Genomic DNA, 72,089 nt, shown 5'->3' on the forward strand with positions numbered 1-72,089 from the left:
ACAAAATTATTAAATAATTACAGGAGAAGAGAAGCAAACTCTTTAAAAATCTCTTGTTAAAGTAAAAGAGAAACTAAAGAAAAAATATTTCTTTTTCTTTAAGTTTCTTGCAGTGGGAATAAACAGCCTTTACAGCTCTCTATAAGATATCACTTACTTATAATCCAATTATAGAATATTATAATTAGATTATAGAATATTCTGATAGTATACATAGAGAATAGGTTTAGTTAAGTTGTTAAACTGCATTTATTGCTTTGGATCATAGGAGATTGGAAAAAGAACTTGGATCTTAATGCTCTGTCATATTTCAACTATGACCTTCACAAAGAGAATGAAGGTGAAATGTGGTTCATATTCTTTCATCAAAATTAAAAAAGAAAATATGCCTTTTCTCTCTAGAGTAGCATGAAATTCTATAAAATAGATACAAAAAGTCAAGCAGAACTGGAACCTAGTATTTGATTACACTAACCAAAGAAAAGTACAACTTTTCTTAAGGATCAAAAGTAGAAGGAGGCATGAATGGCTGCTGTCTGTGGATGATTAGTTGCTGAAGGCATCGAGAACTGTTTGAGACTGCTATATGAACATGGCCATGAAGTGCTAGGAACATACATTTTACAATGGCTAGATATATGTCCGCTACATTTTTTGTCAGAAACATGAAAAGCATTCTTTATATTTTTATCTTTACACACATACTTCTATTAGAGAAATATAATTAGGTAAGTTTTGGAATGGTGATGATTCAGTTTATTATTTCACTAGAGAATGTGTGTTGTTCAAATAGATTCTGCTATCTAAACTACCAAAATACATTGGCAAACCATGACAGAAACATGGCAAAGAGATGGAATGGGAGAATTGAGACCATTTGAAGATTTAGCATAGGTATCACCTCAAATGGAATTTCCTGTTGAATTTAGCAATGGTTCATTGTTTCTGCCTGTATATTGTTTATGTGAAACTGAAGCTAAATAAACCAATCCATGACCTGATTTATCTGCCAAATGGATTGAACATTTATTCTCTCTGCCTCAAAGGCTTGTCATTTCAGTTTAGCCTTGCAGATGGTACATCCATTTCCCTGAAACAGAGCCACTTTATAGCAGCTTGCCAACATTTCCTGTTATTTAAAGTTCACCCTCAAAGTACACATAGCCATGCTTCATTTTCTCAGCCAATATTTCACAGCATAAATGTGACATCTATTTTTCTTTCAGGTCACCCTAGCAGAGTTGAATGCTTCATTATCAAACATTTCTCTTAAGCTTACTAGGAGAAAATTATAGTGTCAAGAACTTGACTTATATTTTTGAGAAATGACTTTATACCAAAAACCTAGAGAATCTTTATGAAAGTGTTTGACAGTAAGTATGGGATGAGAGTTTGTTGGCATTTTTCTAAAATAGTTCATGTTTTCAAATGCAACATGGAAAAGCAGCTTCTGCTTCACCCAGATGCTTTGAGATGGAATACTTCTATTATAAAACAGAGTTATGTACCTTAAAATATAAGCAAGTAAGACATAGTTTCATTGATGTCAAATACTTGAAAGAGCATCTTGGGCTTTGGTGATATTTTATTATATGTAGAATGAGAATATATTTTGTAAAGGGTAGAACAAGATTGCTTTATTAAGTGGAGGAAGAAATGTTTGTGATATCAGATAACTAAATCTATTACACTTATATGGCTCTCATTTTCAAAACTTGCAACTCTTGAAATTTAAAAGGCACATTTTTATTTCTCTGTTGAAATGAGTAATATTTCACACTGAAATATTAATAATCAAATACGTATTTCCACAATTTAAGAATGACTACCTTTCTCATGCTGCTTGAATGAGAGTAAGTTGATACCAATGACCTAAAGATTGTCATACTGAGTGAAGTAAGTCAGACAAAGAAAGACAAGTATCATATGATATGCCTTATATGTGGAATCTAAAAAAAGGGTACAAATGAATGTATTTAAAAGACAGAAATAGAGTTATGGATGTAGAAAATAAACTTATAGTTACCAGGGGATGGGGGGGATAAATTGGGAGGTTGGGAGTGACATATAGGCACTACTATATATAAAACAGATAACTAATATGAACCTACTGTATAGCACAGGGAACTCTACTCAATACTCTGTAATGGTCTATGTGGGAAAAGAATCTATAAAAAGAGTGGATATATGTATATGCATAACTGATCCACCTTGCTCTGTACCTGAAACTAACACAACATTGTAAATCAACTATACTCCAATAAAAATAAAAAATAAAATAAAATAAATTAATTTCAAGAGAATATTCTCTGAGGTGAACACTAGTTAAATTCTGAGTGCCTAAATGAGGTACTCAATGCAAGTTGAAATAAAAGGTCTTTATGAAACTTCCGAAAAAAATAGAAAACTAAAAATATAAAGAAAAAATAGACTATAAGAGGTATTTAACTGTGAAGTTCTTAATATCAGGGAGTTAGGTTGGGCCAGGGAGCCTGGATTACACAAGGAAAGGAAATAATTATTAAAAGGAAGGAAATAATTGTTAAAAGGATAGTCTCAGGCAACAAAAATCACACCTCATGATTCAACCTAGACCAGATGTAAAAACTAGAAGATGGTTATTGTTGCTATCATATCACCTCTGTTTCCTTGGACATTTTTGTGGTTATGAAATCTATACACTTTAATTAGAGTAATGATACTAGCAGTGCCTATGGATGTCACTGAAGGGAAGTTTTTTTAATAGAAAAGAAAGGAAAACTTTACCAAGAAATATATATGATGATTTTGGTATAGTGCTTAATGCAATAAACCTAAGTGTAATGCATACTGCTGTATTCTGTATCCCTAATAACGCTTATTGACCCAGTATTTAAATGTTTTGCATACATATTAGGTTATGTTTCAGAACTTGTTGGCATTTTACTTACTTAACTTGCATACAAAAAGGTAATTTAAAAATATTCTCTGGTTATTTACTTTATCCCACAATAATAGAATTGATTTTTCCTTTTACATAAATTTTGCTGCCATTAATTCTTTTTATTGGAGTATTTAAATTTTTTTGAATAATGAAAAAAGTTTGTCATTTGTTGCTCCTAACTGACTGAATATTCAAATACTTTTTCACCACAAATTTGTTAAACCTGGTTACCCTCTTTTGAAGATAACCAGTGTATATTAACTTCAAATCATTAATTTCATATTTTATTTCTCACTGTAATGATCTAATTTCTCTGTTGATATTGGAAAATAGGTGTCAAACTGAAACCTATTTTAAAACAAAATGAATGTATCTGCAGGCAGCCTGTGATATATCTATTGATTTTTCATGCAAGTATATCAATGTGTGAAAAGTTCACATACAGATACAAACGATTCTGTTAGCACAGGCTTAAGATAATTCTAAACAGGTAGCAGGAAATTGTAATCTATTGCTTCATCTGCTTGATTTCAGCTTTGTTCACTTAACATTTCAACATAATATTAAAGGTATCTGTGTGAAACGTCAAGTTTGTTCACATCTTTTCTATTTGTGTGAAGAGGAAGTAAAGTCTATTCTTAGCATGGTGCTGTAGAAGTCATTGTCAGAGGCTCTTCTGTGGGTCTCTTGCTTTGACTTCACAAAGGCTCCTTATGTAGCTAGCTGGCTGTGTGGCTTCTGAGTTCTCAGACTCTCCAGCCTCTACATGGCTGATGCTGTCCACTCAGCCCAAAGCTTACTTGGTTTTGTCAGTTACAGAATGGGGATCCTGGGAATTAAATCTCATTGGTTTAAATATTACCTACTACTAGGCTGAACTGTTTTGATTTATTGCATATTTAGATTTTTATCTTTTATAGGAAATCTCAATTTAATGAGAAGCAGAATGCTATAGAATGTGAGGTAATAAATTTATTGTTTCCCATGTACAAGTGAAGGGCACTTCCATATTTGGGGCAGACACTGGCTTGCAATTCACTACTTTCTCTGAGAGCATATATTGTCATTTTCTTTCCCCTCCTCAAGACTGGTGTATTTGGAAATTTACATTTACTGTGAGAAGGGAAAATAAAATGCTTTAGTATTTTATTAATTTCTATTCAAAGCCACAATCTATCATGGGTATTCTTTTTGACTCAAGGATATTTTAGAGACCATACATAGGAATCTTGTTAAAAAGAATTGTTCATAAGATGTGGAAAGCAGCAAGAGAATAAAACTCTCATTCAAACAAAGAGAAAATTGCAGATAAACTACTAAATCATATTTTTCCTTTAATCTATCAAAGAAACTAATCAACAAAGTAAACAGAAGAAATAAACGAATCAACAACGTAAACAGAATTTTAATCTATCAAAGAAACTAATCAACAAAGTAAACAGAATTTCAAAGAGCGACAAGCCCCTCTAAGGAGAGACAGGATACCTTAGCAGAGTACAAGGGAAAGAAGTGACCATCACTCAGCATGTAAGAAGAAATCGGCTAACATATTTGTGAGTTTCTAAAAGCCAGGTATGGGCAAGTGTAGTAGTTTCCTAGGGCCGTTGTAATAAATTATCACAAACTGAGTGGCTTAAAACAACCAAAATTTATCCTCTCTCAGTTCTGGAGGCCAGAAGTCAAATTAAGATGTTAGCAGAGTTGGTTCCTTATGGAGGTTATGAGGGAGACTCATGTCTGGACCTCTCTCCTAGCTTCTGGAAGGTGTCAGCAATATTTGGCACTTCTTGACTTGTAGCTTCCTCACTTCAGTCTCTCTCTCTGTCTTCAATCACCTTCTCCTCTGTGTATCTACGTCTTCTCTTCCATCTGTCTCAACATCCTTCTGCATTCCTCATATAAGGGTACCTGTCATTTTACCTAGGGCCTACCCAGATAATCCAGGATGATTTCTTTATCTCAATATTCTTAACTTATTTGTATCTGCAAAGACTCATGTTCCATATAATGTAACATTCACAGGTTCTGGAAATTAGGATGTGGATATATATTTTCAGTCACCGCTATTCAAACCAATAGAGCAAATGTATCAGTTTAGAATGATTGAGAGTCCAGACATTAAGAAACATTGAAGCTCCTTGCAAGTTCTTTTAAACAGGCTGCCGTAAGATGCTCATAAAAAAGATTGGGAACAATGAGTGAGTGAATGAGGCAAACAGGTGGTGACTGGCTGCCACTGCATAACAGTCAGGAAACTCTGTTCCCCCAATTTAAGGAATTGAGATGTTCTTCCAAATGAAACAAAAGCCTTAAGCTACTGGGAAAGGGACAGAAAACTTTCTTATCCACAGGGACTGGGCAAAGATCTGCTGATTTGGAGGGAGAGGGAAAAGCAAATTTCATCTGAGGCTTGAGCTCAAGATTCTGCAACAACATAAAGGACTAGATAGTGGCAGCTTTACTGCTAGAAGTGTTAAAGCTTATGGTTCACTTATTTGGATTTCTTTCTGATTTAGGTCACCACAGAGCATTGAGTAGAGTTCCCTGTGCTATACAGTAGGTTCTCATTAGTTTTCTATTTTTTACATAGTACCAATAAAAAGAAGTGAAAATGGGTCATTTGAAGACATGTGGGTGTACCTAGAGTCTGTCATACAGAGTGAAGTAAGTCAGAAAAAGGAAAACAAATATCATATATTAGCATACATGTGGAATCTAGAAAAATAGTACAGATGAACCTATTTGCAGCGCAGGAATAGAAAGGCAGTTATGGAGAATGGACATGTGGACACAAGAGAGGAAGGGAAGGGTGGGATGAATTGGGAGATTAGGTTTGACATAAATACACTACCATGTGTAAAATAGATAGCTAGTGGGAACCTGCTGTATAGCACAGGGAGCTCAGCTCAGTGCTCTGTGATGACCTAGTTCAGTGGGATGGGGAGAGGGGAAATCCAAGAGGAGCAGATGTGTTTATGCATATGGCTTCACTGTGTGGCAGAAACTAACACAACATTGTAAAACAATTATACTCCAATTAAAAAAAATAGTGTATGTATGTCAATATATGTATACGTATAGCTCAATCAATTTGCTGTACAGTAGAAACTAACACAACACTGTAAAGCAACTATACTCCAATAAAAATTAAAAACAAAGATCAGATCAGAATGTCAGGTGATAAAATTAGTAAAGACATTAAAATATGCACATAACTATAATTCACATATTCAAGAAGGTAGAGGTAAAATTGAGCATTTTTAAGTAAACAGTAAAGATTTTAAAAGACCCAAACTGAACTTTTCAAATAAAAACTTCAATGTCTGACTTGTGGTTGCCAAAGGAGAGAGGGTTGGGGGAGGGATGGAGTGGGAAGTTGGAGTTAGCAGATGTAAACTATTATATATAGAATGGATAAGCAACAGAGTCCTACTGTATGGCACAGAGAACTATATTCGATATCTTATGATAAACCATAATGGAAAAGAATATTAAAAAACAATGTGTATATATATATATATATATATATATATATATATATATATATATATATATATATATATGTATGTATAACTGTATCACTTTGCTGTACAGCAGAAATTAACACATAGTAAATCAACTATACTTCAATAACAATAAAGATAAAAAATAAAACAATTAAAAATAGCTTATGGTTCACTGAGGTAATGATAGGATCAAGAAAAAGAAATCCAGTTCAACTACTGAGTAGATTTAATAAACCCCAAAGTTATCAGATTGACAGGAAAATGGTGCTCCTTTCTAAATATATATACTTAACACTCATCTGTTTATGATGATGAGTATTCAGTCAAACTTTATTAGACACACAGAAAAGCAGAACAAATGACTGTTTTTCAAGAGATATAGGAAATGACATAACCCAAATCAGAAAAGATACAGATGTTGAAGCTATTAGGGGAATTTTAAAATAATGATCTTAGATATGTTAAAATATCTAGTGGAAATGGTAGACAGCATGTATAAATAAATGGTGAACTTCAGCAGAGAGATAAAGACATGTCAAGAAATGCTAGAAATTCTAGAATTAAGAGATGATATCAGAGATGAAAAATTCCTTTAAAACATTTTGAAAAATGCTGAACTTGATAATAGTTCAATAGAACTTATCCAAAATTAAGTGTTGAGGACAAACATGAAAAACAAAGTAGAACATCTAAAATATATGGACAGGGCTTCCCTGGTGGCGCAGTGGTTGGGACTCCGCCTGCCGATGCAGGGGACGTGGGTTCGTGCCCCGGTCCGGGAGGATCCCACATGCCGCGGAGCGGCTGGGCCCGTGAGCCATGGCCGCTGAGCCTGCACGTCCAGGGCCTGTGCTCTGCAATGGGAGAGGCCATAGCGGTGAGAGGCCTGCGTACTGCAAAAAAAAAAATAAACAAACAAACAAACAAATAAATAAAATATATGGATAATATCAAAATTTCTAACATGGGAGTAATTGAAGTCCAAGAAAAATAAGGGAGAGAGAATGCACAACAATGGGGGATTTGAAGACATAATGGTAAATATTTTTCACAGTTAATGAAGGACAACAACTAAAGGTCAAAGAAATTAAGCAAACCCCAAGAAACATTAAAAACTGCATATAGAGCCTCATCCACCAGAGGGCACACAGCAGAAGCAAGAAGAACTACAATCCTGTAGCCCGTGGAACAAAAACCACATTCACAGAAAGATAGACAAGATGAAAAGGCAGAGGGTTATGTACCAGATGAAGGAACAAGATAAAACCTCAGGAAGTACTTCCCTGGTGGCGCAGTGGTTGAGAATCTGCCTGCCAATGCAGGGGACATGGGATCAAGCCCTGGTCTGGGAAGATGCCACATGTCGCAGAGCAACTAGGCCCATGAGCCACAACTACTGAGCATGCACATCTGGAGCCTGTGCTCTGCAACAGGAGAGGCTGTGATAGTGAGAGCCATAAACACTGTGATGAAGAGTGACCCCTGCTTGCCTCAACTAGAGAAAGCCCTCATACAAAAATGAAGACCCAACACAGCCAAAATAAAATAAATAAATAAATAGACAAATAAATAAATAAATAATAAAAACCACAGGAGAACAACTAAATCAGGTGGAGATAGGCAAACTTCCAGAAAAAGAATTCAGAATAATGATAGTGAAGATGATCCAGGACCTCAGAAGAAGAATGGAGGCAAAGATCAAGAAGATGCAAGAAATGTTTAACAAAGACCAAGAAGAATCAAACAACAAACAAACAGAGATGAACAATACAATAACTGAAATGAAAAATACACTAGAAGGAAACAATAGCAGAACAACTGAGGCAGAAGAATGGATAAGTGACCTGAAAGACGGAATGGTGGAATTCACAGCTGTGGATCAGAATAAAGAAAAAATAATGAAAAGAAATGAAGACAGCATAAGAGACCACTGGCACAACATTAAATGCAATAAAATTCACATAATGGGGGTCCCAGGAGGAGAAGAGAGAGAGAAAGGACTCAAGAAAATATTTGAAGAGATTATAGTCAAAAACTTCCCTAGGGCTTCCCTGGTGGCGCAGTGGTTGAGAGTCCACCTGCCAATGCAGGGGACACGGGTTTGTGCCCCGGTCCGGGAAGATCCCACATGCCGCGGAGCGTCTGGGCCCGTGAGCCATGGCCGCTGAGCCTGCGCGTCCGGAGCCTCTGCTCCTCAACGGGAGAGGCCACAACAGTGAGAGGCCCGCGTACCGCAAACAAACAAACAAACAAACAAACAAACAAACAAAAACCTTCCCTAACATGGGAAAGGAAATAGCTACCCAAGTCCAGGAAGTGCAGAGACCCATATAGGATAAACCCAAGAAGAAACACACTGAGACACATAGTAATCAAACTGACAAAAATTAAAGACAAATAAAAATTATTGAAAGCAACAAGGGAAAAATGACAAATAATATACAAGGGAACTCCCATAAGGTTAACAGCTGATTTCTCATCAGAAACTCTACAAGCTATAAGGGAGTGGCATGATATACCTAAAGTGATGAAAGGGAAGAACCTACAACCAAGATTACTCTACCCCGCAAGGATCTCATTCAGATTTGCTGGAGAAATCAAAAGCTTTACAGACAAGCAAAAGCTAAGAGAATTCAGCACCATCAAACCAGCTCTACAACAAATTCTAAAGGAACTTCTCTATGTAGGAAACACTAGAGAAGAAAAGGGCCTACAAAAACAAACCCAAAACAATTAAGAAAATGGTCATAGGAACATACGTATCGATAATTACCTTAAACGTGAATGTATTAAATGCTGCAACCAAAAGACACAGGCTCACTGAATGGATACAAAAATAAGAACCATATATATGCTGTCTAAAAGAGACCCACTTCAGAACTAGGGACATATATAGACTGAAAGTGAGGGGAAGGAAAAGATATTCTATGCAAATGGAAATCAAAGGAAAGCTGGAGTAGAAACACTCATATCAGATAAAATAGATTTTAAAATAAAGAATGTTACAAGGAAGGACACTACATAATGATCAAGGAATCAATCCAAGAAGAAGATATAACAATTATAAATATATATACACCCAACATAGGAACACCTAAATATATAAGGCAACTGCTAACAGCTCTAAAAGAGGAAATCAACAGTAACACAATAATAGTGGGGGACTTTAACACCTCACTTGCACCAATAGACAGATCATCCAAAATGAAAATATAAATAAGGAAAGAGAAGCTTTAAATGACACAATAGACCAGATAGATTTAATTGATATTTATAAGACATACCATGCAAAAACAGCAGATTACACTTTCTTCTCAAGTGTACATAGAACTTTCTCCAGGATAGATCACATCTTGGGTCACAAATCAAGCCTCAGTAAATTTAAGAAAATTGAAGTCACATAAAGCATCTTTTCTGACCACAACACTATGAGATTAGAAATAAAGTATAGGGAAAAAAACATAAAAAACACAAACACATGGAGGCTAAGCAGTACGTTACTAAATAACTAAGAGATCACTGAATAAATCAAAGGGGAAATCAAAAAATACCTAGAGACAAATGACAATGAAAACATGACAATCCAAAACCTGTGGGATGCAGCAAAAGCAGTTCTAAGAGGGAAGTATATAGCTATATAAGACTACCTCAAGAAACAAGAAAATTCTCAAATAAACAATCTAACCTTACACCAAAAGGAACTAGAGAAAGAAGAACAAACAAAACCCAAAGTTAGCAGAAAGATAGAAATAATAAAGATCAGAGCAGAAATAAATGAAATAGAAACAAAGAAAACAATAACAAAGATCAATAAATCTAAAAGCTGGTTCTCTGAGAAGATAAACAAAATTGATAAACCATTAGCCAGACTCATCAAGAAAAAGAGGGAGATGACTCAAATCAATAAATTTAGAAATGAAAAAGGAGAAGTTACAACAGACACTGCATAAATACAAAGCTTCCTAAGAGACTACTACAAAAAACTCTATGCAAATAAAATGGACAACTTGGGAAAAATGAACAAATTCTTAGAGAGGTATAACCTTCCAAGACTGAACCAGGAAGAACAGAAAATATGAACAGACCAATCACAATGAATGAAACTGAAACTGTGATTAAAAATCTTCCAACAAACAAAAGTCCAGGACCAGATGGCTTCACAGGTGAATTCTATCAAACACTTAGAGAAGAGCTAACATCCATCCTTCTCAAAATCTTCAAAACAATTGCAGAGGAAGGAATACTCCCAAACTCATTCTATGAGGCCAAGATCACCCTGATACCAAAACCAGACAAAGATACTACAAAAAAAAGAATATTACAGACCAATAACACTGATGAATATACATGCAAAATTCTTAACAAAATACTAGCAAACAGAATCCAACAACACATTAAAAGGATCATACACCATGGTCAAGGGGGATTTATCTCAGGAATGCAAGGATTCTTCAAGATACCCAAATCAATCAATGTTATACACCATATTAAGAAATTGAAGAAGAAAAGCCATATAATCATCTCAATAGATGCAGAAAAAGCTTTTGACAAAATTCAACACCTATTTATGAATAAAAACTCTCCAGAAAGTTGGCATAGAAGGAACCGACCTCAACATAATAAAGGCCATATATGACAAACTTAGAGCAAAACATCATTCTCAGTATGGAAAACTGAAAGTATTTCCTCTAAGATCAGGAACAAGACAAAGATGTCCACTCTCACCACTCTTATTCAACATAGTTTTGGAAGTCCTAGCCATGGCAATCAGAGAAGAAAAAGAAATAAAAGGAATACCAACTGGAAAAGAAGAAGTAAAACTGTCACTGTTTGCAGATGACATGATACTATACATAGAGAATCCTAAAAATGCCACCAGAAAACTACTAGAGCTAATCAATGAATTTGGTAAAGTTGCAGGATACAAAATTAATGCACAGAAATTTCTTGCATTCCTGTACACTAATGATGAAAAATCTGAAAGAGAAATTACCATTTACCACTGCAACAAAAAGAATAAAATACGTAGGAATAAACTTACCTAGGGAGACAAAAGACCTGTATGCAGAAATCTCTAAGACACTGATGAAAGAAATTAAAGATGATACAAACAGATGGAGAGATATACCATGTTCTTCGATTGGAAGAATCAATATTGTGAAAATGACTATACTACTCAAAGCAATTTACAGATTCAATGCAATCCCTATCAAATTACCAATGGCATTTTTTATGGGACTAGAACAAAAAATCTTAAAATTTGTATGGAGACACAAAAGTCCCCGAATAGCCAAAGCAGGCTTGAGGGAAAAAAAAACGGAGCTGGAGGAATCAGACTCCCTGACTTCAGACTTTACTACAAAGCTACAGTAATCAAGACAATATTCTACTGGCACAAAAACAGAAACATAGATCAATGGAACAAGATAGAAAGCCCAGAGATAAACCCATGCACCTATGATCAAGTAATCTATGGCAAAGGAGACAAGGATATGCAGTGGAGAGAAGACAGTCTCTTCAATAAGTAGTGCTGGGAAAACTGGACAGCTACATATAAAAGAATGAGATTAGAACACTTCCTAACATCATACACAAAACTAAACTTAAAATGGATTTAAGACCTAAATTTAAGACAGGACACTATAAAACTCTTAGAGGAAAATATAGGAAGAACCCTCTTTGACATAAATCACAAGATCTTTTTTGATCCACCTCCTAGTGTAATGGAAATAAAAACAAAAATAAACAAGTGAGGCCTAATGAAACTTAAAAGTTTTTGCACAGCAAAGGAAACCATAAACAAGATGAAAAGACAACCCTCAGAATGGGAGAAATACTTGCAAATGAATCAATGGACAAAGGATTAATCTCCAAAATATATAAACAGCTCATGTAGCTCAATATTAAAGAAACAAGCAACCCAATCCAAAAATGGGCAGAAGACCTAACTAGACATTTCTTCAAAGAAGACATACAGATAGCCAAAAGGCATATGAAAAGCTGCTCCACATCACTAATTATTAGAGAAATGCAAATCAAAACTACAATGAGGTATCAGCTCACACCAGTTAGGATGGCCATCATCAGAAAATCTACAAACAACAAATGCTGGAGAGGGTGGGGAGAAAAGGGAAACCTCTTGCACTATTGGTGGGAATGTAAATTGATAAAGTCACTATGAAGAACAGTATGGAGGTTCCTTAAAAAACTAAAAATAGAATTATGATATGATCCAGCAATCCCACTACTGGGCATATACCCAGGGAAAACCATAATTCAAAAAGATACATGCACCCCAATGTTCATTGCAGCACTATTTAAAATAACCAGGTCATGGAAGCAACCTAAATGCTCATTGACAGATGAATGGATAAAGAAGATGTGATGCATATATATGATGGAATATTACTCAGCCATAAAAAGGAATGAAATTGGGTCATTTGTTGAGATGTGGATGGATCTAGAGACTGTCATACAGAGTGAAGTAAGTCAGAAAGAGAAAAACAAATATCGTATATTAGCACATGTATGTGGAACCTAGAAAAATGGTACAGATGAACCGGTTTCCAGGGCAGAAGTTGAGACACAGATGTAGAGAACAAACGTATGGACACCAAGGGGGGAAAGCCACGGGGTGGTGGTGGTGGTGGTGGGATGAACTGGGAGATTGGAATTGACATATATACACTGATGTGTATAAAATTGATGACTAATAAGAACCTGCTGTATAAAAAAATAAATAAAATAAAATTCAAACATTTAAAAAAAAAACCAAAAAACTAATACTGAACTTTCTTTGGGTTATTTGTATGGAAATATGTTAATATAAATGTTTCAGACATTACATGAAATTCCTAAAAATCTTATATGTTCTGGTATAATGTTATAGTCACAATTCTAGTTATAAAAAAACCCTGCATATATGTGCAAAAAATGAAACAATTCAATTTACATCTTATACCAAAAACGAACCCCCTCAGAATACATTGTAGTTCTAAATGTACAGTCTGAAACTATGAAACTTATAAAAGGAAATACAGGAGAAAATTTTTGTGGTCTTTAATTAGACAAAACTTTTGTAGGTATATGACTAAAAGCATGGAACATAAAAGGAACAATGCTAAATTGTACTTCATCAAAATTAAAATTTGTCATGCTTTCAAAGCAGTGTTAAGGAAATGAAAAATAGTAGTTATTTACTGGGGGAACTACTTGAAATATCTAATATTGGAGACTTGTTTCTAGGATAAAACTGAAATTTTTACAACTAAATATTTATAAGAAAATTACCTCAGTTTTTAAAAATGAGCAAAGAATTTGAGCACACCCTTTTCCTAAGATATGGGTGAAAAATAAACACACAAAAAATGGTGCACAGCATTATTAGTCATTAGGAAAATGTAAACACTATTGGATACCATATACATATATGAAAATCACTACAATTAAGAAATCAGATAACAAAAAGGCTGGTAAGAATGTAGAGCAACTGGAAATCTTTAGATTTTAAAATGCAAAATAACAGCTGTTTGGAAAACAGTCTGGCCATTTCTTATGAATTTAAACATTACTTACCATATGACCTTAAAATACTAGTTCTAGCTATTTATTCAAAAGAAATAAAAACAAATGTCCACACAGAAATCTGCATGCAAATGTGTTTAGGAACTTTATTCCTATGGGATATGAGAACCCAATACTGAGGACAACTTTAGTGACCATCAACTGTTGAATGGATAAACACATTGTGGTACCTCCGTGCACTGGAATACTTAGCAATTAAAAAAAAAAAAAGGAACTACGGGGAGATATATGCAACAACATAGATGGTTCTCAAAAGATTTATGCTAAGTAAAATAAGTCAAAGTATACACACTGTATGATTCCATTTATACAACATTAAGGAAAAGACAAAACTGTAGAAGCAGAAATAAGATAACTGCTTTCCAGGAGCTAAGGTTGCGAGTAGGGGAATGTCTGCAAAGAGGCACCAGGAACCTTTCTGTGGTGATGGAAATGGTCTTTATCTTAATGCTGGTGACAGTTACATAATTGTATGCATTTGTCAAAACTTGTCAAATTCTACATTTAAAAGGAGTGAACTAAATGTAATCTATCTCCAATGTAGTTACATAGAACTTTATTTGTAAGAAAGTAAAACTGATAATACATATCAGTTACACAATAATAGCTATTTCTAGAGGAGGAGGTAAGGGATCTAAAGAAGAAAATCTAGAGCATTTAAATTTATCTATAGCATTTTGTTTATTAAGAAAACATCTGATAAAAATATAATACATTTGTTATTTTTTTGACCATAGAAGACATATTAGTTGATTGATTACTCTTCTTTCTACAGTGTTTTTTTTTTTTTGGAAATGAAATGGGATTTAGTCTGATCTTGTGAGCAGGAGGGTTCTAACAATATTATCTTTTTTTGTGATAAAATGAACACAAAATAAAAATAAACCAAAACAACGAAGGATATTTTTTGTTCTTATTCTCAGATGTGTTTCATTTTAGCTTACCTTTAAATTTTTTTTTAAAAAAGAGGAACTAAGTGTGATACACATTGACTATTGCTCACAAACCTGTTTCTTTTGCTGCCTAGCTATACACTAATGCTATAATTTCCAGTCTCCATAGGCATGGGTGTATCCTTGTCATTATGTTCTGGAACAGCAGGAGTTTACACTAGTTGTAGGCCTACTCCAGGTAGAAATATCTGAGGTCTCATCCTCCATTCTATCTACCCTCTTCTGTATTAATTTAGAGAAGTCCTGTGCACTTCTGTACTGAATTGAATAACATACCTCAAAATTTATGTCCATCCTCAACCTATTAACATGACCTTATTTGGAAATAAGGGCTTTGCAGATGTAATCATGTTAAGATGAGGTCCTTGTGAACATGGGTGGTCCATTAATCTAGTAGAACTTGTGTCTTTATATAAGGACTGTGATCCTTATAAGAAGAGAAGAATTTGGACACAGAGATATACAGGGAGAATACCATGTAATGAAAGAGGCAGAGATTGGAGTGATGTACTTACAGACAAAGAACACCGAAGATTGCTAGTAACCACCTAAAGCTAGGAAGAAACAAGGAAGGATCCTTCCTTAGAATTTTCAGAGAGAAAGCATAGCCTTGCCAACACCTTGATTTCAGACTTCTGGCTTCCAGAACTGTGAGGGAATAAATTCATTCTGTCTTAAAGACATCCAGTGTGTGGTAATCTGTTATGGCAGCCTTAGGAAACAAATGTATTTTGGAAACTATGTGTTGAAGACAGCAGCCCCCAAATATGCAAGGGACTGAGTACTTAAATCATTACTTCCAAGAGATTAGCGCCCAGTAAGAAATAAAATTTTAGGTTTTACGTACATGAGAAATAAAATTTATTGTTAAGCAACTGAAATTTGTGGTTTTGTTTGTTGGAGGAGCTAGGGAAAATCAAAATAATACGTTTAAGCTCAGGAAAAGACAGTGCTATGAAAATCAACATTGTTCTCTGTGAGAATATGTTCCCTCCCTACCTCAATTATCCTAACAGGAAGGCAAACTGAGGGCATGGGTATTTCCTGGCACCAAACATTCCCTAATTCCTATTTAAAAGTCAACAAAATACACATTAAAAAAAAATCTGATCTAAACCTCCATATACTAAAAGCTTGGAATAGTTTTGCTAAATATGTCTGTGAGACTTGGATTGAAGGAAATAGTTGATCTGTGTATGTGAGAAAGAGAGAGAGAGAGAGGGAGAGATTCAAACGATGCGTAGTGATTCTTGTAGATTTCACATGACACAGCCATCTCTTAATCACACCTTCCCCAAAGCCTCTAACTCAGAAGAACAAGGGCCACTCTGGGTTTTGGGGCTGGGGGCTGTGAGTAGTAGCTAATGAGAGACTGAAAAGCCCATCGCTTAGAATACTGCAAGAGTTTGTAAATCAATGGCATAGGTAATGCATCCACAGCTTTGACAGAGCAATATATTTTCTTCTAATCACACAAAATGAGAAATATCATCTCCCATCTTCTTTCAGTCTGAAATGAAATAAACTTATGAAAAATATGGATAGAAAATGATACACTTTTGAACATTACCTAACTGAACCCCAAATTAAAAAGAGTTTGGCGCTGAGAATCATTGCACTCAGTATCTAAGACATAGAGAAACAACAACAACAAAGAAAAACAACAAAAACACAACATGGGGTGTATGATGCTGTTCAATCAAAACTAGTAGGAAATGTTATCAGGTTTGAATTAGGTAATATCAAAGCAACCCTTTAATTTGTATGTTTTGTGTTTTGCCATCTCCTCCTCTCCTAAATAATTGTATGTGTATGTATGTGTGCTGTAAATGTATAACTTATATTTGGAAAATAAACATGGAGAATGAAGTTTAAAATCACCTGAAAGCATATCATGTCAAGAAGTGATTTTAATTCCTGTAGACCCTTTTGCAATTTTAAGATTAATAGGCAAATATCACTCAAATTTTCATCAAAGTCATTCAGGCAATACATCATCAATGTATTAACGTCATTAAATATTACAGTAGTCATTCAAAACTATTAGGATGAAATCACTGATAATTATATGCTATCCATTAGGCTGTCTCTGAGACGTGGCTTCAAATCATGCCTTCAGACGACCCTTGATAATGGACAATGAATCTTCCAATAGCTAAATGTGACTTTAGTCATCTTTGAATTATTCTTCACTCCTTACCTAAATCATTTTAGCAATCACATTTATACTTTTCTACTTTTAATATGTTTTTGTTTTGCTTTGATTTGTTTTGTTTGCAATCACTTTCTTCCCATCAGCTCTACATATAATACCCTGTAGGCTTCCTCACATACAACTAGGCTTACTGAAATCATGGCCACCAGCTAAGTTCATCTTTACTATGATTTCAGCTAAATTTATCCTATGGATTATAGTGTTGTAAGATCAATCGTCCTCAAGCAAAGTTGTAAACATTTCCATTGACTATTTCATTAGATCCATATTCCATAGTCTTAATTTTTCAAAATCCTACATGTATTGGCACCATACACCTTTCCAGAATTACAGATGACTGAACTTTAATAAGATTTATGCAATCTATACAAACTGGAGTAAAAGTATTTCACTAGTAGTTACTCAAATTTTCTATCCTCTGAATTTTTGCTTGGGTAAATACATTTCTTTTTTCTGTCTGAAAAGGCTTTCTTTCTTCACATATTTACCTATCAACTCTATTCATTCTTTAAAAAGTAATTCAAGTATTACTTCCTTCATGATATACACTTGGGTTCTTACAATGCACTTTGAATTATGACTTTATCAATATATTTTTCCATCAACCTAAGAGTTTATATTCCCTCTAAGCCTTTAATAGAAACTGTTTATATTTATGTGTATCTTCCAGAGAAACCAGCACAAAATTAAGGACATGAAACTTTCCAAACAACAATTATTTATTTGAATGTAATTTACATAACTTCCCATTTCAAACTGAAAACTTTTCATGCTGAAAAGTCTTTGACAAATAGAAAATATGGATTACATTTATTTTGTAACACTATCTCCAACCCATTAGCATACAGAAATATATCACTAGAAGCATAATAAGAAACAACTGAGAATTAATTATGAAATATTCTTATCTCCTAAAAGTAATTGGCAGGAAAAAAATTGCTTTCAGGAAATAGCCATAATTGGAAACACTAAAACCCCTTCCACTGAATGGAAGTAACCTTACCCTGTACTCTTCTGAAAATCTCAATGCCAATTTCCTTACATATTTCTAAAGGTAACCATTAGAAGATTTAGGAAACCAGTGTAATTCATGATAGGATAAAAGCTAACCGTGCTTCTCCTAATAGTATTGCTGTATTCTTGAGATAAAGAGAAACTTTAGGTGTTAAAGACATTTAATCTATTATCTTAAATGATGCAGATTTTCCTCATCTTATACTAATTTTTAGTTTCAATTTCATCAAGACAATTATATTTGTGTTGTTTGCAAACACACATGTCCCCTAATCAAAGCTTGATGTTTACGTTTAAGGTTAGACCGGAGAACCTAATCAGCTGTTGGCAACAGACTGATGGACTGAAGGAACTGTGGCTAGCAACAAGCATGTGACTGAGACAGCTTTTATATCTTCATTAGTCTTATATTCATGTAAGTGTATTTTGTAAACCATCAACATCACCTTCGTTTCTGAATATTCCTTTCCAAAATTCATAATTTCCTTCTCTTTGAATATTTCCCTGCTACATATGAATATTTAAAACTTTCTCTATTCTTCACTATATCTTTCTTCCTCCCATCAACCTCAGTCAAAATATCCTCAGAACCTACCACACAATCTTGGTACTAGCCAGGAAACTTACTTTCTTATAAAATAATAAGGAAAGTTCTGATACCCATGGCATTACCCATTGGTCCTATAATGTATCTCATTAGGTAGAGTAGACCCACTATACAAAACAGTGGGATGACTCAAGAAGATTCAGGTGCAGAGCTAGCTGGATGGTTAAATCTAGACTGGGATGCTATCAAATTGGATGCAATGTGTGCTTGGAATCAGTGAACACTATTTGATCTATTGTCCCATTAGAAAAATATTTCTCTGCTCAATCCCTTGGGATCTTCTTAAGTGAAAGGAAAAAAAGTTTTGCTTGGGGGCTTTCCTGGTGGCGCAGTGGTTGAGAGTCCGCCTGCTGATGCAGGGGACATGGGTTCGTGCCCCGGTCCAGGAAGATCCAACATGCCATGGAGAGGCTGGACCCGTGAGCCATGGCCGCTGAGCCTGCACTTCCGGAGCCTGTGCTCCGCAATGGGAGAGGCCACAGCAGTGAGAGGCCCGTGTACCGCAAAAACAAAAAAAAAAGTTTTACTTGGTAAATAATAGTGATTTTATTGAATTGAGAGTTAGCATTGCAACCTGGCCAACTTAAGCTCCTAATTCTGCTAAACAAACAAACAAACAAAAAACAAAAAAAAGGAAAAAAAGATGGGTTATGGTGAAGATTTGAGTGAACAATTCTCCCTATCAAAGGGAAATAGTGTAGCTGCTGCAAAACAGCGTTCGTGCATCCATGTGTTTGTAGGACCTACATATGATTAGAATCCTCAGAAATGGAAGTGAGGACACAGGCAAAGCAACCAAGCTACCACAGTAAGCAGCAAGATTCAAATAGCTATGTTTCTCACAAAAAGTTCATGGGGTGGGTGATATAGGAGCAAAGGCACACATACTGTTTACAGCCCTCACACTAGCTGAAGTTACACATTCCATATATATGTAAATGGAATATAAACTTAACTTTTTAAATTAGCTCAGAGATGACAGAAAATAGACAGGATTTAATGAGTTCAGGAAACAGATTAATAAATCAAAATTTTAGATTTGGAAGTAAATTCAATAACTGGTGAGTTTCGGGTTGTCTCTTCCAAGAGAAGTGATATGATTTTGATAATGTACAGACACAGCTGGGTTATGATAGACAGGACATTTCTTTGAGAAGCAGAAATACGAGAAGTAGGTATATGTATGTGGGATAATCAAAGGCTATCCTCAAAGTAGGCCTCTGAGGTAAATTTAATTTGAGTATATACCATACCAACTTTCTATATTTAGGGACCATAACGTTGTTTGAGTTTTCATGAGAATTGGTCATCATTTCTTCTTAGGGAATCTAAAGATGCTAGACTGCTGTTTTGCATGAGCAAGGTAGTATAGCATTATAGCATAGCCACTTACCTGAATGACGCCATCTGGGATATTTCATCTAATTTTAGTGATACAGAGAAGCAAAATTTGGTTGATAATTCATTACCATAGCAACAGCATTCTGTGTCCCCAGTAGTGGTTCCAGTAGTTTCTTCTAGGACTCAATGGGGCAATGCCACCATGATTGGGTGATTAAAATATCATATATTATATATACATATATATATATATATATATAATATATTTAATTTTATATATAGTTATATATTATACATAGTTATATATATATATATATATATATATATATTCACTAACATGAATTTTAAAATATATTTAAAAAGTGTGGTAGATCATGTCAAGGACTATTAGTAACAGGTTAGGAAAGTTGAAACCTATTCATACATTATACTGTTCAAGTTGGACAGATCAATTAACTCATCTGCTTTCTTATCTGTAAAAAAAAATGCTGTCTCAAGAGAATTCTGGAAATTATTCACTATTCCAGGCACTGTTTGATTAAAAAGTTGTGTTTGAAGTAGTTTTCCATTAATGTTGATCCTTAGCTGAAAATGGAATGCGATTAGAAACATTTTTTTTAACATCTTTATTGGAGTATAATTGCTTTATAATGGTGTGTTAGTTTCTGCTTTATAACAAAGTGAATCAGTTATACATAAACATATGTTCCCATATCTCTTCCCTCTTGTGTCTCCCTCTCTCCCACCCTCCCTATCCCACCTCTCTAGGTGGTCACAGAGCACCGAGCTGATCTCCGTGTGTTATGCGGCTGCTTCCCATTAGCTATCTATTTTACGTTTGGTAGTGTATATACGTCCATGCCACTCTCTCACTTTGTCACAGCTTACCCTTCCCCCTCCCCATATCCTCAAGTCCATTCTCTAGTAGGTCTGTGTCTTTATTCCCGTCTTGTCCCTAGGTTCTTCATGATCTTTTTTTTTTTCTTAGATTCCATATATATGTATTAGCATACAATATTTGTTTTTCTCTTTCTGACTTACTTCACTCTGTATGACAGATTCTAGGTTCATCCACCTCACTACAAATAACTCAATTTCGTTTCTTTTTATGGCTGAGTAATATTCCATTGTATATATGTGCCACATCTTCTTTACCCATTCATCTGTTGATGGACACTTAGGTTGCTTCCATGTCCTGGCTATTGTGAATAGAGCTGCAATGAACATTTTGGTACACGACTCTTTTTGAATTATGATTTTCTCAGGGTATATGCCCAATAGTGGGATTGCTGGGTCGTTTTGATTGAAGAATTTATTAGCCTTAAAGTTACTAAAATTTCTGATGTGATGGTTACTTTCTTTTCTTTCTTTCTTTTTTTTTTTTTTTTTTTTGACGGTATGCGGGCCTCTCACTGTTGTGGCCTCTCCCGTTGTGGATCACAGGCTCCGGACGCACAGGTTCAGAGGCCATGGCTCACGGGGCCCAGCCGCTCCGTGGCATGTGGGATCCTCCCGGACCAGGGCACGAACTCGCATTCCCTGCATCGGCAGGTGGACTCTCAACCACTGCACCACCAGGGAAGCCCGTGATGGTTACTTTCTATCTGATTAGTTTATTTTCTTAAACTGAGTATTAGATTGACAGTAGTTAATGGTATTTATTTAGGGGAAAAGAGTCTTTACCGGCAACACTGAGAAACTAACTTCCTTGAAATGCACCTGGAAATCTTCCCAGACTTTGGAAACCATCTATCATCCAACAAGACTCTAGAAGATGTGTTTTGTTCATGCTGCTCTTGCTATAAATTTGAAACAAAATAAATGTGCATCATCTGCTATGTTAAAAAAGCAGCTAATGTATATATATATATATATATATATATATATATATATAAAATACCATATATTAAGGTAAGATATTGGGGAACAGTGTTTTATTGTAGAAAACAGTGGCATAAAATGAGAAAAAATGTATGAGGATGTTATCCAGTTATGTTATGTTTAAAGATAAACTTTACTCTGATATGTTTGATAACTAGTTTAAATTTTCTAAGCAGCATGACTGACAGGGTAGGCTGAGGTTGGTAACTTTTGTGTCAGAGGTAAGCTCTCTCCAGGTGAGATAAATGATTCATTTGAAAACAAAATATAAACGCTGGACATGACTTGCTTTGGGCAGCAGAAGAGGTCAACTTATCAGAGATAACACTTATTTAAGTAAGATTTCTCAAGGAGCTGTACCTGCCTTATTATTTCTAAAATACCTAGAGATTGATGTCTTCATTTTGGTATGCTTAGTGATATAATTAGGTTCTGGAGTTGAGCCATAGGTTGTTTTAAACACTGTAAAAGTCCATATATTTAATAGAGATACTGTAGGAATTGAGGACTCTTCTAAGCTGAATTTTGTCCCTCCCTCAAATTCATATTTTGAAGTCCCAACCCTTAGTATCCCAATATGTGACTATATTTGCATATAGAGTCTTTAAAGAAGTAATTCAGTTGGAGGGAGGTCATTAGGGTAAAGCTTAATCCAACACCGAGTTTGTCCTTACTAGATTAAGGTAAAAGAAACCTACAGAGGAAAGAGCATGTAGACACAAGGAGAAAACAGCCATCTACAAGCCAAGGAGAGATACTTAGAAGAAACCCTGCCAATGCCCTAATCTAGGACTTCTAGCCTTCACAACTGTGAGAAATTCTTTGTTGTTAAGCCACCCAGACTGCAGCACTTTGTTATGGCAGACCCAGGAAACTAATACAAGAATACAGAACATATGAGTTCCAGTGTCAATGGTCCAATTACTAGTTATTTTACCTTGCATAATTAATTTAAGCACTTGAACCTCAGCTTCTTCATGTGTAAAAGAAAATTTAGTCCAGTTTTTTTTTGTCTGTACTTTTTAACTCTATAGTGAGATAGTGGGTCAAGATGGCAAAAGTTTTAAAATTTATTTTTATCTAAATTTATATATTCAATGTAATATCATTCAACTGTGATTTCAAAATATAAAAATATATTGAGGCACACAAGCCCTCAGAAAGTACATTATCTAGGTAACACCTTTTCTGAAAATCGAATTAAGGATGTGCTTTTACCACAAAATGAAAATGCAAAGATGGAGAATACAGAATACAAGAAAAGTTGGTAAACTAAGATGCTTTCAAATTATGGTAAGTCTAAATGAGTCTTCATAATGTGAAGATTTATTACATTTTATATAAAATGGTTTCAATATGGAGCGCATATATTACATTTCAAAGAAAGTGACATTCTGGACATTTCTGGATAATTTTATCTGAAGTTTTGTCTTGGGGATAGAGGATTAAGAAATAATAATCTCAATTTATGTTTGAATCTCACTTTTTCTCATTTTCGCCAGAAACTTTTACTGCCAATTTTTATTTCTGACTCCTTTGTAGTTACCCTCTGTACTATATTTGTAGCTATTCCTTGGTCTTTGGATACCTTCAAATATTTCCATTAAAAACAAGAATATGGCCAACTAAATAAGTAAGTCTTTTCAATCACACATGCTATTTAACTACTTTTTAAATTTCTTCTTCTTCATAAACTTCTTAAAGAGTTAATTATATTCACTGTCTCTAAGAACTTAATAGAAAATGGGCCAAAACATTAACAGATAATTGACAGAAAAAGATAAATTAAAGCAGCTAATGCAAATACAAAATTATTCAAATCTCATTAAAGATTAGGAAATATACATCAAAATATTAATTAGAAAATAGTTTTGTCTTTTAGATTTTTAAAGGAAAATATTTAATTGCACATGAGATTTATAAGAGTAATGGGATAGCATATACACTTTTGATGGGAATGTAAATTTGACTTTTCAAATGGTAGTTTGAACTTATAAATTAACACATTTTTGAATAACAATTTTATTTCTGAAAATTTATCCTGTACTAGTGCTAGCATCAATGAAGATTTATGTGCAGTGATGTCCTTTAACATTTGTAACAGCAAAAACCAAATCAAATCAAACCAAATCTGGAAATATCACAAATATGCATAAATAAATACATGTAATATGTCTGAGTATTTACAGAAAATGGAGTGATTAGCAAAAGTAAAATAAGCCTCCATGCTTTCACTTAGATTTAAAAAAAAACTATTGTTTATTTATAAAAGCGGGGTGCAGAACAATATGTAGAATATGTAGAATGTGATCTTTTGCATGGAAAAAAATTGTGTGTGTATGTGTGTGTGTGTGTGTGTGTGTGTGTGAGAGAGAGAGAGAGAGAGAGAGAGAGAGAGAATACAAGTTAAGAAAGATATCTTATGCCAATGAGCACAAAAAGTACCTGGGAATATATAATCATCCTAAAAAATTTAATATCTTCTGAATTGGATAGGAGTGAAATATAAAGATATAATTATTACTAAATTATATATATTTTAGATTTGTTAAAATTTGCTGTATTACTTTTCTAATAAACATAAGACTATTTTAAAAATAAATATATTTAAGTGCACAAATAATATAAAGATATTTTAACAAAATCTATAATTTTATATACATATGCTATATAATATCATTTAAAATACACTGAAATACTGTGCAAATTCCATTGCCTTAAAAATAAAATATAAACATCAAGATACTTTTGGGAAAAAACAAAGAAGAACACTTTTGAACTACAGTAAACAAAAAGGGAAATGTATTGAAAGGATTCCTGGACTGCTCACAATGTTGAAGGAACGATCAAACAGCTATGCCTTAGGATTGGCTCTGAAAAAATCTGGAACTGGAAGCAGAGATGCTTTTCTTCTCTTCCCTCTGTGTGTCTGCCTCATTCTCTCAAACAGCCTTCCCCCCATGATGATGTTATACATGACTAGTAACGGCTTTTATTAAGGACCCCTTAAAAAATAACATTCTCATTGTCTTTAGTAATAAAATAAAGAAAAAAACAAACAAAAAACACTCCCCAGGGATGTTCTCTGATTGGCTCTGCTGCATTATAAGGAGACAGGTGCAACCAGTCTATATCACATGTTTAAATAATATACACACTGATTTTCTTTTTCGTCCTGATCCCCAAATGCCCCACCTCTCATTGTGCAACTTAATTATACAGTCACCAACATACTTACCAATGATCACCAGATCAGCTTGTGATCAGGCTCAGAGCCCTATCACTAGCCACAGGCAAAAAAGGCGTCTCTTACTGAAATCATGTGAAAGAAGCTGTAATGATGACACATCATTACCCCGCTAAGGGAGAGGCATGGGAGAGATCCTCAGAAGGAACTGACACCTTGATTTCAGACTTTTATCCTCTAGGACTGTGAGATAAAAAACCTCTGTTGTTTAAGTCACTCAGTTTGTGGTACTTTGTTAAGGCAGCCTTAGCAAAAGAATACATCCCTCACTCTATTTTCCCTGTAAAACTTTATGACCTCTGCCCCCCAGCTTGCTGAGTTCCCCCGGGAGCCACATTCCTGAACATCTGAGCACCTCTGCTCCCAGCAGCTGAGGTATGTGATTAAGAGCCTGTTGCTTTTGCTTCCCCAGCTTGTTTTTGTCAGTTCATTTGCTACCACCGTAAATAATTAATTTCTATATGTACACCAAATTAGATACATGAGTGTAAAAAGAAATGAGGTTTGTTATTTCTGTGAAAACTAAATGAAATGTTTGGGAAAGATTGATAAAACTAGTCACACACACACAAAAATACCCTTGTATATAAATTAACTAAAATAGTAAAGTAAAATAGTAAAGTAAACATTATAAATGTCTAAAAGCCATCTGAATGCAGATTAATAGCATATTTAAATCTATATTCCACTTTAAAGAGACTAGAAATTTTAAATGATACATATTGGATTTGGTAGATGTAAAAAAATAATTGATGCAGAAATCTTATCAATCGACTTGTGCTCAAAACTGTACATTTAATTTAAAACAAAATATTGAAGACACATATATGTATCTTTTTCTAAGTAATCTCTTTAACCAATTTCTTAGTTGACTATGGGTTTCATCAGGTTGAATTGCAGTCCCTGATTTTTCTTGGGATGGACAGGCTGGGGCTCAAGTATGTTTTACTTTAGCAGCACTTTAATTAAGAAGTAACCAACACATAGCTGATATATTTTTGCAGAGTCACCTAAATGGCTTTTTGTGTATATGTGAATACATGCCTGGAGGTTCAAGGACCAGAATGTTATAGTTTGATGATATTGCTTTTGCATAGTCCAAATAGCTCTTTCACCAATCCTGAATGTCTGATACCTCAGCACCTACTCTCATTTCCCCATTTTGTCACCTGTAATGTACCAGTTGTATTGACAGTTTCTCTGTCACTCAGGACTCGATTTTTAAAGATACACAGCTCAATCTAAGCCAGAAAAAAAAAAAAAGAGAGAGAGAAATTAACTGGAAAAATACTAGTGCTTTTCACTGAAAGGAAAGTGTAGAAAGTACACTCAAGTGTAGAAAAGATGGGGACAAAAAACTTAGCAACTGCAGGCACTGTAAACAGTGGTGTGAGCCTGGTCAGGGCTCCCCATCTCTCATCTTTGCCTCTCTTTGATATCAGTTTTATTCTCTGCAAAGGAAAGTTGTTACTTTTTATGCAAATTTATCAGTTCCACAGAAATATTAGAATAGGTAAACAAATTGTTTGTATGGCTTCAAAGACAAGGTGCAGAAATGAAGCTTTGTACAGCATCTTTAGCCCTTCATTTCTCTGAGTAAATACTGGCCAGAGGACTTGGAAGAGCTCCAAGGACCCCTGACTGTCCAGTAAGGTCACTGACCCTGAGGAGACCTGGTCAGCTCAGAAAATCTGAGAAATCACTCATAGGCTTTCTCCTATACAGCAGGTCCCTGTATACAAAGCATCGAAAGGGAACATCAAATTGGTAGGTCATATCTTTACCCGTTGTGATATAGGGTTCATTCGACATGACAAAACACACATTCACAAAGGCTTACAATGTATTTATACCTCAGGAGAACTTACGATCAAGTTCCTCCTTATGAAGAGAACCTTGTTGCACCGACCACTACAATATCAAATCTGCTTTCTCCAAAGTGCCAGAACAATAGTTGTCAGAATCTTGGGATTTTCCAGTTTCCAAAATCTCCTTTGGGAAAATAGTTTTCTTTGTGTCAAAAATTCTAAGAAAGAATGCTGATGGGCTCGCTTGGTTTGCATGCTTACACTTAGATGATTTATTCTTTCCAGATAGGTCAGAGTCATGCATGAAGATAACAGTATTTTTCAAGACCGTAAGTAAAATGGGTAATGGGGATGGAATAGCTCCCTAAAAGTAAAGGAGCAGATTACTCAATAGAAGGAAAGGAGTCTAGGCAAAAAAAACCAAGACCAGCTACAGAAGATAGGCTGAAAGGAAACACTGACAGCTCAAAACACATAGAAAAGTGTAATAAAATAATAGCTATGGACTGAAATTTTATTTATATATGAAAATACCCGTTTAGGTTTATATAATCACAACACTTTTACTTAGGATCATTCAAAGTCATGTGTATTTTCTGTGGACATCTCTATTAATGACTGTTTAATTTCATCCTTTTTTCCCCTAATTGGCTTAAAACAGACTGTCCATGAAACTATTATTTATTAACTACAGGAGAATATTTTTACATATTCTATTGCTTTCGTTCATCAAGGTGAAAAAATTCCCTTGTATTCATTTTATTGTGCATTGTGGGTGAAAATAATTTTTAATTTATCTACTGAACTAATTTATGCATGAGTTCATTTTCCCAATTGTTTTTTTGCATTTCTACATGAATATTTACAGTAAAAGAAATAATTCCTTTTAAAGGGTTGACCCATATACATCAAATGCTAACCTCACTTAGAAATCAAGAATGGTAGCAATTTTATTTAGGAGAGATTCTGGGACACTTTCACAAAATCTTACACTTATGCCCATAAATCTTTATAATCATCAGGCATCTCTTTAGGAGAAACACTCATAAACTAACAAAACAAAATTTAAAATAAAAGAAGAAGTGTTTTTAAAGGTAGTTGACACAGTTTTGAAAACTAAAGCCATTTTTTTTATTATGCCTGGAAATTTATTTATTACATCTTTATTGGATTATAATTGCTTTACAATGTTATGCTAATTCCTGCTGTACAACAAAGTGAATCAGCTATATATATACCTATATCCCCTCCCTCTTGAGCCTCCCACCCACCCTCCCTATCCCAACCCTCTAGGTTATCACAAAGCACCGAGCTGATCTCCCTGTGCTATACAGCAGCTTCCCACTAGCTATCTATTTTACACATGGTAGTGTATATATGTCAGTGCTACACTCTCAATTCATCCCACCCTCCCTTTCCTCTGCTGTGCCCAAAGTCCATTCTCTACAACTGTGTCTCTATTCCTGCCCTGCCACTAGGTTCATCAGTACCATTTTTCTAGATTCCATATATATATATTCATTAATATATGGTATTTGGAAAACTAGTAGCTCTTAATTTTGAAACTTATAGCTGTTGATTTTTTCCTCAAACTGGTGGTTAAAGCCTCTTACCTAGGGCAAGGAGAGCAGTTCTCCTTGAGAGAAGTTCTTCAAATTACTGTCTTAGGCTGGTTTTGAAGCACCAATGACAGTTTGGCATTGCTTGTGGACTTGAAGTTCACAGTTACTCTGTCCCTACTAAATTGATAAAGGGTAGGAGAAAATATGTGAAAGGAAATGAGTAGAAGTGTAAAAGCATCTTATTTAGGTCATTTAAAAATGTTAATGTTCAATTGCTCGTCTGTCAACTTGAATTTTTAACCTACTTTTGTCTACATTTTTTTGACAAAAAATGTGGGAAATCATACAAAGACAACTAAAGTCATCTGAACCTATAACCTCACTTGTATTTTAGAGGCTGACAAAACCATTGCCTGCCCCTCATCTTCTATCCCTCTCACAAGGGAACAAATGAAGAGAGGAGCTAAGAACTGCCAATGATAAAATATTATATTCTTTGATTTTCTGGAGGCAGGGATCTAAACTCCAACTTAATTGGAATTTTTCATGAAATTCTTTCAAGACTAATATACGATTAATCCATTTTTATTTATAGTCTGACCAAATTTCCTAAGTCCTGACTTCAAGTGATTCAGAAATTTCTGTCAGAATTGATTACATGAAAGTCGAGAAGAAAAAGAATATATATATATATATAGTGTGTGTGTGTGTGTGTGTGTGTGTGTGTGTGTGTGTGTGGAAAGAAAATGGCTCAGCAATAAAATCAGAAATGGATATAAATGTTGCAGGAAAGGGAGTGGACAGTCAGGGTATGTGAGTGATATAGTATGACTAGAACTCAGGGCAGCAGCAGGACAGCTTATCGGGTTTCCATCATGTTGGGTTTGAGCCTTTTCAGCAGGACATCCAGGCAGAAACTTTTGCCTTGTCTTCTGGGCTGATAGAGTACCTTGGATAATTGTGAGTCATAATATTTATTCCACTGAGTTGGAATCATAGGTTTATTTATTTTTTCTTTGATTATACTGTGAGCTGATTAAATCCAGAAACCATGTCTTCTATTTCTTTTTTTTTAATCCCAAGGACATAATAGGTGTCCCCTGCCATTTTTTTTGTTTGTTTTGTTTTGTTTTCATTTGTCAATGAGAATAACAAGACCAAGGGATGGTGAAGATTAATGAGTCGTGGTCTAAGAAGTGTTTAGAAGAGGGTCTGAGTCATAGACTTAATAAATGTTAGCAATTACCCATATGCAAATTTCTCATTCCTCATCGTATAGTTTTTACTTTTATGAGAGATGAAAATTTTCCAAAATAACTTTCTGGGTTCCAAAATGATGTTGAGTGCCATGGTAGTTCATTTATGAAACTGTATTGATGTGAAACAAAGATAACTAAAGTATTACTTGTCCATTTTATACTTTTTCTATTTTAATCCTTCTGAGGAAATGATATTTAAATAAAAATTGTAAATCTCACAAATATTTACTTATATAATCTTATAACTCTACAAAATAGGTTAATCATGTTTCAGATGTTCCAACAGGATTTTCATGATTAGAAATCTTACTTGTGAGATTAGTGTGTCTCCTCCTACCTCTACACTTCTCAGTAGTCTTCTGATACTATCTTCAGATCCTTTAAGGACTACATAAACAGTTCTAGGTTTTAAATTGCTTAATTCACCTCCTCATAATTATTCCCTACATATATGAAATGCAATTCATACTCAAAAGATAGAGAAAACTATGTAATCACAACATTTTCTGCTATCACCATGCTTTTAGTGTTAATGCCACAGCCCAATAAATAGATAAAAAAGTAGCTGGCCTAAATTATCCTAAAATTTTGGCAAAATACTTTAATTCATTCCATTTTCCACATCTTGATTTATTGTTAAGCATCATTTATTCACTCAATAATGTAAATTAATTCCTATGAGGTGAAATCCACTAAGCTTAATACATTTATGAACATAAAGTACACAATCGTTAACTACCTATAAGGATTTTACACAAGAGAATGGAGGAAATGAGAATGTAGGAAAATAAGGCAAGAATGTATAAAATGTTAAGTAATATGAGAAGTAACCAAACCAAAAAGTAATTAAATAAATGAATGAATGAAATGGTACAGGTCAAAAGTGAAATAGTGTAGGTAGAATGTACTATTAATTCATAAAAACTGGGCTTTCTAAGTCTATTTTTATGGAAGAAATATAGATGACATAAATTAATGGGAAATTATATAACTGTAACATGTATAAGGGCATCCTAGTCATTTTATTTTACTTGACAATTTGTTAAGAAATTTTTATACCAATTTATTTAATAGTTGATAGTTATGACATTTTTCTGAGAACTTTCTTCTGATAAAGTTACAGAAGTTTTAGATATGTGACTTGTTTAAGATCACAAATCTTTGAAGGTTGTGGAGGTAGCATACAAATATAGGATCCCAATATTTCAAAGTTTATGTCTAGCTTTTACCACCCTGATACCTTCTCACCTGGGTTGTGAAGAAGTAGCAAAATTTGAAAAGGTAGAATAAAGAAAATAGAGTATTCTGAGAAAAGCAGAATAAGGATTTGAGCAAAGTACAGAATTGGAAAATACACACACACACAATACATACTATGCTAGGACTTGGGATGCAAAGAGGCAGACCAAAATTCAAGGAGTAGTTGAGGAAAAATACTTAATAAAAATTATGAAATTAAGTTTTACAGTCAAGAGACCTAAAGGCTACCTTTAGAAATCACAACCCAATGTGAAAAAGAAGACTATATGCATCCACATAGTCAAGAAATTAATAAAATAAAGTAAAATCAAGATCAGACCAGGATGATCAGAGTCACCAAGGGAGGCTTGTCCTCTGTAAGTCAGGTGACTAAATGGAGGTATCAGAAGATAGGAAGAAAAGACAAGGTCTGGTCAAGAATTCAGGACTAGGGCAAGTGACTGAGTAACCGTCTCAAAGCACTGGCATCAAGAATAAAACAGGAAATTATTTACAAGCTGTGTGGATAACTTCCATTTCCCTAGGCTCCTGGAAATATGAAGGACATTTATTACAAAAACACTCCTGGCTTCTCATCACACCCCTCTCACTTTCTTCACTATGGAAAGAAGAAAACTGTCTTATCTGATAAATGACTTAACCTAATTAAGAAGAAATACCTGAGCATGTTCTGCCCAGACCTTCCCATTTCAGAATCAGTGGAAATTCCAGAGGAATTTTTTTTCTCTGTATCCAATGACCTACAATTTCATGTGGTGCAGTGGTAAAGTATTAGTGAACTCATTTGTCTACAGATGTAAAGCTACATTCTCTGATGAATGTATGATTAATAGAGTCGACATTTTGATCCCCATCAAATTCTGTTTATTTCTCAAAGGTTTTGAACTTGGGGAGAGGAATATAATTTATTGTCTCCATAAAACTCCAACCAAGGAATTCATATAACAATGAGTATATGCCCAGAGCAAGGACTATGTTGTATCTAGAAGTGACAACTGCCTGGAAAATGTTGATATTTGACATGTTACATAATTCTTTACAAAAATCTATACCTATACATTTATTTTATATGTTTTACATTGCTTTCAAAACAATCAAAATGTAAGCTGGGTAGGGACAGAAATTCCCTAAGATAACATTTTGACAAACCTCAATATTTTTTAAAAACTATTTCCTCTAGGCAATATATGACCATTCCTACTCCACTGTGGGGTTATTTGAGAAATGAAACAGTAGAGGCAAATAGAGATAAAATTTATGATTTATTTAGATAAACTTGACTGGGAAAAATATTCTGGATCTATATCGACAAGAAATTTGTTGTTGGTACTTTTCTGAATTAGACAGAATTATCCACCCAATTATTAGCAAACAAGACAGCCTGAAAGTTTCCCTAAGGAGACAGAGACATACTCCTAAAAAGACACATTCTTGCTAGAGACAGGTCAACTGGAAAAGATAGAATCTGGAAGAAACATGCTCAAGGCTTTCTCCCCAAATTCAATCAGATATCACTTTCCCCATACAAAGGAGAGGGTATGGGACTGAGCAAAACTGGGAAGGTTCTTCCTACACATTTTTTGTCCTTTTTTGTTTTCTCCTGTGGTCCGGGGTGGAAGTTCTCTAGCACGTACAGACATGTGAATACAGGTAATGTGTTCCTTACCAACAGTCAATAAGTCAATGGGTAACTTCATGTTAGTGCTTCTCATTCACCTAATTCTTTGCTAAATTCTGCACCCTTCACACGTTAGAAAGCTAATTATTTCCACCCTCAAATTACATTGAACAATCTCTTTACCTTGTAGTCATATTTACAGTCTTAAGTCATTTTAGTCCTTTTGACCTCACATACATGACTCCACATAATTTCAGGAAAACTTATGACTAGAAAATGTTCTAGTCTGCAAGGCCAACTCAGCAGTCTAAAATTTTAGTCTAGAATAAAAGTGTAAAAATATTTCTGAAATTTAAAGGTGATTAAAGCCTGCATCTCATTGCAGATGAACTTAATTTGCAACTTTCACCATTAATCATATTGTGAATCATAGGAATAGGTAAAAGAGAATGGGAAGAGTTCCTTGCCTCTAAAATCATTTATAATGAATTAGTTTATAGGAGCTTTCTGTGTAAGTGAAAGTGTATGCAAAGCATGGATTCAGAATCTAATTTTTAAATGAGTTATAAGGCCTAAAATCCAACCAGAGCCTAAAAGACCATTTGAAAATGTGACAACTGAATATACTGATCTCAAAACAAAAGTTATGGCTAATAAATGATATACAACCTATCAATTTGATACAATGTCAAGATTCATGATGACATTTTCTTTTTCTGATCACAAAAAGGCTTAACTGCATTCCAAAGTGAGGACAAAAAATTATAGTAGTCATAATTATGTATCTTGCTATATCTTTAATGTAGAATGAAATACCTCATTTGACAACTCTATACCAGATGGAATGCATATTTTTTAGAAAAGAAAAAAAAAAAAACTTAAAATGCTAATCTATAAAGTCTTGAAAGAAAGGCTGGTATTTTGGTTTGAGACTAACGTGCTGGGAGATTGCCAAAAGAAATAATTGAATCGTTACCCTTCAGCATATCAACAACTTCATATATATCCATTTCAATTCATTTCAGATTCAATTTTGGCAGAACAAATAATTGAAATTGACTAAGTTGAGGAAGTCTATATTAATTTATTATTGTTAAACACAACATCAGGTTTCAACCATAGTTTCTCACTCAAACTCTGCTGCTCCTTCCAGAAATCCATACCCGTGATTAAAGGCAGATACTAACTCTGCAAGTATAACAAGTTGACTAAAGATGAAACCGAAAGCTGTACTTTAGAAAATGTACCAATGTCAGACTATTTTTAGGTAGTTTTCTTGGAGACAAAATTTTTTTTTTTTTAATCACCATCAGGGTTAGAATTGGGTTGTGATTCTTCAAGGAACTGGTCAATTTTATTCTCAGCCTTCCTTAAAAAGTTTGATTCCAGAGCAAGATGTGAGGACTAGAGAAGAACCTACATGAGGATAGCACCATAATTATATATTGCTCCCTTCCCCTATCTCTTCTAGTCCCCCCTTACTCCCCCATACCACACTGTCTTTTTGACTAGAAGAAAAGGGAATGTGATGCAAAATTCACAGACCCTTAGATTACCTGTGCTGGACATAACTGTGCCAGTAGGAGACGTGATAGGCAGAAAGCAGGAGCATGATCCACTGAGGACACAGGATCTGTAAACACCATTAGTTGACCACCTGTACCCTTTTTTTTTTTTTTTTTTTTTTTTTTTTTTTTTTTTTTTTGCTGTACGCGGGCCTCTCACTGCTGTGGCCTCTCCCGTTGCGGAGCACAGGCTCCGGACACACAGGCTCCGCGGCCATGGCTCGCGGGCCCAGCCGCTCCGCGGCATGTGGGATCTTCCAGGATAGGGGCACGAACCCGTGTCCCCTGCATCGGCAGGCGGACTCTCAACCACTGCGCCACCAGGGAAGCCCCACCTGTACCCTTTTGCATAAGGTCTCCTTCTGTGTCCTATTGAAACAAATCCCAGACACATATTTGGATCTTACATCAAGACAGAGCTATTCAAATTCACTCTGCTTCAAGTAATTATTTGCTTCACTTTCATATGTTTTTTTTTTTTTCCATGCATGAGGTCTTGTGGAGGATTTCTTTTAATTGATACAGTTGGATTGGGTGACTGCCATTTTAATCTTTGCCAGACCCTCTGCTCTTCTTGGTTACCTCCAACTGTGCACTCACTTAAATCTTGCTTTTGTAGGAAATATTTTTAAAAACCCACAAAACAAAAAACTAAAACAAAATCTACAGCTCTTTCCTCTTTTCTTGCCTGTTTCTTTCTCCTTTTTTTTTTCATAAATTTATTTATGTATTTATTTTTGGCGGCATTGGGGTTTCATTGTTGCACGTGGGCTTTCTCTAGTTGCAACGAGCGAGAGGGGGCTACTCTTCATTGCGGTGCATGGGTTTCTCATTTCAATGGCTTCTCCTGTTGCAGAGCACAGGCTCTAGGCATGCGGGCTTCAGTAGTTGTGGTGCATGGGCTTAGTTGTTCCGCGGCATGTGGGATCTTCCCAGACCAGGGCCCGAAACCGTGTCCCCTGCACTGGCAGGTGGATTCTTAACCACTATGCCACCAGGGAAGTCCTTGCCTGTTTCTTTCAATGTCGGACTGAAAGGCACATGGAATAAGTTCCTTGAATTTGCTAACTTCACAAATCTTAATCCTGTACTTAAGCATAAAACATAGAGCTATATTTATAAATAATTTTAAAAAGCTTATTTCTTTTTTATTTTTAAAATCCTATCCCTTCCAAATATTCCTTTATTAGAGTCCAAGAAAAGTTAGACTAGACTTAATCTGAAGTGTGAAAATTAGAAAGTCATTCGTGGAGATGAGCCTGCAGCAAAAACAAGGCACAGGGTTAACCTCATAGAAAACTTAGTCCAGGGTTGGCTGGAGAACTACATAAAGCATCCTTCTGTGATGCATACTTTACCCTCAATCCATGATACTCTAGTGGAATAGAGTTAGAAGTACTACTTGGTTTCAGTTGGATTGTAGTCATTTTTAAAATGAAGGATGACTTGCTTGGAGATAACTAAGAGAGAGAACCATCTTTCTTCACCGATGTCATACACCTTAATGAGGCAAGAGCTGACACTGGAAGTCGGATGCAGAGAAAAGCTGTGCTCAGCAAAACGGGGTCTTGGGAATGGCAGCAGCACCATGAGTGTGAATGTTTTGGCAAGGTAGCAGGCTCGAGCGGAAGAAGCTGAGATAACTGTCTCAAAGTATTTGAGAAACAGCTCCCTAGGGAATGCTTACGTTTCTGGGGAATAAGTTAAGGAAGGAGATGGTCAATTTTTAAAAATCGAAGTGGTAAGACCTCCTACTAATTGTGACAGAAAGAGAAATTTGGACTATGTTTTTTGCCAGAAGTTGTTGAGACCTGGGACTTGGAATAAATGTACGATTTGATTTGGAAACCAATTTACTTAGCATTAGCCTATATGAGAGATTAGTATAAGAGGAGTTAAAAGTATATGGGGGCTAGAATTTGGAACCCCTTAAAGGCCAGATAGTGAACTTGGCTGCCATTATGGAGGTAGCATAAAAAAAAAAAGTTTTTAAGGCAGAGCAGTGAAGCTCTAAGATTGATCTAATTAACCATTTATGTGGAGACTAGGTAGATAGATATGCATGGAAACAGGTAGGAAGATGGACAAACACTGGCACTTCCAAGATGCTGATGTGGTAGCTCAAGCTATAAAATGTATGCTAAATATTCATTAGACATTTACTTACTCTTAACTATTAATCATACATTATCTGAATGCCAGATGATCTGGAAAGATGCAAAAAGAAACAATCATTTACTTAATACAATGAATAACTGACTTTAGAAGGCAAGCATGTAGCTAGGTGTCATTGTTTTGTTGTAAGCATTATTCTCTCATTACTTATTCAGAAAATACTTACTAAATGTCTAGTGTTAGCCAGGCACTTTGCTAGCCAATTGTGATAGGTGTGGAATGAAACAGATGACTTATGTCATGAGTTGTATATATAGAAGCAAACTTACCTGAAAATTTGTTGTGATGTTCTCAATAATAAGCCAGACAGAATTGTTATTTGCAAAATGCTCATGCTAAAATTCATAGCTGGACATACACACACAGAGAAGGTACAAATTCTTAGGCAGTTCTATAACCGAGCAAAAGGCTCATGTGCCTGCAGTGCAGAAAGCCAAACTCTTGACAGTGGGGGTTTGCAAAAGTAAGAATTCATTGCAGGGCATCTAGCAAAGGACTGGGAAACAAGTCTCAGATCCACTCCAACTTGGTCTTTGAGTTAGAGGTATCTGAAAGGGGAAGAACAAAGAAGCTAGGGTTAATCACCATCTTGTGACATTTCTGTGAAATGTCTTAATCTTAGTTTTGGGAGTCAGGATGTCTCTGGTTTACAATTCTCTGGCCAGGTGGTCCATGGCTCGGTTAGCTCATCTTGCCCTGGAGAAACAACCTGAGTTTGTAAGTCAATGATGATATTGATAACAGCAATTATAGTACATCAGCAGTGTTATCAACAACAGCAATTTTAGTCAACTGACTCTGGTTAATTAGTGTTCAGTTAGCACAAAATTGAAGTCAGAGGGGACAAGAAAGACAGTAAAGTTTGGAGAGAGAGAATAATTATAGACTCAGTAAGGGAACTTGATTTTAAGGGGAGTCGGTTTCAGTTCAGTCTGTAAAGTTATGTGATTGCACCCAAGGTGGCAGAACAAGAGCTAAAGACTTCTGTTTATGAGACAATCAAGTAGATATACTTTCCCCTATTCCCCCAACTAAGTATAAGTAAATCCCGTGGACATTATATAACAAAAATAAGAAGGCTGAAAACCCTGGACAGAAAAAAGCAGAATGATAAGGACTTTGGGGCTGAGAAAGGACCTGATGGAGACTTTCTTGAGATTTCTTTTTCCTTGTATAATCCTAAAGAAGCTGTAACCTAGCAGGACCCTATGGAGCCATCCAAAGACAGACTCCCTCCCCCTGCCTATTGTTCGCAGAAAGACTTTAGCCTGTGAGGCTGATTTTTCACAAAGGCAGAAGCAATTAAATGGAGAAAAGATAACCTTTTCAACAAACTGTACTGGAGGAAAAATGAAACATGACCTAAGTTTTAAACATTATACAAAAAGAAACTTGAAATGGATCACACAATAAAATGTAAAACATAAAACTTAACAACTTTTAGAAAAAAAAATGACACTATCCTCAGGATCTAGGGCTAGGAAAAGAGTTCTTATACCAAAAGCATGACCCATGAAAGAAAACAATTTACTCATAGGAAAAATACACCGAAAAATAAAAAGAAAAACCTATGACATGCTGCCAGGTATGTGTACAGGATGAAACTTTATACACCTAAAAGAAGAATGCCAAACTGAGGTCGTAACAAAAACAAACAGAAAAACAAAGTGGTCCAGGCTGTGTCAAATTACGGGAGCATCAGCTGAAGCAAGCACAGAATTTTATAAGTGTGGGTAGTCAAAGAACAATTCCTAAGGAGTTGTAAGCTGAACAATTCCCAAGAGTCTCAAACTGCTGGATATGTTTCATTCTGAACAGACAGGGTTAGCGAGACCTCAGAAACACATGGTGGTGTTCATGAAAGGCACCATAATAGGTATGCTTTAGTGGTAGGGTTAAAACAGTTCTAGGTTACTTTAGGCCCTCCAAACAAGAACAACCTGAAAAAAATCTTAGAAAAGATCAAGCTGATCTACAAGTAATTTAACTGTTAAAATAAATGCGACAGCGTTTAAAAGACAAGAGAAAAGGCAAACATTCAAATGCTAACATCCACAATGTCCAGCATTTAGTAAAAAGAGATAAAAGACAAGTTCAAATTTGCTTGGGCAGAAAATGAATCCTCTCATCTCAAGCAATTTCAAGGGGCAGGGATGTCCTAGAATTCAACTCAAAAGAGGACCCTTCTTCTTTTTCTTCTGGAATCTATTTCTGTGACAGAAGTTATAGCTATTTGTAAGCCCAGGATAACAAGCTTGGAAGTTTTTTCACCAGAAAAGAGAAAAGAGTAACACCACCTCTTCTAATCCAGGTTGAAATAATGCTGAGAAAAGAAGGCCGTCGATAATCTTGGTTTAGGATATGACATAACCACTTGGATCAAATCATTGTGGCTATGGATATAAGGTGTTATGACTGAATGAACAGGAGTGGAAAAGTATTGTGCTATGTTAATGACAATGCAGAAAAAAACAAAAGCTTATATAACTTTGTTAGAGAATAACTTCCTTATTTTCTTTCTTAATGTATATGTTTATCAAATTTTGTCTTGTTAAGATGCCTTTAATCGAAAGAATATACCCACAATAACTAATTAAAACATATTCTTAAGTACCCAAAAAGGAACTGGAAGCCTTCTAGACTGTAAAAAAAATAGTCAGTTTCTAAATGTAAGAAGGAAGAGTTGTTTTTTTTTTTGTTTTTTGGAAGGAACATGAATATTATTAGAGAGAAAATGGATTGTACTTGAAAATGATCTCTTTAATCTCTCCCTTGAGTATGTTTATCATGCACACTGGAAAAATAATTTAGGACTTAAAAATTAAATTGTAAAATATATTATATTATGTGAAAATAAGTACATCTGTTAGAATCTTTAAATTTGAATATCTTGCCTGTGTGCATTAAGGCTTTGGAAAGATTTGATTATGATGGCTGTTAGGAAGTCTTAGATTTTGGAAGGGACTACTTCGAATCTTATAAGTAACAGAATTCAAAAAAAAAAAAGATAAACAGTTGCAGACACAAAGCCTCTCCATTATGATTGCTGCTATATGGTTGTGATTAATTCTTACCCTCAATATCCCATGAAATACTCAGAAAATACAAGCCAGATGCAAAAGTCACATTAATGTAATACAACAAGAAAAAGAAAGGATACATGATAGAGGGTTGCCTGCTTGGTGACTGTAGGAAGTAAGACAAAATACAAGACAAGCAAAGCAATGAAAATGTGGGTTCTAGTATTTTACGACACTCATTTGTGACTTCCGGCAAGGGAAGAAGTGTGACTGACTCCAGCTTATCACGGAAAATGGATTCTGTGTAGTCAGACAACCAGGAATTGAGAACATATGAGAGAGAGGCCAGAAACTGGGCTTGAGGCTGTTCACAACCATGGACCCCCGTCTATTAACTGAGAAAAGCAACTGTTTTCCCTCAAATTACTTTCTCTTTTCATGTACATATAGTCAGAATCAAGATTTGAAAAAAAGTAAGGGTAATCCTCTTTAGTTAAAGAAGAAAACAGAGCATTCTGTGAGATATGAAGGGAAACTAAATGCTCATGGCAAAATATCAGAGTCTAACAAATCTGTAAGAATCTCCTGAAATGCTAAATCTTTCACTTTCACAGCGATAGAAGAAACTTATTTACGTTCTTTGCTATAAAATCAAAGACCTCGCCTCCCAGGAAATAGAACTGGTAGTGGAAATTTCCTGTGACCTGGGAATACAACCGTCTCATCATCCCCCAAACAACAAAGTCATTTGAAAGTCATTTGGGGGAACTCTGTGCCTTTCTGAGTCTGGAACCCACCAGAGGGGAGCTCATCCATCTGCATCTCAGTTAACTTGCTTACTCAATGTGAAAAATCCGTCTCTCCTCCAAAGTGCAAGTCATTTTTTCTCTTCAAAATTTTACTCAAACTCTGCCCATCATCTCTGTAGTAGTTCTCAAAAGCCTCTTGTCTAGCAGTCTGCAGTCCTTCCTAATGAGTCCAATTTTACTGCAATTTATTCCTCATGGCAAATGGGAAAATATGCTCTGGGTGCCAAAATCTCTTGGCTAAAAAATATTTTGCAAACATTGCAACTGGAGGAAATTCACTCATAGTATTTTCCTATGCTGCTTTTTACCATACAATTTTACAAAGAGTAAATAGAATAATTAATATGCTTAGGCAAATATTTCCTGTCAGATTCATAAGAAACAGTTTTGAAAATGACATTTAATTCCAAACTTTAAGGTATCTGATTATCTTTAAGATTGTGATAAGATTTATAAACTGGGTCAATATTAGCTCCACCGAAAATTCTTTTCAACTTTTGAATGTATATTTCACATTATCATACAATCTGTTCATAAACAAAGGTTTACTGATATAATATAATCAGAAATAAACAGAAGCAGTGTCTCTAATGTTCCATATGACTGATGCATGCATTTAAATGCTATAGGGGTTAACAGGAGAGAATAATTCTGACTAATATCATATAAACCAATGTGAAAATACTGAAGATCTAGTACATTTCAAATATTCCTTAGAGGGGAAATATAGTATATTTCTCTAAACTACCACTTAAAATTTTCAATAATAGAAAAACTGCTTTTATAAGATATTATTTCCCTGTTTACATACCTTTATCAATCACTCAAGGAAATCCTCGAAGTTTTAGTGAGGATTTGCTGGTGGTTTATAGAACTGAGTGTTCTACTCATGGAAGCACGAATGGCAAGTGGTAAATGAATGGATCAAGAATCTACATAAGATGATTAACTAAGTAGGTGACATTTCATAAATGAGGAGACTGAGACTGAAGGAATTAACTTTCCAAAGTCAAGGTCAGTCTGAGGTTATAAATTTTCTCTAGGGTGGCCTAATTCTCAGGGTTTTTTTTTTTACTTAAATAAGAACGATGTAAAGTCAAATATCCTCTAGGTATGAGATTATGTCTTAAGTTTCCTTTACACTATCTGATTTTTACTGAAGTGAATTACAAGGGTAGAAGTATGCAGCTGTCCTTGGGCACTGCCCAAGAGCTTGGGTGCAACAACAAATATATGTATTTTGACAAGTTAAATGGCAGTTTTTAGGGAAAAAATAATATTTGTTTTTGTTTTATCCAGGAACATTGAAAGATAGCCAATAATGTATCAAGATCAGATATAGCAAACTATGTCAAACCTTACATTTTGTAAAACCTACTTTTCTTTCTGCTTTGGAATAAGTGAATCCTTTTCTTTACGTACTTTTGAATATATTTTTTCTATCATTTGATAGAAAATGATTCTATCAAAAAATGTGCATATTGTTCATATAAACATTCTCTATCCTCAGTCACTGCAATCTTTAATTCTCATGACAACAGTGAGTAAATAGCTGTATCTTATAGCCTTTTAAACTGTACTTCTCAGAATATTTTTATCATAATTTCCTAATGAGGCCCTATTGCAATTAAAATTTTGAAAACAATGATATATAAATTCAAAAGGCATAAATAAGATATTCAGAAAAAGAAGGAAAGGAGAGCAGTCTAAGGAAGCAATAAAACCATTTTCACAAATTAGATTCTTCAAAAAGGAAAATCACTAACATTGTAGAAAACTGAGACAACAAATAAAAATTTCAGTTACATGTGTACCAGAAACGTGCTAAACATTTAGTCACATTTAAATCTTCAAAAACACCACAGGAAACCTTTATTATTACCCTGCTTTTATAAATGAGAAAAATGAGGCTCAAAGCTGTTTATTCCTCATTCATTCATTTATTCAACAAATAGTCACTGAATGCTTGCTATGTTTGAGTAAGCAAAGATATGCATATCCCCTAAGGTCAAGGAGTTTACAATCTAGCAGGTATATTTCTAGGTCTCGATAAGGATTAAGAGGAAAATATAGGCAGAATATGGAATGGTGGGTAATAACATAAAAGTTGGTGTCACTCTTTTAAACAGGTGATCAGTTTGACAGCTCTAATATGCTAGTATCTGAGTAGATATCTGAGTCAAGTGAGGCAAAGAATCATGGTGATGATTAAGTAAGAACATTTCAGATAGTAAAAATACCAAGGACAAAGCCCCTGTTGGCAGATTACCAAAAGTGACTCCACTGGTAAATAATGGGGCCAAAGCTTGAATCCTTTCCTCACCTGTGTTCTTATCAGCTACACATAGCACCTTCTGGAATTTTAGTGCCTTCTCAGAGACATGAACTAAAGCACGGCATATTATGAAGACATATTATAATAAAATGTATGATTTGCTTTAATATAGTGTAATATAATGTATATTTAGCTATATTTTTATTTTATTATAAATCTATTGATATATTTCTACTAATGAGCATTCTATGTTTGAAAATGGTTTAAAATGGTAATTTCCTGTTCCTATGCATTTATATAATATGGCTACATTCTACTCTAAGAAATTTCAGTATTTGATTACTGAAATTAAAAAAAATCTTTTTATCTTAAAAGATTGCTTAAATTATAATTTTCAGAAAATAGTCACTCCCTTAGTGCATTTATCTTTATTTTTGGTCACTAATAGAGCTCCTGGACCCAATTTCAAAGTGTGTGTGGGGGGGGTTTGCTCACATCTCCAAGAAATCACACATCAGCTGAGTGTCCTATAATTCTTCTCAATTCTGACACTATCTACCCAGATATAGCATCAGATTCCACAGGTTAAGGGTTCAGTCCCCCTCCCCACTTCAGACACCAATTGCAGATTCAAGTTGTCATCTCTACTTCTGACCAACTGGCTATAGATTGAGGGTTCCAACAATACCCTCCTTGGACTTCAGATGTAGTCAAAGTTCAGGTTGTTAGATCATAGATTTCAGCCACCCTTTCCCTGGGTTTCTTTAACTTGCTAGGGAGGCTCACAGAACTCTGAGAAGCTTTGTTCCCAGTGAATCTGAGGTTCTTGATGTCTAGTCACAGAAAGAACTCAGTGAGAGGCAAAGTGATAGATAAGAAGTGGATTTATTTAGAGGGAAACACACTCCACAGAGTGTGAGCCATTTCAGAAGGTGAGAGAGCCTTGGGAGAAACACACTGACAGGCAGAGTGTGTGCCATCTCGGAAGGCAAGAGGCCTCAAAATATAGCGTGGTTAGTTTTTATGGGCTGGATAATTTCATAGGCTAATGAGTGGGAGGATTATTCCAATTATTCTGGGGAAGGCACGGGGATTTCCAGGAATTGGGCCAACTCCCACTTTTTTTTTTTTTTTTCAACTCCCACTTTTTGACCTTTTTTTTTTTTCTTGTGGTACGCGGTTCTCTCACTGTTGTGGCCTCTTCTGTTGTGGAGCACAGGCTCCAGATACGCAGGCTCAGCGGCCATGGCTCACGGGCCCAGCCATTCTGCGGCATGTGGGATCTTCCTGGACCGGGACACAAACCCGTGTCCCCTGCATCGGCAGGTGGACTCCCAACCACTGCGCCACCAGGGAAGCCCACTTTTTGACCTTTTATGGTTGTCCGCAGAACTGTCATGATGCTGGTCGTTGTGTCATTTAGCATGCTAATGTATTATAATGAGTGCATAATGAGGGTCAAGGTCTAGGTCTACTGGAAGTTGAATCTTCCGCCATCTTGGACCTCGTTGGTTCTAACCAGTTTCTGTCATGTCCTGTGGCTATGTCATTCTTTTAAAGGTTGTGCCCTGCCCATTCCTTCCTGTTTCAATTTTACTTACTAGGTCACTGGTTTATTATAAAAATATATATATAACTCAGGAATAGTCAGATGAAGAGATGAATAAGGCAAGGCAGGTGAGAAGGGCCTTAGAGCTGCCCTGTCCTCTCCAGGGTGCCACTCTCCCCACATCTTTATGAGTTCATCAATGTGGAAGCTCTCTGAACCTTACCCTTTAAGGGTTTTATGGAGGCCTTATTATGTGGGTATGATTGATTAAATCATTGGCCACTAGTGATAGAACTCAATTTTCAGCTCTTTCTCCTCCCAGGAGGTCAGGGGGTGAGACTGAAAGCTCCAACCCCCAAATCCCAGTTGGATACTCAGGCAACCAGCCCCCAATCTTAGGTGCTTTCCTAAAGTCACCTCATTAAAATAACAAAAGACATAATTCTTTTTCTCAACATTTAGGCAATTCCAAGGATTTTGGGAGCTGTGAACCAGGAACCATGGAAGAAGACCAAATATATGTGTGTATATATATATATATATATATATATATAATATTTTAGTCATCTGAATAACCAAATATATATTTTTCTTATAAATCACAATTTCACAGTCAGCATGCTATTACATTTTCAGTGTAAAATATGCAGCATGTAAGAGGTAAAAAAATTTCTTCCTCCTGGTTGCTTGTCACAAATCTCACTCTGAATAAAGTGTTCATTTTAACAGGTCAAGTACCTGATAGAAGATGTTGATAAATGGTGGATTCTAAATTGGTCTCTAAAAAGTACTATTTTAGACTCCTTTCTGCAGTGGAATTTCTCTGGTTTCCCATTACTTCACCAACATTGGATTACTCAGGCATTTTAAGTTTTAACAATTAAAAAGCAAAAATAATAAATTCTGTTCTTTTCCCTTTGCAATTCATTATTAGTGAGGTTGAACATTTTTTAATAAATATATCAGTCATTTGTATTTCTTTTTCTGTAATTTCATATTAATTTTTTTTTTTTATTTCTCTACTGGCTTGTTCACTTCTTTAAACGTAGATGTATGTACACACACACGTGTATAATACATGCTTACATATATAATATTAATACTTCAGATTATTACTAGTATTAAAATATATTTATCAATATTTTATTTATCATTTAACTTTTTAATGGGATTTTGTACAGATATTCCAAATTTATCAATGGATAAATATTTCAAATTTCCAAGATTTAATATGGAGAATTACAATTTATGACCAAATACTGATTTTCCTACAATGTTCCAAACTAAAATTTTCACCATTATCTGTCTTCTGTTTCTACTGTTCATGATAATAACTTTTAAGGTCTTCACTCTCAATTGGACAATTGCTGTAGAGCCCAGTCAACATTTTGAATTAATCTTTTCTTTGTAAAACATTTTATACATTGTTATTCGGATGGATTTTCACATGGTCATATCATTTATGTACCAATGTTCATGGAATATCTTATCATTTTCTTCAGTAGCTTCTCCCCACATGCTTTTATTTATTTTTCCAAAATGCTAATGAAACATCTCACAAAAAACTAAGTGAAAAAAATAAATGAGTTTTATGGTCAAATAGGTTGAGTAATTATTGTATTATATATCTGTTCTCTGCTCTTATTCTGATCATTCCCTGTGACAGTCACAAGTCATATTAAAAGCTCTGAGAAGTCTTGCAGTAGAAAAATGAGTTTACCAAGCATTTCTCAAATTTATATAACTATGATATTTTTTCTCATTACAGTCATAGACACCTAATACAAAACCTTTGGAAAGATTAGTCTGAAGAGAAAACTTATTAACATAATGGTAAATGTGCTCTACATTTGACCTCAAAATACCTCTCCATTTATACCACCTTCTATGTTGCCAATACATTAACACCTAATCATAAAAACACCTACCTTTCTTTGTTTTGAGTCCTTTCTTTATATGATACTGGTTTACCTGGTACTTCATTTCTCCATGTCTCCTTGTTGGACGAATCTGACCTTCAGTAGAGGCTCCATGTAAAAAAATGATCCTACATGAAGACCTTGTTTCCTCAGTTGAAAAGTAATCTTGCTTTCAACATGTGTAACATTTTTAGAATGCTCATGGTATCTAATATGAAGTGGATATTTATTGGTAAACCATCTTGCCTACAAGTTCATTTTTTGCAATATTTAGTTCATGGTACTTATCACAGCACATGGTAGATGTTCAGTTGGCTTTAGAACTAACACACTGTGTGGTGGAAGGAAGGTAGGTAATACAGCTGCCTTGACTTCTCTCTCTGTGTATTAACTCTTCCTTTCTCAGTTACCTATTCTTTTTCTGATTAAGTGTTCTGATGTAAGAAGTATTTATTAGTTCTAGTTGCTTCCTTGAGGAACAGATAAGAGACAGAAAGCAATTTTTTCTTCCAAAAGAGGAAGGTAGTCAATACATTAGTAAATTTAGGTCATGATTAAATTGGCATGAGCTATTCATTCATGTCTTAAAAATCAATGATTTTAATGGTGCCATTGAAATGAGTTGGATAGCCTTTACTAAGGTGAATTTGTTACTACATTTTGGATATAGTTATGGAATACACAGATTACGATACAGAGCAGGATTCTGTGGGGCTCCTGGGCACAAAAGCCTTCCTGTGTCCCCCATTTCTTTGATTACAGGAAATAGGCCTCATTCAGCCTCCATGACCTACCCTGAGTTCCAAAAGGCAGGTTCAAACAGGGGAAGGGAGGGGACAAGGGAGGAACAGTCAAGAGAAACAATAGTGCAGCCTTGGGACAAGGTCCTGGTTCCCCATCAAGGGATACCACAACCATATCTACGAGCTGTTTTGCAGATACTGGAGAAGGTAATGGTTATAACAGTTAACAAAGGTATGCTGCACACAAGCTCATGGACCCCAGACTACTTGGAACCAGAAGGTTGATGATGCTGACCCCCACTTACCTCACCACCAACCAATCAGAAGAATGTCCTCGAGCTGATCACACCCTCTTTGAACTATTACTATAACACGTCTCACTACTCCCTCCAGGTTGGGACACACAGTTCTGAGGGAATTAGCCTGCTGTGGCCCCCTTTGCCTTGCACACAATAAAGCTATTCTTTTCTACTTCACCCAAAACTCTGTCTCCAAGATTTAATTCAGTGTTGGGGTACAGAGGCCAGATTTGGCTTCAGTTAACTTCAGCGTCCTCTTCTAATTGAGACGCTATAAACATTAATGATAAATTGCTCAGATAAAAAGGGGTTTATTTCTAATATAAGACAATTTTTATATTCTGTGGCTTCTGCTCTCTTTGCCTCTTCCTATATCCCACTGACTTCATGTTGTTAAAAAGAAAACCACAGGCCCAAAGTGGAGTCATTTCTGCCAGGCCACGTCAACAGACCTGGGCTTAGGGCTTGATGCTTAGCCTAATTAAAACTTCAACCTTTCCCAGAGATGTAGTCTTAACCTGTCAGTCAGGAATTTTCTGGTCAGCACTAATAAAGTAATCTGTCACATGGGCCTTCTTCATCCCCCAAAGATGAGATAATCTGCCACACAGACCCCTTCCTTCCCCCATAAGTAGGTTATCTAAACCTGAAATAACCTTTTTTTGTTCTTTACTTCCTTGTTCTTCCTGTAAACAACTTTCCCTTTCTGTAGGTCTTTGGATCTCCCCTCTACATGCTATATGGGAGACTGTCCAATTCATGAATTGTTCAATAAAGCCAATTAGATTTTTAAAATTTACTCAGTTTAATTTTGTTTTTTTTAACAATATTTTTTGCATTTTGGCAGAAAGATCTAAACATGGGATGGTAATAAAATATTATGAGATCTGTATGATTTCCTAATAATTTTATTATTTAAAGATAATGCCAATAATTAAATAAAAGCTGTGTTTATATAAAGTAAAATAAAGAATTGGAAAAGGCAATATCTAAGTTTCCTACCATACTGGTAATTCTATAAATTATAAAGCTTTCCAAAATCTTTTAAAAGAAAACAATGGATTTGGCAAGAATTAGTACAATGATTAAGAGCATGAACTCTGTAATGGAACATCTAATGTTGTTTTACATCTTTACCTCTTACAAGCTGAACAGCAAAGGACTTGTGCATTTAATTTATTGGCATAAAATTGTTCATAATAGATCTTTATAATCTGATGAAATAAAATTTATATTTTAAGGCAAGACAAGAAAAATTTAAACAAAAATTTTCTCTGTCCATTTGAGCCTCCTCCTTCCCCTCTAGTGTGCATTAGGCATCTGCATTATGCATTAACCAGACATCCCCAATGGCAGAAATACCTGCTCAACAATAAAAATAAATTTTTCATCTTCTGGCACCAGCCATGTTACTCCTTACGAGATAACATACTTTTCTCAATCCTGTAAGGTGTCACAATGACCCACCACTTGCCTTGTACATGCAGACATCTTTGGGGAACTTTATGTACAATGCCAATATATCATTTCCCTTAAAGACAGTGATTGGTACAGAACAGACTGGGTCAGATGACCTGGGGGGGACATTGGGCTGCATCTAATGGAAATTTTTAACTTAAATACTTACTATGACCTTATTAATGTCACTAGCTATATTACTGGTATTCTGCCTATTTTACAAGACTAATGTTTCTTACATTACCAAATGTGTGACCAAGCTGCCAATAAAAAAATGATGACTAGGTGACTTGAAACGATGGATGGAATATATAATTCTATAAGATCAAATGATCATAATAGTGTAACTCTAGTTATGAGAATAAGCAATGAGCATTTTCCTGGACCATTATTGGCTAATAAGACAGGCAGTCCAGAGGCTTTTGACTACTGTTAAGCAGGCCTAATCCAGTAACAGCACATTGAGTGGCTTATCAGCAAAATCCTCGCCCGACCTAGTAATGAGCATTCCTAGTGCCCTGGGACAAATTGGTCACAAAGTGCCTCCCAAATCTTGATCAAAATTAAGACCAAAATGGAGGGGATTGTAAAATAAAGAATGCCGCCCACTGTCCAGTTTACAAGAATCAAGTCATTAACCATTGTAGTTGCTGACCTACAATACACCCTGAAAGGAATGCAGGACAAAGATCAGTATGAGATATTTTGTGCTCTGGGAAAACTGTCAAAACTGCTCTCAGATAGTTAGGTATTTTCAGGAGAAAATGTTGTGAGCCCAGTTTCCTACATCTTCTCATTCTTAGAAAAACACTAAGATATTTGTTCCTTGGAAATAGCAGTAACCTACCACAATGTATGCTAGATTTCATGTACTGCTTTGCCAAAATGGCGTATATACGGGCCTCCACCCTTACCTATTCGAAACAATCCTCAGAGCTTTATGAAGACTGTCTCCCAGGTTTTAGTTCTCAGATTACCTCGATGAAAGTTTTCCATTTCTTTCTTAGATTAACTATTGACTAATTTTTTTAATCAACAAATCCATTTAGTGTCTATTAGCATATTCCCTGTATCATTTCTAATATCAGTAATGTGTATTTCTCTCTTTTTATCTTGATCAATATGTAGATATTTATTGATTTTCTTATTCATTTCAAAGAAACAGCTTTTGGTTTCATTAACTTTTCTATTCTATTTTCTCTTTTGTTTTACTTTAATCTTATTTTTATTAATTTTTTCTTCCCATCTACTTACATTGGACATAATTTGGTCTTCTATTTCTAATTTCTTAGGATGGCTACTTAGAAGATTGATCTTCTAACATAAACTTAAATTTGTTGCAAAGTACTGCAACCCATAATTTTTAATAAGTTGCATTTTAATTTTTATTTGATTCAAAATATTTTAAAATTTCCCATGCCATTTCTTCTTCTTTCTAATTTATTTAAAAGTATTATTTACTTTTGCTCAGTATTATTGAGGTATAATTGACAAACAAGCATTGAATAAGATTTAGGTGTACAGTTAATGACACAGGAGTGTTATTTAATATCCAAATACTCATTGATTTTCAAATATCTTTATTTAATTAATTTTATTTCATTATTTTGAGAGAAGATGTTCCGTGTAATTAATTTAATTGAGACACTTTTTGATGTTGATTATTATCTATCTTTGTGAACATACTATCTGAGCTTGAAAAATATATATATTCTGCAGTTGTTGAGTGGAGTGTTCTATAAATATTCACCAGCTCAAGTTGGTTGATAGTGCTAAGTCTTCCACATGCTTGTTGTCTATCTCATTTATTGAGAAATGTTGAAATCTCCACCGAAAATTGTGAATTTGTTTGTTGTGTTTTCTGAACTGTTATTTTTTACTTTATGTACTTTGGAACTCTGTTATTAAGTTTCTAAATAAACATTTTGGATTGTAATATCTTCTTGATTAATAATTAATCCCTTATTATTGAGAAATTCCTCTCCATATTTGTAATAATATTATGATTTGAGTCTGGTTTTTTTTCTGATATTTATATAGCTATCCAGATTTATTATGATTAATTTTTACTGTCACATCATTTTTTTTTTTTACTTTAACCTATCTTGGCCTTTAATTAAAATGTGATTCTTTTAGACAGCATGTAGTTGGATTTTGCTTTTTAATCCAGTTTGAAAACGTTTGACTTCTAGTTGGAGAGTTTAGTCCATTTACACTTAATATAAGTATCATATGGTTAGATTTCAATACACTATTTGGTTATTTGGTTTTTTACCTAATTGATTTTTCTTTATTCCTCTCTTTACTCGTCTTCTTTAGATTTATAACTGGGTGTATTTTAATCTCCAATATTATATATTAAAAACCCTCTATGTTTTAAATTTTAGTGGTTGCTCTCAGATTAATAATATGTATTTTATCATATCATAATCTACCTTCAAATAATAACATAGCTTTTCACATATAATGTAAGTACCATACAACTTTGTACATTCATTTATCTCCTCCCATCCTTGTGTAATTTTTATCTTACATTTTAATTCTACTTTTATTTCTACACGTTGCACATAAGTACAATGATATATTGTTATTATTTTGCTTTAAACTGCCATTTGACTTTTAAATAAATTTTAAAATTAAAAAAAAATTCTTTTTTTCCTCCCCCACAAACTTGTTATTTTGGAGATATTTTTTTCTAGGACTCCATCTGGTGTTATTTTTCTCCTCACGAAGAACTTCCTTTAACATTTTCCATAATGTAGATTTGTTGGCACTAAATTTTCTTATAGTCTCACCAAAACTGTTTGGATTGGCTAAGGTTGTTCTTTAGTAGTCCCCTCCCCTAAAAAAACCTTGTGTGTTCAAAACTATTCAACTATCACATTTGTTTTTGAGGACTATTAAGTTTGTCCGTGGTTCACACATTATTTTTCAAAAGATCTTATAACTATCACAACATTGTCATCTGTTCTTGAAATTTGCTATGGAGGTGCCAGGGCCTAATTCTCTCCCCCTTTAAATGTGCCTTAATAGTTTTGCCTGATTGCCCACAGGATTCTTTAATTTTGAAGCTTAGTAATTTAAGTAATGTGTATCTTAGTGTTCACAAGTGTGGGTCAATTTTTTAATGACATAATGGATGCTCTTTTGTGGAGTTTCTAGGCATCTTTTGTTTTAGAAAATGTTTCTGAATTATAAATACACATTTTATTATAATAGTTGAATTTAACTTCAGGGATTCCAATTTTATATATATTGAATCAATTTTGTGTTTTATACTTATAATTTCCTCTCAAATTAAAAAAAAATACCAACACATTTTGTTTAATTTTCTTATTTCTAGCTTCTATATCTTTTGGTGCTGTCCTAATACCTTTTCATCCATGCTTGCTTAAATTTTATTGTATTTCTTTGAAATAAATCTTACTTTTTCTCATACATCTTTCTTGAGTTCTGCTACCTCAAACTGAACTACTTTTTCTGTCTTTCAACAATTCCTTGAATCCTTGCATTTCTGCTTTATGTTCTTACTTTTTAGAGATGATTGCTTAAATTTCACACACAAAACATGTAATTTCAAATGTCCTTTTCTACATGGCAACATTTATCTTGCGAGTATTTCTTTATCTGTTATTAAGTCATACTCTTCTATTTCCCTTATTTATAAAATATTTTATATAGACATTTTATCAACTCCTTTTAATATTCACTATTGAAGAGGCTGGGTTTCCTCTCCACCTACAACTATGTATTTTCTTTAGAGACTCAGTTGGCTTTTGTCTTCCTGCCATTAATTTGGAATCTATCTATAGTCTTGCCAACATTTTTAAAAATATTTATTTATTTATTTATTTATTTGGTTGTGCTATGTCTTAGTTGCAGCCAGCGGGCTCCTTAGTTGTGGCATGCAGGCTCCTTAGTTGTGGCATGCAAACTCTTTGTTGTGGCATGAATGTGGTATCTAGTTCCCTGACCAGGGATCGAACCTGAGCCCCTTACATTAGGAGCACAGATTCTTAACCTCTGCACCACCAGGGAAGTCCTGCCAACATTTAAATTTGCATATTTTTTTGTTTTTCCTAAATTTCCACAAGGATGAGGGGGAAATGTTGATTGAACATTCATGTGCATATTAGAATTATCTCTTTTAAAATGTTTAGCAACATATGAGTTTATTTATTTTGTTCTATTACAAAATAAACATCTTGATAAAATTTATACATTTTTAGGTACTGCAGACCCATGGGTTCTGTATTCACATATTCAAACAACTGAGAATCTAATGAACATCCATGGACCTAATGAACATTTGCAAATTTTAGTATCCATGGATTTTGATATCCATAGGGGCATCCTGGAACCGATCCCCCAAGGATACAGATGGATGACTATAATCTCAAAAGTACTTGGAACTCCTCACTGTATTTTCACTGGCTTTTTCACCTTTTGAGTTCTCATCGTATGCTTTTTGGAAAAAGTTTCCAATCACTGAATTAAGTGGCAATAAAATCCCAGCAATTTACAGAACTGAGTTTACTACTATATCTGAAGTCCAACGTCCAGAGTCCTTCTACCTCAATTACAAGGATTGCACATTGTCTTCTTGTATTGCACTATTTTTCTCAGGCTTATTTAAGGATTGACTATACACTGTTACTGTAAAGTTATGGAAGTTTTTCCTTTTGTTTTTAAAGTCCCCACCATACATATACATCCATTTGAGAGAGTACTGAATCCTAACTACTAGACCACCAGGGAGCATCCATATACATCCATTTGTGTTGTCATGTTCCAGAATGGCTACTGAATGCCAATTTTTTTGGAAGACTTGTTTTCTGTTTCAGAACTATTTGAAGATGGGGGCTGTGGGAGACATAATGAGGTAGAAAGCCTGTAGGCATCACTTCATAAAGCAGGCTGGTTAAGAGAAATGTATTTGAGAGTCCCTGCTTCAAAGCTCCTATGTGAGAATAATTGATAGGCTAATATAAATCTAATTGCCATAAACAAAATCACCATAATTTGAAGATATTTAAAAATATATGCACTAACATGCTTTAAGTCTTTTAATAACTTTTAACTTTTTCTTCTTTCCATATTTGCATATTCACATATTCCCTCTGAAACATATATCCCATTGAAGATATATTTCAAACTTAAATTTGTTTTTATTCATGGGATTTGAAAGATATAGCAATGACTGGGTCATAACTTTTGCCTGGTGATTGGATTCATCTTATTTCCATGGTGATTAACATGGAGCCCATTTGCCAGTCTATTAAATATAACTTACGTTCAACTACTGGAACTGGAGCCAGATTTTTGGTTAACTGTAGTTCTGCTGAAAAGAATTTAAATGTGGTAGTCCCTTGTAAAGCTTGGCTTGTTGAGACACTTAATGACAGTACTTTTTCTTAATTTTCTCATATCTACCCCACCACCTCCTCACTGCACACATCAACTGCTTCAGTTAGGATAATTGATATACAGCAAGGCTCAAAGTTTGAAAACCAAGATAAATGATTGGCCATGACCTTCATTTCCCTGCTCACCTTCCTTAGATTACTGGTCCACCAGCTTTTCTCTGTTTTCTTAGTGGCAAAACATTGAGGTAGTTGCGTTTTCTATTTGTGAGTTACTATTTGTAAGTTACTATTTGCATTCATAAGAAATGGTTAAATGTCCATTTGGGCCAGGAATTTTTTTTTTCTGTACATGGAGAAAAATCAGGCAAAAGGGAGCTTAAAAAGTTTGCATGATGCATTCAAGTTTATCAGAATAAGAATATAATTTCTGTGTGTATTTAGTGAAGCCTGAGGGGGAGCTTTGAACTAATTTGGGTAGGTGAGAACTTGATCTCCAAAAGACATCAATTCCTTAAGAAACCAGTTTTGCTTTGGAGGGAAAAAATAATTTTCTAGTTTGGTGAAAGGAAGGCAGGCATAAGGCAGGAAGGTAATAAGAATTTCTTAACTGAGTGAAATCACACCATACTGAAGACATTTGTTTATCTAACTAGACCCTCAAGATTGAAACTGCATACTTCAAAACTTAACAGCTCCAACTTCTGTATATTCTCCAATGCAGCTCAGACATTTAAATATATATATATATATATATATATATATATATATATATATATATATATATATATATATATATATATATATATATATATATATATATGCACACACACACACACACACATATATGGTTTAATGGCATCAGTGTATAACATTTTATAGGTAAATGTCATAATTATTGCATAATAACTGTAAAAAATCTTTTTTTCTGTTATGTAACTAAGCTCAAAGATGTATTGATAAATGGGTAGTTCTAGACTTTGCATCTTAAACTCTGATCCTGTGACCAAATACCCAACCCCTTGTTATTACACCTTACTACTTTACCTAATCTTCTGTTAACCATGCTCCCCCATCTGCTTAACTCCCATACAGACACTAGAAGTCATCTATCCCAAACATTGTTTATGTTACAAATGATAAAATTGAACTCCAATATGGTACTTACTGGCCTAAGGATACAGAGCCAATTAGTCATAGAGTTGAGGAAAACACAGGAGTCACCAGATGTCTTGTTCACAAAGTTGTGTGTGTGTGTGTGTGTGTGTTAATCCTGGGTAGTGGGGAAACAGGGGTGGGAAGAGAATGAAATGAAATAGTATTTACTTCATTGTGGGAATGTTCTGTAGAAGATATAAAAAAACATTTCTTGAAATATAAAGGCAAGGAATAGTTTCTCCTCCATTCTCAACTTTCTGCTTTTCCCATTCAATCTCTTGTTCTTTTTGTTTTGAAAAATAATCTTACTTTTTCCTATCAGAAGTAGTCGAATTTGTTAGAAGTTTCAGTAGTTTTGCAGGCTTCACTCAAATAAAAAAATAACAGGTCCTGAAGGTAATAGCTTTTGGACATAGAAGGTCTTTTGCCTCCATTTTTTAAGAATTTCCCATGAACAATTCAAAATAGGAAACAATTTTGGGGAGCAGCCCATAAAACACGGAGAATTTCATGCCCAGAATAGCGTGTATATTTTATATTTCTCTCTGTTTCCTTTTCCACTCTACAATTGATCGTGTGATTTAGTGATTTATGTGGCATATAAATTTGGGCTGATGGTAGTGGTGAGCCCTGGGTGTAGGTAAGAAGGCAATGAGAGAATGCAGAAAGCGTAAAGAGTAATGAAACTGATTATAATCTGTCTGATTTTAATTAACACCATGAACTGGCAATTTGGAACAATTACAATGATGAAATACACCTCTGTGTCAGGGTGGACAGCTCCCACCATCTGCAAACCCGTCAATGCACCACTGGCTGAGAAATAATTGATATCACTTCAATCACTTTGGCTATTTGGAGCTTAAAATAGATTCATTAGGAAAGCTCCTGGGAATAATATTCTCTGAGTTCTTCCACTTTCAAGCATGTTTGTTTGTTTTCACAGCCTTCATAACTAAAGATAAGATTGACTAGATACAGAGACTTTAGTCACATTTTCTTTCCTATACCAAATTAACTGTATCAATTCACTGTTTTCTGGAATAGAGAGGTACTCTTAGAGCCTGACACCAATCTGGACTTAGTCATTATTGCTTGGATATCCAATTGATTTTTATTTTTGGAAAGTGGGTAATCTTTATATTTATGTTTTTCAATTAGAAGATTATTTTTGAGCAGTTTTAGGCTTATAGGAAAATTTAAAGGAAAGAACAATTTCCATCTCCCCACTCACTCTTCCCCTTCTCCTCTTTCCCCTATTACTAACATCTTTCACTAGTGTGTGCCATTTACTATAATTGGTGAGTGAATATTGATGGATTATTATTATGTTAATGTCCATAGCTTACATGAGGCTTCATTTTTTGTATTATACATTCTCTGGGTATTGACATATGTATAACAGGTATCCATCATTACGGTATCACACAGAGTAGTCTTACTGCCCTAAAAATGCTCTTTTATTGTGTCTGTTCAATCCTCCCTTCTCTCTCACCACTGATGTTTTTACTGTCTCTATAGTTTCGCCTGTATGTAGTTGTTTTGGAATGTCTTCTTTAACTTAGTAATATTTCTTTAATATTCCCCTATGTATTTCCATGGCTTGATAACTCACATATCTTTTTAACACTGAATAATATTCCATTGTCTGAATGTACCATGGTTTATCAATTCACCGATCCAAGGACATCTTGGTTGCTTCCAAATTTTTGGCAATTATGAATAAAGCTACTATAAACATCTGTGTGCAGGTGTATGCATGGACATAAATTTTCAACTCTTTTGGGTAAATACCAAGAAGTGAGATTACTGGATCACATGATATGAGGATGTTTTGTTTTGTAAGAAAGCACCAAACTATCTTCCAAAGTGGCTGTGACATTTTGCATTCCCACCAACAATGAATCAGAGTTCCTCTTGCCCCACATCCTTGTTAGCATTTGGTGTTATTAGTGTTTTGGATTTTAGCCATGCAAATAGATGTGTAGTGGTATCACACTGTTGTTTTAAGTTTCACTTCCCTAATGACACATGATATTGAATACCTTTAAATAGGCTTGTTTTCCATCTGTATGTCTTCTTTGAAAAAGTATCTGTTTAGATCTTTTGCCCATTTTTTAATTGGGTTGTTTGTTTTCTTATTGTTAACTTTTTAATAGTTACTTGTATACTTGGATACAAGTCCTTTAACAGATATATGTTCTGCAAAGATTTTCTCTGAATCTGTGGGTTGTTTTTTCATTCTCTTAGCGGTGTCTTTTGAAAAGCAGGAGTTTTTACTTTTAAAGAAATTTAACCTTTGATTTTTTTTTTCCTTTCATGCTTTTTGCTTTATGTATTGAAAAGTCATCCTCAAATCCAAGCTCATCTAGATTTTCTCCTACAGTATCTCCCAGGAGTTTTATATGTTTGCATTTCATATTTAGGTCTGTGATCTATTTCAAGTTTTTTGAGTTCATTTTTGTGAAAGGTGTAAAGTCTATGTCCAGATTTTTTTTTTTTTTTGCATGTGCCTGTCTAGTTATCCAACATCACTTGTTGAAAAGGCACTGTTTTTTCCATTGAACTGTCTTTGCTCCTTCATCAAAGGTCAGTTGACTATATTTGTGTGGGTCTATGTTTGGACACTATTCTGTTCCATAGATCCATTTGTCTATACTTTCACCAATACCACAGTCTTGAGTACTATAGCTTTATAATATCAGTCCTTCCATTTTATTCTTCTCCTTGAATATTGAATTAACTATTGTGGGTCTTTTGCCTCTCCATGTAAACTTTAAAAGCACTTTGTTGACATTCACAAAATAACTTGCTGGGATTTTATTTGGAATTGTGTTAAATTTGTAGACTAATTTGGGAAAAACTGACATCTTGACAATATTGAGTCTTCCTATACATGTAAATGGAATGTGTCCCCATTTATTTGTATCTAAATTTGATTTTTCTAAAAAAAATCTAATAGTTTTACTAAAATACATTTCAGAATTATCTTAGGCATATGATCTGTCTTTTAACTATTTAGTTATTTTTATTGTTTTATGAATATTCTATTGAATAATAGTTTTTAGTATGAGTCCATTCCATTGCTTTTGTTTTATCTTTTTGGACTGCTAGTTAATGTATGTTGGCCCTTTTTTCTACCTTCTATATTTATTATTTTATCTCAGATTCACTTGTATTTCTCCCTTCATTTATTTTTAAATTTCAAAAATGATTATTTCTATCTTATATAACTACAACAATATACATTATATTTTCTCTTGTGCTTTTTCTAATTTTTGCCTTGATTTCTCAAATTATTTTCTTTTTAACGTTTTTCTGAGTTTTATATCCCCTCTTCTCAACTCATTCTTTAGATCAACTTCCTCATTTTGAGTTTTTAAAAATATCTGACTTACATTATTCTTTCATAGTTTCTATTTTTAATGCATTTAACATTTTGAAATTTAGGTCATAATTTTATTTTGTGGTTTCATCTTTTTAAAGTGTTTCATTCTCTATATATACTTTATTATGCTTAATATCCATATAAAGAATTTGATTGCAGTCACTTTTGTTATGGGTTTTAATGAAATAAGTTTTTCTATACCATTAGAAGGGAGGACGGTGCAAGATAACTTTTCCATTTCTAGTGCTCTAGAACTCTCTTGTATTGTTTTCATTAAGTGATCAAAAAAGGGGAAAAATACTTGTTACTTTCTGAGATCTGCCTTATCTGCTTCTTCCCTCACTTTTATCTGTATCTTCTGTTCTTTTTGTCCTGGATATTTTACATATCATTTTTCCTTTATATTAGGCTTTATTCTGGAAGAAAGAGTACTAGTTTCTAAAAATGCCTGGAGCTCAGACTGCTTTCAGAATTTACTAGGATTCCCTTGCATTTTATTTGCCAACTGGATTCTCCTGAAACCCCTCTTATTTTCAGCTTCTGTTCTCAGAGATGTCTGCTCACTAGAAGAGGGCTTCTCTTCTCTTGTCCATCAGATATGTCTTTGCATTTCCCTGCTTCCTAGTACACGTAGATTCACAACACATGGGTCTTTTAACTGTCTTGCTTTGCTCCTACCTACACATATGCTGCCACCAAATTTTATTTTAGACATCATCTTTGGGTTTATAATATTGATATCCTACTTGCTTTGCTTATTTCTATTGGAGGATTCAGGGGTTTCAGAAACTATGCCACTCTAGCCACCATCTCCCCAGAATTCATTCGTAGACTATGCAATATTCTCTTAATGCTACGTGGCTCAAACTGTATCACTCCCTCACCACTTTGCATTCTTTTCTTAGTATATGGCATTTAGTCATTCACTCTTTCAACAAATATTTATTGAGTGCCAGACATTTTGGGGGCACAGGAGATTTAGTAGAGAGAAAAACTCATAAATCTTACATTGTAACTGTGGGAGATTAAAAAAAAACAAGAAAATAAATAAGCCTCTGTATAATATATCATAGAACAACAAGTGTTATGAAGTAAAATAAATAAAATTGGATATACAGAATTAAAAGCACAGGGAGAAAGGAAACTCCTTATTTTAAGTAGGGAGGCAGAACAGATCTCTAGGATAATTTTACATTTAAACAGAGACTTGAAAAATGTGAGAGAATGAGATTTGTTGTTCCCCGGATGCACAGTGAATGAAAATTTCAAACAGAGGAAATAGTAATCCAAAATTCCCTGAGGCTAGTGCATTCCTGAAGAACAGTAAAACAGCAAAATATCCAGTATGCATGAAAAGGAGTATGTGAGGGTTGAGTGTAAGAAAAACGCCATAGATGTCAATGTGCAAATCCCACAATCTCACAGGTCCTTACAAGGATTTTGGATTCTATTTTGAGTGATATGGGAAGTTATTATAGAGTTTTGTGCAGATTAATACCATGATTTGGCTGATATATTTAAAAAAAGGATTATCAGTTTTGGGGAGAATACACTTAGGAAAGTAAAGGCAGAAGCAGTGTAGAGCAGAGACCAGTTATCAGTCCATAGCAATATTCTAGGAGAGGAGTTATAAAGCTTGGCTGAGGGTGGAATGGGAACTAGAAAAGATGGTAACAAGTGATGAGAATCTAGATATATTTGAAGGTAGCAAGTTTAAGATGGTGACCTTGATCTGAGAAAGCTTTGCTGAGTGTTGTATCTTTATATGCAATTCCCATGTGGAAGTCTTCAAGTGGCCTATATGAATGCCAGCCACATAATTCCCAGTCCATTTGAAGCACTCCAAAAAAAAAAAGAATAATAATTGTTATTTTTACCTTGCATCGTTCAGAATAAATTTAAAAGATAACTATCCCAGAAACTCTTCTCATATTCTTTTTTTCTTTTTTCTCAAATGTTATCATATCTACGAAGCTCAGAAGCCTCTAATTTTCCAACTCTCAAAAAGCTTTTTCTCCATTCCTAGCTCAAACAGGTTCTCTCTTTTTCTTTTACATCTCCCCTGTCAACTCTTTGTTACAAAACAGATATGGCTTCTTTCATCAAGTGCTTTCCCTTTCTCTCTAGTCTTTTTACCTTATGGACCTCTTTATCTGCTGATTTTGCTTTTCTGCAGCAGAAAAGAGAATGCACACTCAGGCAGGGTTCACATTTGGAGGTAGGGGAGAGGGGAAGAGGTGCACAGAGGAAAATGAGAGGAAGCAAATGATCAAAACCCTGATTTTCTTTATCCAGTGGCTGGAGATATAGTAGGAGCATTACATATTAATCATATCCCTTTTTTCTTTCCTTTTTCATGTATCCCATCATAGTCTTTCTATGTGGCATGATGGAATAATTTGTGGCAGTCTAACAACTTAAGAAATCAAAAGCCACTTCTATTCCCTCAAAACCACCCCACATATGGACTTCTGGGGAAAAAAATGACATTCTGAAATGCTAGGCCAAAGACACTGTACGAAATGCGAGTTTAAAAACATTAGGGAATATATGCAACTCTAATGTAATGTCATCCTTGTTGTCCTCTCATTCTGTTCCTACCAGCCTTATATTAAATGTGTTTTCAAGAAGCTCCAAGATGGGGGGACAAATAGTTTTAGCATAAGAACAAGAGGGAGTAGGGTTGCATCTTTGCCTGTAGACCCTCTCAGGATAAATTTTAGGGAGGACAAAAATTTTAAGAAACATGTGATGATTCTTTTTGAAGGCAGGGGTCTTCAATAGAGGATCCTACTTTTCTCTGGCAAAATTTTGAAAGCATGGAGCAATGTGAAGTATTTCATGATAAGACCTGAGAAAAATGTAGCAGTGTTTTCCTACAGAGGAGATGGTGAGAACAGCTTTATGAACGGTCTGCAGAAAGGGAAGAAGAAGCCAGTGTCCCAACAAGAGGCCTGGTGGAGGAGAAAAGTGAAATTCACTATGAAGGGAATGTGGCTTGTATTGTGGATGGATGTCAATTTAGAACTTCTCTGAAAGTAGATGGCCCAGGAATCACACATGCCACTTTAGCTCCTTCTACCAAAGCTTACTCAAATGCCTGTCTACATTTATGCAATCTCAGCTACAAAGAGGCTATGAAATGAAATTTCTAGATGGGTAGTTGACATACCAAGTAAACTCCTGAGTTCTATTTCTTAAGGGATAAGAGGACAGTAGATACTAATGGGAATTTAAGCCACATCGCCCCATAGACAGGATTAGGCAGAGAGAACCTGGTATATCTGGACTGCACTTATTTATATGGTTTAACTCAGATCAAGTTGTTAACTCAGAATCACGTTATGTTTAGTTTAAGAATAAATTAAATAACATTTTTGCACACCTAGATAATATGTGTGAGACACAGTCCTAGATACAGCTTTAAGAGGATATATAATCTAGTCCATGGGTGTGACAGGTTAACACTGGTACATCTCTGAAGTTTCTCTTTCGGGGAGGGAGAGATAAGTTTCTTTTACTTTTATAGAATCCCTGAGGTCACCTAAACATGTATCCAGCTACAGTTCTTACAGAGTCATAGAAGACCACTGGAAAGAATATGAACTTGTCCACATATGAGGTCCAAAAATATAACAGCATTGCCAATGGACTGGGTAAGGGGAAGGGGTTAAGTGGAATAGAATAAGAGAAAATGGAGCCTTACAAGGATAATGTCAGTACTAGTCTTGTAGCTTAGCTAGCAAAGCCATGCTCCCTGAGTGTTGAAAAGGACGATTGTTTCAAATGTAGAGTCTGTACTTGAACCTGATCAAACCCAAGTCCTGAAGCTCCATGAAAAACAAAACAAAACAAAACAAAACTCTACTACTCAACAGCTCAGGATGCTCTGTTTAATTTTCATTGCTCCTTTTCAGAGTGAAAAATCCTCTGTGAAAGGGCTGGATCCTTACAGAGGAATATCTGTTCTTCCTAGTCAGAGAGAGAGGTGAGTATAGGATGTAAAGAGACAGATGATGTGAGAAGTTCCCACGAGTGAGAGTAGAAGGCAAATGTCTTGGACCATCAGAAAGCAAAGGTGAGTCACTTGTTTTATGTGAGAATTACTGACTGCATTAAAAGCCCAGTGGTACAGAGCTGTCTGTAGAAACAAGGGCAAGAGAAGAAGCTGGACCCTCCAAACTATCATCCACTTTAGATTGGATTAATGTCTTATGACTTGATAGAGGTTCCTTTCAAACGATCTGGGCTGGGGAATTTAGTCCTCATGTAATTACTCTGCCTCAAAATTTGCCAGGGTTTCAAGTTCTGTCTAGAATGCCTATCATGCTGTCATCTCGGGAGGTTGTGTCCAGTTACACAGTCAAGTCCACATTCATCTCACAGGAATCAGGGAGGGGCTATGAGCATATGCAGCTGCATTTTTTTGTTTGTGGAAAATGAGGGAAGGATATTCAGGCACAACTAGAAATCTCCTCTCTAAATGTAAATATCCAGCAATAAAAAAGAGAAAAATAAATTAATATCCATTCAGTAGAATAAAATAGTCTGTATCCATTTATAAATGAATAATCCCATGAAAAAATTTAATTTTTTTGGTTAATGGAATAAATATAAGATAAAATAGCATTATTCAAAATAAAAACTCAACTAGAATGCTGGAGAGAGAGGGGAAGGGAAGGCAGAGAAAAAGAGAGAGAGAGGGAGAGAGAGAAAGAGAAATGTAATTGGTGGTTAAACTGAATAGTGGATCTCTAGATGTACAGAATGCTAAATTCTTCTTTTTTTGTGAGAATAAAAATGTTTCTTTTATACTGAAGATGATCGATGAATGCTTCTTTAAATCTTCTGCCCTCTGCCTTTCTTCTATATATTTGTTCAACAGATAACGTTTTTAAATGGAAATGCAAGCTTATTTTAACATGTCTTTATCATCCTATTTTTTTCATTCTTTGCCTCAGAAATAGTAAAACATGAATATTTCATGTCAATTTTAGGGCAATTTTTACATATGGAATAGCTTCCTTGCCTGATAACTTGACATCTATAATTCTGGACATTATAGCAATTATATGACACTAAAAAATCTCACTAAAATGTACATATCCTATGTGCTGGCCAAAAATAAATAAATAAAATGAGAAAGGGAAATGGGAGAGATGCATGAAGATCAAAGTGAAATAAATATATCTAAATTAGAGAGACCCTAATTCAATTTTTACAGCTCTGACTACATTGGCAGAAACTGAATGATTTATATGTTCAGGATACATTGATATATTTGCAGACTTCGAATGCTATTTGTTTTGAGCTCACACACATAGTGACCTTACACTATTTTTTCCCCTCTGATTAGGAAGGACATGGTTATCTCACTAATAGAAATGTGGTCTGTGAGAGTACTCCAAGTAATAGATAATTCCCATGCTGCCTAAGTGCTTAAGTGAATTTGAAGCATGTGTTCAGCTTGAAAGCCATTTGGATAGAGCAACCAACCACACACAATTGCTAGGAAATTACACAAGGGAAAATGCAGAAAATGAAATTGTTGGCAAAGATAATTACCATAAGTGCAGAGTCTGAGAGCAGAAGGCGTTATGGAATACCACACTGTCTATTGTGAGCTAGTAAAGAAAAGATGGTTTACATTTGGAACAAAGTGACAATAGTATAAGACTCCTTAGTGTATTGGGCAATAAAAGTGTAAAGGCTTTTTTTTTTTATTATTATTAAGGTCACCAAAAAGTTATAACCTGAGAGAACTGGCTCAGTGGGCAGAGTTGTAAGTGTTTTAAGGGTGATAATCTTGTGGTTTAGAATGGCATCTTTGGTCTGGATAATACTATTGTGCTTTCTCTGGATCTTCCCTTCGTTAGTGTGAGAAAGGAGCAGTGAAGAAGATAAAATAGCAGCATCACGAATATCAAACACCAATAAAAATATAGATGAGATTATAAATTTGAAACCAATACCAGAATTCTCACTATGTTGGAAAATGAAGAAGTAAAATACGGAATGCTGAAAGTAGAGGTAGTTATGGGTATTATATTCAGAATGTATCCACTCTGAGAATTCCAGTTAAAAATAATCTAGCAGGAACATTCAAAAACAAAGTCCAAAGACTTGAAAATATGATTTTTGGAAATTTTTACTGATAAAAGATATTTTGCTTTTACCAAAAATAATTTAAAACTCTACATCCAGTTCACATCAACTTTCTGAAGTAAAACACTAGTAGTTTGGTCGACAGTGGAAAGCAATGAGATAGGGAGACCACAATGCCAGCATTAAGAAAAAGAGAGGAACATTAAAGGGTAGCATTGGGTTAGCATGATTCATAAGGAAATAATCTGATAAATAACTTAGTTTGAAAAGATAAAAGTAAGACATTAACCCCTCACTCTATTTTGAAATTCTATAATCCACAATTAATTGTAAAATGAATTTTTTTTAATCTCATGTAAATTGATTTACATGTTAAAAAGTGGAAAAGAGTCATCATATGACTTTCTGACACGATAGGGGATGTTGTGATGCAATATTATTTTTTTTTTACTTCCCTTAAGGCCCTAGTATTGAGCTACAATGGTGTAAGCTAATGTTCGTTTTCCATTCGACATATAATCCAATCCTCTAGTCAAAAACCAAGAACATGTCAATCATAATCCTCATATCCTTCAGTCGATTTGGTTTTTTTTCCCATCATTGTCACTTTGATTGATTTCCTATTAAAGTAGAGGCATTTGAGTGTACATTTTAGAAATGGATTTTGGATTCAGGTTCAGTAAAGCTAATGAGTATATCTTTCTTCACTACCAAAATCCAATTAAGATGAAAGAACTACAAGAATAAGAGATAATCCATAACTGCTAGGAAACCTCTATGGCTATCATTAATGGACGTGAAACAGGAAAATGTCTAAAATGTAGAAAAAATAAATTCGATTGCTGACAAATATATGTGTACGTATACAGCAAAACCCTTAAGTCAGATACAGCATGACCTAGGATAAAGTATCCCATGGGCCAGGTAGAGGGATTTTGACACAAGATTTCAGAATGGCTATTCCAGAGTCCAGTTTCAAGAAGCCAAGCACCAGTGTCTGTCCTAAGTAAAGCCATAAACAGATTTATAAGTGATGCACATCACCTGCTACTTACAACATTAGAAATTGAGGCCAGACAGAGAAATAGAAGGCACCAGGTAATTTCCTGCCAGAGTAAACAAGGAGCATCTTTTCACTGAGAGCCAGATCCCTGCAAACTCTCAGATTAATCATCATGCAGGTGGAGTAGAGTGATTTGCCTAGAAATCAATTTAAAAAGGGAAAGCAAGCAAATTCAAAAAGAAAACACATAAGAAAAAAGGGAGAGTGAGAGGACAAGGGAGAGGGAGAGAGGCTAGAGGATGTATCCAGAAGTTGCAATATTTGTTTAAAATTAATTCCAGAAAGGGAGAACAAAGAGGGAAGACAGAAAACAATAATCAAATAACTATATAAAAATTCTCTAGTGTAAAAGTGACTCATGCTTCAGACTGAAAGTACTTACAAAATGTCTTCCAAGCATCTTAGGCTTTCCCAGAAAGATTTTTCAGTGTCTGGAGAATTTGGGATGGATTATCTAGTTTTGCCTTGGGGGACCTCTTGCTGCCTGTGTTGGGACATGGACCTGAGCTGTTACACAGGCAACTTTTTCACTCCCCACTTCTTGCTCACTCCCAGTCTGGAGAGTCTTTGATGCTGGTTCACCATCAAGGAAAAGCTTTTTCCTCTTTCATCCTTTCCAGAATCTGTGCCCAACTTGTTACCTAACCAAATTTGGGTCCCCTGGCCCATGTGCAGTAAAGCCAATCTACTGACTTTGTGTTGTGGTGAAGGAAAGTGCAACGTTTATTTCAGGTGCCAAACAAGGAGTCCAGGCAATTATTGCTCAAAAGACCTGAGTTCCCCGATGGCTTTCAGGGAAAAGTTTTTAAAAACAGGGTGAGGGAGGGCGGTTGTTGAGTGTGTGATCAGCTTGTGGACTTTATTCTGATTGGTTGGTGGTGAGGTAGGTAATCAGGAGTCAACATCATCAACCTTCTTGTTCCAACTGGTCTAGGTACTACTTGCTTGTGGGCCACGTACAGTTAACTTCTTCCACCTGGTAGGGGTTTCAGCATCTGTAAAACTGTTCAAAGGATTTGGCTCAGAATGTCATCTATAGCCCTTGAGGAGGAACTAAAGGTCCTTGATTATTATTTTTTTTTTGTCTTGCTTGACTGTTTTCCTTTGTTTCTGCATTTTCTCACTTCTCTGATTAAATGTATTCTTTGGAACTCAGGGAGGGTCTAGGAGGCTACAGTTTTTCTACAAATAAGAGTCAGGCATAAGATGTGTGGGTCTGTCCTGGGAAGTCTCCATAAGGTTCTGCTTGGTTGAAAACTGAATATAGTTGGTCCTGCAGTACCTGAACTGCTTTCTATCACCTGCTGCTGTCTTCTGTCATTCTGACTATGCTCCTCTATTTATGCCCTCTGATGTTTCTACTGTATTTATTCTATTGCCTTTCTGGAAAGAGAGAAAACACCAAATTGTGGTGCATTCTATGTGTAAGACTAAGCCTACTTGATAAAGCCAAATCATGACAAAATAAAATTTACTGTTAGAAACTGAAGGTAGTGAATCTAAGGTCACTGGGTCTATTTCTCAACAACTCAGCAGTTACAGGATATGTTTGGAAAAATACAAACTTTGGGGAAAATCTCCTCAATTATATCTTAAAAAAATCCCTCAAATAAACAATTACAAATTATATAACCCTGATGATTGTGTTCCCAATCAGATTTACAGAGATGGAAAGGAGAGAAGTTATATAGAAGTAAAGAAATAAAGAACTTCTGCAGTATACCCTGTCACCATGTACTACATAAACAGGAAATATATTAAAACTGTATGAACTGTGTTATTGTTTGATTTAAATCCTCCATTTTAGCTATTTTTCCAAAAGCATAGCTAACAATTTCAAAGATAGCTTATGTGCTGGAATATAAAATACATTTGAGAATCTAGCTTCATTTACTGAGACTTCTACTGACAATGTAATTAATAAAACATTAAATAAAGTCATTGATAAAAGGGTTGAATAAAACAGGATGAAAATTTGTTTTTAAATCTCTGAGTTATGACACCTATAAATTGCCCACATGTATTGAATAACCGTTTAATTGTCCAACTTGCATGTTCATCGTATTTCCAATAATATTATAGAATTTCTTATTGAATGTTTTGATGAACTTAAAGGAAGCATGCTGAGGTGAAATGAAATATAGAATCAGACAGATATGTGCTATAGCACTTATTATCAATATGAATTTTAGTACAATATTAATTTTTCCAAAAAATGTACATTTCCTGTCTACAAATGGGAATTGAGTCTGAACCGGGCTTGTGACTTGTTGTAGCCAATAGAAATGGGTAGAAGGGACTCTGGGCTAGATCTGACCTTAGCCTTCAGAAGACCTGATAGCTTCTCTTTCACAATGAGAGTATCTGATTTTCCAATTGTAACACCTTGCCTTTGTCTTTAGCCCTCTAGTCTTGGGTGTAAACCCTTTTGATCAGACCAAAAAATACTTTAAACAGTTCTATCCTGATCTTTATAGGAAGCACTGTACACTTTCCCAAGAGATTCTGTCTCTGATGTTACATATCAAATCTGGAATATCAAATTCTGTTCCATGAAATGCACAAACATTTAGCCACATGTTCCCTATAACCCTTTCCAGAAAAAAGAAAGCTCTAACTATATCTCTAGCCTTCTGCTTTATGAGAATAATAACATTGAGAAATATATAATATCCCTCACCCCAAATCATTGAGGAGAATAAAACGTATTTATTAATATTTCTCTTCCTGACTCATATCAAAATTCTTATGATGTCTTGTGCACATGCTGCAGAACCTTCCCATTACTCATGTCAAGCCACCTTAATCTTGTCACCATCCTCCTCAATAGTTGTTATTAAACCCTCCTCTCAAAAGCACAGGGGTAGGGAGGTGGCAAAAAGAGATGGAGTTGCCTCTCCAGGAACATTTTCCAAAACCAGCAGCTTTACAAAAAACATTGAAGGTATTTTCTGGACCAAAGAATTGTTAAGAGTGTGACAAAACATTCAAGGGAGACTTCTGAAAGAAATGCCTATTCATTAAGTGAAGGAAACATTACCAATCAAACCTTGAGATTCATAAGAAAGTCAGAGGTGCCTCTTTTTCCTTGTAAACTTTCCTGTTGGCCTACGCTCACGCCATACACTCCCACACCAATGTGAGAGCCTGCCTCTAATTCCTCCTGCTGTTTGGGTTTTTTTGGATTGTTTTGTTTTGTTATGTTTTGTTGAGTGGAGAGTTTTTACTGGAATGTCCTCGTCCAAGTATGCATCCCCATCTAGACTATGGTCTTACTAACAGTTGTACCTCTACATAAAACTTGCTGTCCTGGGGAAATCTTTGTGCAATTTGTATGGTTTCCAATGTGTGCAGATTCTGTTCTTTTTTTGTTTTAAACTCTTTATTGGAGCATAATAGCTGTACAATGGTGTGTTAGTTTCTGCTTTATAACAAAATGAATCAGTTATACATATACATATGTCCCCATATCTCTTCCCTCTTGCATCTCCCTCCCTCTCACCATCCCTATCCCACCCCTCTAGGTGGTCACAAAGCACTGAGCTGATCTCCCTGTGCTATGTGGCTGTTTCCCACTAGCTATCTATTTTATGTTTGGTAGTGTATATATGTCCATGCCACTCTCTCACTTTGTCCCAGCTTACCCTTCCCCTCCCCATATCCTCAAGTCCATTCTCTAGTAGGTCTGTGTCTTTATTCCTGTCTTGCCCCTAGGTTCTTCATGACCTTTTTTTTTTTTTTTTTTTTTATGATTCCACATATATGTGTTAGCATACAGTATTTGTTTTTCTCTTTCTGACTTACTTCACTCTGTATGACAGACTCTAGGTCCATCCACCTCACTACAAATAACTCAATTTCATTTCTTTTTGTGGCTGACTAATATTCCATTGTATATGTGCCACATCTTCTTTATCCATTTATCTGTTGATGGACACTTAGGTTGCTTCCATGACCTGGCTATTGTAAATAGAGCTGCAATGAACATTTTGGTACATGACTCTTTTTGAATTATGGTTTTCTCAGGGTATATGCCCACTAGTGGGATTGCTGGGTCGTATGGTAGTTCTATTTTTAGTTTTTTAAGGAACTGCCATACTGTTCTCCATAGTGGCTGTATTATCAATTTACATTCCCACCAACAGTGCAAGAGGGTTCCCTTTTCTCCACACCCTCTCCAGTAGATTCTGTTCTTTTGACTTTATTGCTTTTCTGTCCCTTCCTTGTAAACAACATCTCAAACTAATTTTGACTGCCTATACCTCCAAAGGATTTGTTCTTTTTCCCCGCCTCTCTCTTAGGCACTGTAGAGCTGGAAGGAAACCTAGAAATCATCCAAGCTTTCTCATTTTAAAGAAACTGAAGAGTAGGAAGGTTAAATGAATTGCCAAAAGTAACCCAGGGAGTTAGTAGAAATTGAATGAGAGTCCACATGTGATGTTGACTCAGGGCTTAGCATTCTTTAACTATTAAATAATGCTTTATGGATTATTTTACCAAAACACTCTACAAACCTTTTACTTTCTAATTCACAGAGGATAAAGAAGTGATCATAAAAGCTTCTCATCTTAGAGCAGCTCAAAATTACTGGCTAGTTTGGAAAACAAAATGACAAAAACAACAACAAATGATAATAATCTCATGGACAGAAGAAAATTTGCTCACAGTATGTTTCTTCAACCTAGAGAAAAACTGTAATAACTGTAGGCTTCCTCCTAAACCACCAATATGGAACATTACGTGTGTCTGTACCTGCTCAACAGGTCTTTTTGAACCCCCCTTGGGAGGGGTGTTCTTGGAGAACCTGCTTACAAGCATTTTCTCTCTCTCTCTGTTCATTTCTATTCATTTTCTAAGAGCGTCAGTAATTACCAGTAATTAGTACCTACCTGGTAGCACTTTCAGCCTCTTTCAGCAAATATTACAACTTCTGAGTCAAATGTTCAAATAACTCACTCTTTCTTTTCACAGTTGGCAACTTGCTGCCAGTCTCTGCACTCATTTTGGGAGAAATCCATTGCTTCTCAATGGGCATTGTATCCCTTGCCTTCCACTCTTCTATTTGTCATGGATTTATCCTTTCTGGGGAAATTTGTATGATTTTCATGTAGTATAGGGTCATGGGGAAGTGGTTTGCAGAAATTTCCCTATTTTCATGACAAACATTTTGTTCATTCATTCACTCAGCACATAGTTGTTGAGTACATATTGCCAATGCCTATCAAAGATGCTGGTGAACAGAAAAATATTCAGCAAGATTGACAATGCCCCTGACTTTCTGTAACTTTCAATATCTCACAGAGATAAATGTCCTAGAGTTTCATAACAATATAATAGAAGAAATAAAAAGTAATAAAAGGAAAGAGAGTGGTGGCAATTTCCCAGGTTCCAGAAAAGTCTATCTGGGTGGTATGGCTTCTAAGCCAAGACTTAGGATGGAGCTAGCCAACAGAAGCAGCTATATAATTTGTGAGGCCCAGTGTAAAATGAAAATGTGGATCCCTTATTCAAAAATCATTGTGGATTTCAAGAAAGCAACAGCAGAGCATTGAACCAATTACGTGGTTCTGTGTGACTCATGAACCTGGCCCTACTAGCCAGAGAAGAGTAGGGTTAGAAAGACTATCAGGAAGAGAGAACTTCACCAGGCCATGTGTGAAAGCCTGGTGGTCCGAGAGAGGATACTGGATGTGAACAAAGCCTGCATGGTTGCAGAAAGAAATTTATAAGTGAGGCAATATAAGTACCTTGATGTCTTCCCTCCACCAATCTTAGTAAATTTCTAGTTCACTGTGTCCCAGGTACTGTTCTAAGTGTTCCCTGTGAACTGAACCATGTAATTGTCACAATGACTCTATAAGAGAGACCATCCCATTGCTCCCATTTTACAGATGAAGACCCTGAAGCAGAGAAGTTGAGTTACATTGGCAAATTCATGTTATAGTACTAAGGGGTGGTGCTCGGCTTCAAACCAAGATAATGCAGTTACCAGTCTAGATATACTCAGTAAATATACTCCTTCCCTGCAGTCGCACTGCAGGGAAGGAGTATGTTTATAAACTGTATAAATCTGCTTTCAGTTCTTATAATCTGCTGACTTCCCCTTTACCTACATGAACACTTCCCTATAAAATCTTTGAATGGTTTTTCTCCTATAGATTAATCTCCTCTGAATTCTGATTCCTCTCTCATAGGACTTGTCTTTTTTTCTTTTTATTACTTATTTTTTTTATGTCTCACCCCCTCCATCTTCTCCCTCTGCCTCTCAGAGGTTCACTCTGGAGGCCGCCACCTTTTCTTTGTTTTTACATTGTACCTGTACCCTGCCTTCCCCCATACTTTCTGAAGGTGATGGCCTTGCATACAATCTCCCCCTGCACTGCTCAAGGTGACTCCCTCTCAACCATTTCCCCAGCCCCAGG

This window comes from Mesoplodon bidens, assembly GCF_964165515.1.
Source record: "Mesoplodon bidens genome assembly, chromosome: 4".
Lineage (NCBI taxonomy): Eukaryota > Metazoa > Chordata > Mammalia > Artiodactyla > Ziphiidae > Mesoplodon > Mesoplodon bidens.